General features: G+C 49.8%; 5 protein-coding genes across 5 annotated transcripts; all 5 read left to right on the plus strand.

The window, feature by feature from the left end:
• Positions 1 to 2,110: 2,110 nt before the first annotated feature.
• LOC122692127 (phospholipase A2 inhibitor and Ly6/PLAUR domain-containing protein-like) lies at positions 2,111 to 7,103 on the plus strand. Its single transcript, XM_043899355.1, has 5 exons — positions 2,111 to 2,494; positions 3,255 to 3,371; positions 5,977 to 6,129; positions 6,514 to 6,657; positions 6,855 to 7,103. The coding sequence occupies exons 1-5, from the start codon at positions 2,425 to 2,427 to the stop codon at positions 6,998 to 7,000; spliced, it is 630 nt and encodes a 209-aa protein (XP_043755290.1). The 5' UTR covers positions 2,111 to 2,424; the 3' UTR covers positions 7,001 to 7,103.
• An 18,256-nt stretch (positions 7,104 to 25,359) lies between these two features.
• LOC122692123 (phospholipase A2 inhibitor and Ly6/PLAUR domain-containing protein-like) lies at positions 25,360 to 29,627 on the plus strand. Its single transcript, XM_043899351.1, has 5 exons — positions 25,360 to 25,811; positions 27,088 to 27,204; positions 28,603 to 28,755; positions 29,141 to 29,284; positions 29,482 to 29,627. Exons 1-5 carry the CDS (start codon positions 25,535 to 25,537, stop codon positions 29,625 to 29,627), a joined length of 837 nt encoding a protein of 278 aa, XP_043755286.1. The 5' UTR covers positions 25,360 to 25,534.
• Positions 29,628 to 31,398: 1,771 nt separating this feature from the next.
• On the plus strand, positions 31,399 to 35,792 carry LOC122692131 (phospholipase A2 inhibitor and Ly6/PLAUR domain-containing protein-like). The gene is made up of 6 exons (XM_043899362.1): positions 31,399 to 31,779; positions 31,977 to 32,129; positions 33,412 to 33,528; positions 34,766 to 34,918; positions 35,304 to 35,447; positions 35,645 to 35,792. Exons 2-6 carry the CDS (start codon positions 32,060 to 32,062, stop codon positions 35,788 to 35,790), a joined length of 630 nt encoding a protein of 209 aa, XP_043755297.1. The 5' UTR covers positions 31,399 to 31,779; positions 31,977 to 32,059; the 3' UTR covers positions 35,791 to 35,792.
• Positions 35,793 to 37,563: 1,771 nt separating this feature from the next.
• Positions 37,564 to 41,957, plus strand: LOC122692132 (phospholipase A2 inhibitor and Ly6/PLAUR domain-containing protein-like). The gene is made up of 6 exons (XM_043899363.1): positions 37,564 to 37,944; positions 38,142 to 38,294; positions 39,577 to 39,693; positions 40,931 to 41,083; positions 41,469 to 41,612; positions 41,810 to 41,957. The coding sequence occupies exons 2-6, from the start codon at positions 38,225 to 38,227 to the stop codon at positions 41,953 to 41,955; spliced, it is 630 nt and encodes a 209-aa protein (XP_043755298.1). The 5' UTR covers positions 37,564 to 37,944; positions 38,142 to 38,224; the 3' UTR covers positions 41,956 to 41,957.
• A 1,771-nt stretch (positions 41,958 to 43,728) lies between these two features.
• On the plus strand, positions 43,729 to 48,116 carry LOC122692128 (phospholipase A2 inhibitor and Ly6/PLAUR domain-containing protein-like). The gene is made up of 6 exons (XM_043899356.1): positions 43,729 to 44,109; positions 44,307 to 44,459; positions 45,742 to 45,858; positions 47,096 to 47,248; positions 47,633 to 47,776; positions 47,971 to 48,116. Exons 2-6 carry the CDS (start codon positions 44,390 to 44,392, stop codon positions 48,114 to 48,116), a joined length of 630 nt encoding a protein of 209 aa, XP_043755291.1. The 5' UTR covers positions 43,729 to 44,109; positions 44,307 to 44,389.
• The last annotated feature ends 8,955 nt before the right edge of the window (positions 48,117 to 57,071 follow it).

The following is a 57,071-nucleotide window of genomic DNA, read 5'->3' on the forward strand; positions in this document are numbered from 1 at the left end:
ATTCCCGGTCAGAGACCTAAGATCCCTCATGCCACTCAGCAGAGAAGGCAAAAAAAAAAAAAAAAAAAAAGATGGGGGAGCTAGCATAATCACCTGGAGCACCACAGAGATGGTCTTCTCACCCGCCTTGGCTGCCCGCCAATTACAATAAGTGTCTGCCTTGAGAAGGTTTTCTGCACAGTAAGTCTGAGGAGAAGAGTAGAAAAGGCAATGTTAGGGTTCAGAGATGACAGCTATGACCCAGTTCTCAGATGACTCTGAGAGTTCTCTCAAGCCCTCTGACATCACCCAGCTTGAGGTTTCCTTATTAATCCCCGCACACTCTGGGCTTTGGGGAAGAGTGGATACATGTGTATGATTGTCTGAGTCCCTTTGCTGTTCACCTGAAACTCTCACAACACTGTTATCTGGCTATACCCCAATACAAAACCTTCCAGTGTTAAAATAATAAATCCCCCCACACTCTACCTGGAGTCCCCTCCAACATTTTCCCCTGGAAATTCACCTCTGCTTCCCAGGAAGCAAAACCCCTCCTTTTCTCTCAGCAAATTCCTCTATCCCACATCTCTCCAGAATTCCCTATGGCCTCCCAGAAATTCTCCCATGACACTCCTTAGAATTCCACAAAGTCCCCTCTGTGAAAGGAAAACCAAAACGAAGGCCTCATTGCTACAAGTGTTCTCTAAGATTGACCCCGGGAGCCACATTGGAATTCTGACCAAGCCGGTCGCAGCTACAGGGGAATCTGATCTTTTGACCACTTATTGTATTCACAAAAGCATCCAGAATATGCGCCAGAAACTCAAGGTACTCATCAGACCCCTACCCTCCAGTAACTCAGGACAGCTTCTTCTTTAAAGTCAAATATTTCTTTACGTGTATCACAGTCAATTAGAATTCTCTCCACACGACTTGAACAACCTGCTGACCTCTGTCCTCATAAGCCCCTGATTCCCTTTGCCAACACTCCGTTTATCGGAATCTCTGTCTCCCAAACTGCAATTCTTAAGAACCCCAGTCAAGCTCTTTCTTGGCACCCCGCAGATGGATTATTTTTCCACACCTTTCAGACTCCAAAAGTTCTCCTAGAGCCCCCGACGAATTCCTTTACTTCTTCCACCCTCCCCCACGCCAGTCCCTCACGGAGTCCTGGCTACTGCAGGACACCACATAGCGGAGGCAGATCTCCGGCATGTCAACGTCGTGTGGGCTTCGCCTGACCCAAAAGATGCACGAAGGTCTGAGTCTCGGGGGCTCACAGGGGGTGCGCCCCGTGCGGCCTTCACTGCGCAAGCGCACGAGGCTCGGACCTCTCAAACCGCGGCGCACCGGCGGTATGTCACCACTGCGCATGCCTAGTGTGTCTGCCCGCCGCCCGGGGCGCCGAGCTCCCTAGCAAGGAGCTTTTCTGGCCTCGCTGGGGCCAGGGGTCTCTCTAGCCCCTCCTCCTGGTCACTTTCACACCAGGATTTCTAGCAACCTGCTTCGCCTGCAGAATTGGTCCCCAGCAGAAATTCGCCATCCTCAGCGCCCCAACTGAAGCCTGGAAAGCAAGAGGCCAGCAAACTTGAGTGGATTCTTTCAGGAAGCCAGGAGCCTTCTGCAACAAGATCCCCTCCATGGCTGGCTGGCTGGCTAACCTCCCCACGCCCAACACAAACAGACACACACGCAGACACACACGCACACATGAGAAAATCTCTGATCCCTGAAGATCTGGCCTGAGGTAGACAGTGTTTAAAGGACCTCAGTAAAACACAAAGTATGTGCCCGAGCCAAGCACACACCCAATCTTGACTGCTTCCAACCATGCCTCACTTTTCCAGTGTGAACTCTGGGCATCTGTCTCCTACGATCCCCATGCCCTGAACAAGCACCCCTCTGTTCAGTCTGCGAGAGACCCAAGTGCATCCTGGGTTGGGGTCAGAGATGGAGACAAACCAAACACAGAAAAGCGAGTATGAGCCAAGCATGCCCTGGCAGAACAAGCCTGGACTTGCTTGGCGCCCACAGGTAGGGCCTCAGCAACATTGGGCACCTACTTGGGAAAGGAGAGAACGGGGTGGGGTGGGTACCTGAGTCCTAGCAGCTGCTCTACCCTAAAGAAACAAAATGACCTGATTCTGATCTTGGGCTTCAGGGAAGAAAAAAGAGGCTGAGGGCAGGGCGGTGAGACCTGATGCAAGAGAAGATTGGAAGACAAGATGCCTGGGGCTGCATGGAGGAGGGGCCTGGGCACAAGATGCCCCTGCTCCTTTTGGATTCTGGTTCAGTCTCCCCCACTCAGAGCTGCAGAGACCTATCCCCAGGGCTTACATCATCATTTCTTAGCCTAGGGGTAAGGTAGGTCCAGACCCGCCCCTTCTTAGCTTCCTATAAGAACAGCTGGGGACCTGGGAATGCAGGGTCAGTCATCCATCCATCATGAAGCCTTCCATGAAACCTGAGACCTTCCTGCTGGGCTCCGCCCTGCTCTGCACCCTCCTGGGTCTGGGTAAGTGACTAGGGCTCTGGATTCCTGGGACCCTCAAAACAAGGAGTATGAGAGAACATTCTGCCATGTCCTCAAGGGAGAAGGGAAAGAGGAGGTGTCCTGGGAACTGAAATTCATGGAGAAGGCAGAGGGTAAAGGGCAGAAAGCCTGGGTCCCCAAGGGAGGAAGAGCTAAAAAAATGTGGGTTTAAATCTCTGTGAAAGGATGGGTTTGGATGGGTTCTGCTCCCTGTATCCCAGGCAGTGTCTCAAAATAAGACACCTAAATTCTGGAAAATCAGAGAGTATGATTAGTATTTGTCATTGGTATGAAAAAACATGAGGCGAGGGTGAGAGATTTCCTTCCTCCCAGGACTCTAAGGAAACCAACACAGGCAACAAGAGAAAAAAGAAAATTAAAAATATTAAAAAAAAATATTAAGTCCATGGAAAACTGCAGCAGGACCCCTCAAGGTCCTTTAGCTTTATCAGGTGGTCTAGCATCCCAAGTCCCCAGCCTTGTAATTACATAAACTTCCTCCCTGATCAGACATGTTTCTGCCTTGCCCCAGAAAGCAGCTTTGCTCTCAGGACCATTGCATCCCTGCTGAGCTTCCGACAGATCCCTATTCAGCGGCCACTGTCCTGCCCTTGAATAACCAGGGAGACACCAGAACTTTTCCTTCAGACCCGACAACGCCATCCCCATCCCCGTCTGGATTCGGGAGTCATGGCCCACAGACCACGGCGCCTTTCACTAGAGCCCCGTTCTCTAACTGCAGGGTACCCGCTGAGCTGTGAGGTGTGTACCAGTGACGGTCCCAACTGCAGTGGAAAACTGCAGACTTGTGCCCCAGATGAAGACTCCTGCATGGTTGTCTTGACTGAGAGCAACAGAAGTAAGTGGGCAGGGGCTGGTATCAGATGCTGGGGAGGTGGGCGGCAGATACCACCATGCGTGGGGAGGAACCTTTGAGTGATGAGTATGTCAGGAAAGAGGGAAAGGCAATCTCGAGGTGGGTGTTGAACAGAGAATCTGGTGGAATGACGGAAACCACTATGGCCAAGGATTTCTGAAGATGAGACTCCAAAGAGAGGAGGAGGAGGGGCAGATACAGACTTTGTTACCAAAGAAGGAATTAGGAAAGCAAAGGACATGGGGGAAGAGAGAAATCCAGAGAAGGGGGAAATCTAATATGTAAAAGGTGAAGGGGTGGGTGTACAGCAGACTTGGGTGAGTTGCAAAGAATGTGATCAGGTTGATTCTCTTGGGCTGCGAGGGGTCTCCCAGAGATGTGGGATGTTAAGCTATTGTTCCTGAAGAGAAAGAGGGAGATACGGGGGCTGGTTTGAGTTGGGTGCAAGCTCAGTTGTGTCTGACTCTTTGCGACCCCATGGAGTGTAACCCACCAGGCTCCTCTGTCCATGGGATTTTTCAGGCAAGAGTACTGGAGAGGTTTGCCATTTCCTCCTCCAGGGGATCTTCCCCACCCAGGGATGGAACCCACATCTCTTGCATCTCCTACATTGGCAGGGGGGTTCTTTACCACTGCACCCCCTGGTGCTGGGAGCCGGCACACGAGATCCCACCCATGATAAGGTCATGAGGGAGAAAACCTGACAGGCAAGGCGGATCAGGTTTTCAGGGATTTCGAAAAGCTGCCCCCGGCGCTCCCCTTAAAGATGATACCTGTCTTTCTGATGCCTGCCTCAACAGACTACTCCCTAATTTCTGTGACACGGGCAGAAGGCCTTCCCCGATCTCTTCCCAAATAAGAATCAATTTAGAACTTTAATCAATAAGTTTCCCAGGTGGTGGTATTTTATGAGATTATCCAGGGTGAAAGGAGTGCTTTAATTTAAACTCCTTTGCTGGTAGTTTGTTAGCCAAATGCATTTATGCCCTTGGTACTAATATGCATGATTGCTTACAATATCCTAATCATAAAATAGCATAAAGAACCTGATTATATAAAAGCCCTAATAGACATAGAGCATTTCTGAGGGGTGAAGGAGTCCTATTAGAAAACACAAGAAAAATTATTCTAAAAGTAGCTATTGGGTTAACATTTGCTTGCTGTGTTTTGCTTGCTGTGTTTTTGTTTTAATGTGATAAGATTGTGTTATAGAAACCATTGTTAATATAGTTAAAGATCTAGAGAAATAAGAACTTAGCCCTAGTGTGGTAACAATGAGATGGTTGTTAATTGTCAGCCAAGAGTGCTAGGCAGAAGCTGCCTCACCAAAGTCGCAGAGTCAGTCTGGGATAAACTTCTTAGATAAACGCAACTGACAATTTCTGCAGAAGGATTAATTTTTGTGTTAACAAGGTTATACTTCTACTCTGTACTGTTGCCCTATGAGACTGCTACCTTTAAGTTAAGGTCACCATAGAAACAGAAAATAGGTTTACATTCACCTGATCTGCATAAAATATTAATAGGCCCCAAGGCCAGAAGATAATGTATAAGATCCTCATAAACAAAGAAGTATGCAGAAAACACCCTGGTTTCGTGAAGAACAAGCTGATGTAATGTTAAACTATCTTCCCCTTAGAAATGTACTAATTTAGAGTATAAAAGCCAAGTTCAAAAAATACAGCATTGCCAGACTCTGCTGCACCCCCCGTCTGGTGTCTCTCTCTCTCTCTCTCTCTCTTTCCCTGTCAGACTTGGCACTATCAAGGCTGGTCTCACGTGTCTTCTCTCTCGCTGATGCCGTTCATCCTGAGGGTACCACCTGGATCCTGCCGAGGCTGGACCCTGGCACCCTGGGATTTCCAAATTTGTCATAGAAAGAGAGACATATAAGGACAGAGGATCCCTGGGCACAGTCCATGAGGTCGCAAAGAATCGGGCACAACTGAGCCCTACACACCCAAACACGTGGTATAAAGAGCAGAAACCCTAGTCCTGGAGGAGACACCCTATCTGTGGTGGGGAAGGGGAAGGCCAGGGGGACTGGAAGAGACCACTTCAGGCAAGACCTGAGAGTAGCCAAGGAGGGCAGCATGAGACCATAGGTAAGAAATCTGGGGAGTGACCCTGGGAAATCTGGAAGAGTCTACCTTAGATGGAGAAGGAAATGGGTGTGACAGCAGGTGGGGATGACGGCCCCATCCCAGCATTTGGTGAAAGGAACTCCAGGGGTCAGGGGAGGGCTGAAGGCTGGAAGAGACCATTACAGGGGATTGGGGTTAGTTACAGGTGGTCTGGAAAAGACCACTCCAGGTGCGACCCCTGCAGGATGCAGTGGGGTGGCCCTGGGGTGGAAGGGGCCACTCTGCAGAGTCCAGCACAGCCTGGGGACAGGGGGAGGATGGGGTGCATACCTGATAATCCATTCAGATGATGCCCCAGGCAGAAAGGGGGCTTGAATGTGGGGAGCTGGAAGAGACCTCTCTAGACAGCAGTGGGCTGGAGCTATGATAAGGTGGGGGAGACAGCCCAGGGCAAGGGTCCAGACCGGGGGCCACTGAGCCTTCTGCCCACGGTCATCCTGCAGAGGGCTCGTTGGCGGTGACCAGCTACAAGGGGTGTGTGAAATCCAGCGAGTGTGACTCAGGATCCTTCGCCATCACCATGAACACTGAGAACTACATGGGCTCCACGAGGCGCTGCTGCAAGAACGATGGGTGCAACCAGGACCCGCTGCCTGGTAAGCCCCGGCTGAGCCCCACAGCTGGAGTCCCTCCCTGCCCACCTTCCCCCGCCAGGGCCACCTGTGAGCACCCGCTCCTGACCTGCCCTGTAACCAGGGACGAGCGTCCTCCTTGCGCTGAGCCTTGGTTCTTCTACTGTAAACTGCAGTATCCAGGGACTTCCCTGCTGGTCCACTGACTAAGTCTCCATGCGCTCTCTGCAGGGGTTTGATCCCTGGTCAGGGAACTGGATTCCTCATGCCGCAGTTAAGATCCAATGCAGCCAAATATTGTTTTCTGAAAATGCAGTGTGCGTTAGCAACTGGTGTCCCCTGAGTGTTTGTGATGTTGGGAAAGGGACTAACGTCTCCAATTACCTTCCCCTCCACCCTCCTCTTCAGCGATCGTGAGAAACCATACAGAGAATGGCCTTCGGTGTCCTTCCTGCATCGCTGCCTTTTCGGAAACATGCACTTCGACTCAGGAAGCGGTCTGCGTTGGTGAGGAAACCCACTGTGTCGCCGTGTCTGGCCTCGCACAGCCTGGTAAGGGGCACCTGGAATTCAGGAGGAGGGCACAATGTTCCCAAAAGGTCCCAGAACTGGAGCCTCATTCTTCCAGATTCTAAGGGAGAGAGTGGCTCCAAAGATCCGGGGGAGAAGGTAGCTGGGGCACGTGACCCTGGACTAGGAGGAGGGAGGCATTGGAGATCCTGACTGTAGTCTACAATCCCCCCCCGCAGGTATCAGATTTGCGGCCCGCGGCTGTGGCACGGAGGCCGCCTGCCACAGCAAGCCTGGGACCCTGGTGCCCTCAGGCTCTCGTTTGTTGACCATCAAGAAGACCAGCTGTCGTCCAAGCCCCCAGGCTTCTGGCAAGGCTGAGTGAGGAACTGAGGCCCACGTGGTGTGTGGTCTCCATTCATTGTCAGCTGTGTTTCTAGAAATTTCTACAGTTCCCATGTGTCTATAAATTAAGCAAGTTAACAGAACGATCCTGAGTCTTTGTGATGTGATGCATTTCGGGGAGATGGGATGAGAAAAGCAGGGGTCTGAACCCTTGGGAACACTCTCTATGGAGGAAAGAAATGGAAGATGCTACCTCTTCTTAAGGGATTACTTCTTGCTTGGTCCCCATGCTAACTGTTTTCCATGCGGTACCTCATGTCATAATCACATCTCCGTGAAGCTGAAAGTATTGCCCCCATTTTACAGAGGAACACACTGAGGCAAGGATTGTGGTCTCACTTGTCTTCGGTCATACAGCTGGGAGGGTCAGACTCCAGAGTCCATGATCACCTTTCCTAGATAACCTGTTTTTTTTTTTTTTCTAGTTAACCTGTTTTTGCCTAAGAGTTCATGTTTGTAAAATGCAGAGATAATAACTATAACCTCAAAGGGCTGTCTTAAGAGTCCAATGAAAGAACACGAAAAAAGGACTTAGTGCAGTGCCTAGCACATTTAAGGGGCTTCCCTGGTGGCTCAACGGGAAAGAATCTGCCTGCAAATGTGGGAGACACAGTTTGATCCCTGGGTCAGGAAGATCCCCAGGAGAACGGCATGGCAACCCTCTCCACGATCTTTGCCTGGAGAATCCACGGACAGAGGAGGCTGACAGGCTACAGTCCACGGAGTCACAAAGGGTCAGACCCCACTGAGTGCCTGAGCACCCTGCACTAGCGCCTTGAAGGCAGAGTGGGTTCTGGGACAATGTGTCTGGCCAAAGAGTTACCATCCTAATAGCTGCCACTTCCTCAGTGGCCATGTGTGGCAGCTACTAGACTTTGGCATCTATCAGGATAGTCTGGGTTATGCTACAGTAACAAGCCAGTCCCTAAACTCAGTGGTTTAAAACAACAAAGTTGTATTAGTCTGTTCATGCTGAGTAATGTTGTATAACAAACCATGCCCCACTTGAGACTTGTAAAAAGAAACACTCTTCTTCCTATGGGTTGTAGGTATCTGGGGTAGCTCTGTTTCTGGCTGTGCTCTGGTCAGTTTGGTTCCAGTCTGGGAGGGGGACTCTAGTTCACCTCATGGAGTCTTCTGGATATCTGACTCCCTGGTTAACGTCCTTCTCATGGCAGATGACAGGGGCACAAAACCCAAGTGCACCAAAGGTCCCTGCGGAGGTTTGGGGGTCTGCAGGAATTCTATCCTGCACACAACCCCACCATCCCTCCTCTCCAGGGACCCTGAGGTCCTCACTCTCCATCCCTCCTCCCTCAGACCCTGAAGTCTAGGCTTCCAGTTGACAGAATCCCAAGCATCTTCCACCCCCCTGAAACCCAAAGAACAGACACACAACAGAATTTCTATTTTTTTATTCGCTCCACCAAGAAATACCACAGGGAAAGCCAACCTTGATTCTCCGGGCTTCATGGCTCCTCACCTCAATGGACACAAATTTATCATTCTCCAGACAAGTAGGAAATTCAGCTAAGCTGAGGAGGCTTTTGGACCTCCTCTGCTTCTGCCAGTGGCAACACCAAGATTCATCTTGTTTCCGCTGATTTCTGCCTTCAAGGGCCGGCCAGCATGCAGGTGCCCCGTAGACTCACCCTGAGGACAGCCAGTGCTCCCTGCAAAATGGAGTCTTCCGTCTTTTCTATTTGGATGCTCCCAGAGACAGATGCCTTGCTACCAACTTGCTGCCCCCGGAGCCTAAAATTCAACCCTTTGAAAACTCATGATTTAAAAGGCAACTGTTCCAAAAGAGAGTTGTGACACCAAGGGTGCCGACACACAGCCATGTGAACAAGATCAGGACAGTGGGCGCTGACACATGGAAACAAAGCCGGTCTTGCTTTCTGAGAGTTGATCCAGGCAGGAGGCCCCTTGGCAGGAGGGTAGACGTAATTTGAAACAGGGAAGCGCAGGGTGGAGAAGTCAGACAGGGTCAAGTCAGAGATGGTGTCAGAGAGGAGGGCACCCTGAGCAAAGGCAAAGAGTGAGACTGAAGTCTGAGCTCCCCGTGTTCCGGGCTTCCAGGAGGGGTTGCAAGTCTATTACTGTGCAAGAGAGAGAATGCGGGTACAGGTGTGCCTACGTGGGATGCTCACGATAACTCTGCATGTAGATGCCATTTGCTGAGCCACTTGTAAAAGGCCACCCTGATTGTCAAGGGGCTGTCTGGCCCTAGGGCAATGAAGATGGAATTCCTATTCCCCAAGACGGACGAAAGGATCTCCACTTCTCTCACACAGACCCCAATCCCCTGCTCCACATGGAGACCTTCCACCAGCCATGAACGAAGAGGCAAGGACCACAGCGCTCTGGGGAGCCAGGAGTTCTGAGACTCCAGAGAACCAGCCTTTCCCCAGTGAAGATTCAAAGCCCATTGGATGCAGGCCTATCCCCCAACCCCGGAAACCTATAGCTTATACCCATTGTGGCTCAGAAGCCCAAGGATTCCAGCTCCCTGGGGAACCCAGACTCCCCTCCTTCATGTCACAATCCCCAATGGGAAGGAGGCTGCCTTCATCAGCAATCAGGGCATCCACCTCCTCCTCCGCAAGGGAACTAGACACCTATTACATCTACTCTTGAGAGACCAAATAGGCCCCTTCGAGGAGTCCAAACCCTCAACTCACTTGAGGAGTTCCATTGTCTGATAGTTCCCAGAGAAATCAGGAATCCCATCCTCCAAAGTCTGTTTCCCTTCAGGACCCAGGAATCCTGGCGAGCAGACGTCACCTACTCCAACCCCTAGTCAGAGCCCTGATTCCCTTCAAGCACGCAAAATTCTGACTAGCCGACCCCTCGCCCCGTGATCTCTCAGGCCCAGACATCCCATGCTAGAGTCTGGACCCCGCGCCATCTCCAGCACTGCCTCGGCGTCCCCGCGCATCTCCTCCAGCACCTGCAGCAGGACGCCCTGCGCCGCGCCCCTGGATGCTGTGGGATGCTGGGCACGACTCTATCTCCAGCTGCTGCTTCCCAGGATCCGCCAGCAGGGGGAGCGAGAGAGAGAGAGAGAGAGAGAGAGAGAGAGAGAGACCGCAAGGCTGTTGGAGGGAGGCGGGCTCTTGCAGGTCACGTGAGCAGCACCTCAGGTGTGCTTTGAGGCCACTTTGGCAGCGGGGGTCGGGGCGGGGTCGCGCAGGTGAGTCCAGTTTGTAGCGCCCCAGGACCTGCAGGACTAGCCTCAGCGCACGTTCTCAGGGTAAGACCAGAACCAGCCGGGCATCACCCCCTCCTCAGGATCTGAATTTCAGCCCCAAGGGTTCACCTCCAAGCTTCAAAACACCCACATTTCAATAATTCCAACCTCTTCCTTTTATTCCTCCATCCCTAAGGGTGCTGGCTGCTCCTGGCACTCGCTTCTGTGTTCTACCTGCGTCTTCTGTCCTCTTTAGTTTAACGGTGGTGGTTTAGTTCCGAAGTCGTGTTGGACTCTGCGACCCCATGGGATGTAACCGGCCAGGCTCCTCAGTCCATGGAAGTCTCCCCACAAGAATACTGGACTGGGCTGCCCTTTCCTTCTCCAGGAGATCTTCCCACACCAGGAATCCAACTTGTGTCCCCTGCATTGAAGGCAGATTCTATACTGACTGAGCCACCTCCTTACTATTTCCTTTTATTAATTCTCTGGTAAAGTAACTGGTGTGATTTCGGCCTCCTGGTGGGACCCAGACTGATACAATGGGTAGCACTGATGTTGGTTTCTGCCTTGTCACTGATTCCAGGTGTCACGGAGCTTGCTTTTCAAAGGGCTGTAGGTGGTGGGAATACTTTGGCCATCAGATGTGAAGAGCTGACTCACTGGAAAAGGCCTGATGCTGGGAAAGGCTGAGGGCAGGAGGAGAAGGGGGTGACAGAGGTTGAGACGGTTGGATGGCATCACCGACTCAACAGACATGAATCGGAGCATATTCTGGGATATAGTGAAGGAGAGGGAAGCCTGGCGTGCTGCAGTCCATGGGGTCTCAGAGAGTCGGACAGGACTTAGCGACTGAAGAACAATGTGGTGGGAGTGGAAGGAGAGGGAAAGAAAGCATGGGCCCCAGCTCAGGAAGAGAGGCCTCTCAGGAGACGGCCCTGAGCTGCAGGAGTGCAGAGGTGAGTGCTCTTCCTGAGGGTAAATGAAGGGAGATGGGCCTGGTGGGGAAGTCAGTGGGAGGCCTGAGGTCTGGGGGGGCAGGAGGGTAACAGGGAAACTTCTCTCAGCAGACTCCTAACCAATAACGGCTTACTTTGGGGCTCTGATGGTAAAGAATCTGCCTGCAATGCAAGAGACCTGGATTCCATCGCTAGGTCGGGAAGACCCCCTGGAGAAGGGAATGGCAAGCCACTCTAGTATTCTCATCTACGATCTCTACTGTCAACGATTTGGAGCAAAATTCCTAAGTAGTTATCAGTGTGGAAAGAGCCAAGTTGAAAACTCTAAGTGGTCCCATGTATGTAGTATCACCTGCTGAGAGGGCAAATCCTCTTTGGGGGAATGTACTTCAAACCAGCCCCTCAAAGAATCTCCACCAATATATTACCCAGGAGTGGAATTCTCACACACACACACACAAACACACCATTAAGCATCAGGAAATACGCTTCCATGATTAAGGGTCAGTAGAAACCACAAACTGCAGACTCAGATACACAAAGATTCCATATATTGATGAGTGAAAACTGGAAAGAGTGACAGACTGTATTTTCCTGGGCTCCAAAATCGCTGCAGATGGTGACTGCAGCCGTGAAATTGAAAGATGCTTGCTCCTTGGAAGAAAAGCTATGAGAAACCTACACATCGTATTCAAAAGCAGAGACATCACTTGCCTGACAAAGGTCCATATAGTGAAAGCTATGGTTTTTCCAGCAGTCATGTACAGATGTGAGCTTTGGACCATAAAGAAGGATGAGCACCTAAGAGTTGATCCTTTCAAACTGTGGTGCTGGGGAAGACTCTTGAGAGTCCCTTGGACAGCAAGGAGATCAATCCAGTCAATCCTGAAGTAAATCAACCCGAATATTCATTGGAAGGACTGATGCTGAAGCTCCAGTACTATGGCCACCAGATGTGAAGAGCTGACTCATTGGAAAAGACCCTGATGTTAGGAGGGCTTCCTTGGTGGCTCAAGTGATAAAGAATCCACCTGCAATGGGGGAGACCTGGGTTCGATCCCTGGGGTGGGAAGATCCCCTAGAGAAGGGAATGGCTGCCCACTCCAGTATTCTGGCCTGGACAATTCCACAGTCAGTGGGGTTGCCACGAGTCAGAGACAACTGAGCGCCTTTCACTTTCACTGATGCTGGGAAAGACTGAAGGCAAAAGGAGAACAGGGCCAAAGAGGGTGAGAGGTTTAGATGGCATCCTGGACTCAGTGACTCAGTGGACAGGAGTGTGAGCAAACTCCAGGAGACCGTGAAGGACAGGGGAGCCTGGCGTGCTGCGGTCCCTGGGGTCGCAAAGAGTCGGACGCGACTGAGGTCCTGAACAACAGCAAATTGATGTTATGGAACACACAACATGAAAGTAAGCGGGTAAGGATCTCCCCGCCATTGCTGGGCTCTCAATATCCATATCACGTGCCTCAGGGCAACTGAGCCTAACCACGACTACTGACAGCTGGCACCAAAAGCCTCTGCTCCGCAGTCAGCAAAGCCCCGGTGATGAGAAGCCCGCACACCACAAGGAGAGTGAACACCGCTCGCTGACACTAGAGAATGCGCACGCGCAGGAGTGAGGACCTGGTGCAGGCAAAGCTGATAATTAAACTGTGGTAATAATAATTTAAAAAACCTCAAGGGACTGGGAGACTATTGACATAACGGTTTCCAGACTCTGCAAACATAAAGCCCTGAGCCGACCATTCCACTTTTCTAGGTAGATAAGAGATGACTAATAAAGATCTACATACCAGATTAGATACAGTTTTAGCCAAAAATGCATTGACTCTTCTTGTAATTAAAAGGTGGAATTTTGACCTGAATCTGCGTGCCAAGAAGTTGTTTTTTTTTTTTAATTGCCCCAAAGACGGCTGATTTTATGTAAAATTTTAAACAAGGACGCCATTAGACTGGGTGACTCTAAAGCCTTAGGTAGCTTCAGTAAACCAATCAAAATTTAAGCAAGAGTTGATGAACTCAAATCTAAGAAAATGAAATAAACTAATTGTGAATAGTCAAGTCCCTCGATTTTTCCAAGGAAGAAAATCCTTTAAGCTCTGGGGAGGTGGGGCGGTTGGGACACTGGGACTGAGGTACATATGCTCCTGACGCCGTGTATGGCAGAGATGCTGCCGAGAGCCTCCTGCAGAGACAGGGCGCTGACTCAGCGCTGTGCTGACCTCAGCGGGAAGGAAACCCCAGAGTGCGGGGTGTGTGTACGGACGGCTGGTTCTCGTTGCTGCCCAGGGGAAACTAACACAGTATTGTAAAGGAACTAACCCCAATAAAACTGATTAATTCAAAACGTTCAAGCTCAAGCCAATTAAATAATTGCTCTGCTTCCATGCTTTCTCTCTAAAAACCTCTGTCCTAGCCCACCCACAAAGCACCTCTAATCATTTCTCAGTTTTGGCTGTCTGATTTGAATTCTCTGCTTAAATGGATTCTTCAAACTATAACATGCCTCAGTTTATCTTTTTACAACTAATAGGACCTTTATTTTTATTATCATTCTTTTTGGTCACAGTGCTCAGCTTGTGGGATTTTAGTTCCCCAAACAGGGACTGATTGAATCTGGGCTCCTGGCAATGAGAGAGTGGCGTCCTAACCACTGCACCGCCAGGGAACTCCCTAGGACCTTGAGAATAAAAATGTGTGTCCAAGGGCAACCTCATTGGTTAGAACGTATTTTGTAAGGTGGCAAAAGCGCTTGATAAAATTCAACGCACGTCAGTTAAAAGACTAGTGGGACTTCCTGGTGGTCCAGTGGCTAGGACTCTGCACTTCCAATGTAGGGGGCCGGGGTCCGATCCCTGGTCGGTGAACTAGATCCTCCTGCATGTGCAGCTGCAACTAAGAGCTGCCCAGAGAAATACATCAATAAAGACTGGCAATATCAAGTATCGGTGAAGATGTGAAGCTCACATACTGCTGAAGGTAATGTAAAATGGAACAACCACTTTGTAAACCAATCCATTTCTAATAGGTAAGACACACATCTGCCTGCATGCTAAGTCACTTCAGTCATGTCCGTCTCTTTGTGACCCTATGGACTGTAGCCCGCCAGGCTCCTCTGTCCATGGGGCTCTCGAGGTAAGAATACTGGAGTGGGTTGCCATGCCCTCCTCCAGGGCATCTTCCCAACCCAGGGATCAAAGCCACCTCTCCTGTGTTTCCTGCATTGCAGGCAGATTCTTTACCACTGAGCCAACATGCAAGTCCTGGATCTAACTGAAGGCCCTGCAATTTCACTCTTTTAGATTGTTATCCCAAAGAGAGCTCTCTACAGAGGCTTGTACACGAAGGTTCACAGCAGCTTTGTTCATAATAGTCAAACAGCGGTGGGGCGTTCCCTGGCGATCTAGTGTTGAGGACTTTTCACTTTCACTGCTGGGATCTGGGTTCAATCCCTGCTTGGAGAACTAAGATCCTGAGCGCTGGGAGGTGCAGATAAAAAAAGCCACCAAAAAGTGGCAACAGTCTAGACGCCCGTCCACAAGAGGATGGATGAACAAGTTGAGATCTACGCTTGCAGTGAAACTTCTCAGCAGTAAGGTGGAACAGACCGCTGACGTACACACGATATGTTAGACCCCGTGTTCCTGGCTCCACCAGACTCCGCTGGACGGGCTTCTAACCTGACACCACAAGCTCTCCTTGATGGCACTATGACAAACTGCCTATCTGTAACCCCTGCCTGCAATCACATAGGACTCTGTGGACGGTCCCTGAGGGTAGGGGCCTGGTTTGGTTTGTTCACTACTGGGTCCTGAGCTTGAGCCCAGCTCTGCTGCACACTAGCTATAGCACCTTGTCGGCTCAGCTTTTGGAGCCTCAGTTTCCTCATCTGTAACTGGGGATGATCACCCTGTGTAGGATTTATGCACATAAACACCACGGCCACAGGGCACAGCCCATAGTGGGCACCCTGTCACTGCCAGTCGGGAGGTCGCTGCTCAATGACTGTGTTGAAAGAAGAGAAGAGCTGGACTCCCCTGATGGCGCGCTAGATTAGAATCTGTCAGGGCAGGGGACAGGGGTTCGATCCCTGGTCTGGGAAGATTCCACATGCTACAGAGAAATTCGGCCTATGAGCCAAAACTATTGAGCTTGTTCTCTAGAGCCTTGAGCTGCAGTGACTGCGTGCACATGCAATACCTACTGAAGACCATGTCCCATGCTCTGCAACAAGAGAAGCCCACGCACTGTAACTAGACAGGAGCCCCCACTCCCTACAACTAGAGAAAGCCGATGTAAAAGCAATGAAGCCCCAGCACAGCCTAAAATAAGTAAAGAGATGACTGTAGGAAGGCTTCTCCCAAAGTCTGCATTCTGTCTGACATAAAGGGACAGAAGGCCACATGGGGGTGGAAGGAAGTTACAGGGGCTGAAGCACTCTCGGGCTCTTTTTTTTAAATTTATTTATTTGGCTGCCTTGGGTCTCAGTTGCAACACTCGGGATCTTTGTTGCAGGATCTTTCATTTGGGTGACTGGGCTTAGTTGATCCCAGGCATGGGGGTTCTTAGTTCCCTGACCAGGGATCAAATCCGTGTCCCCTGCATTGCAAGAAGGATTTTTAACCACTGGAACACCTGGAAAGTTTCTGGGGGTGTTTTATTTGGCTCACAGAATGACAAGTGACTATGATCCCCAAAGATTCCTAGTCCTTAAAAAAGAAAAAAAAAAAAAAAAAGATTCCTAGTCCGCCTCCCCACACAGCCAGGAACATCCGATGACCCGATCTGCAGTGTCACCCCCCAGCCGGGCAGTGGCCTGGAGACACTGCCGGCACACCGCTACAGACAGGAGCGTCCCTACAGCAGAGGGAGGAGCCTGGGCTTGTGCGGAGGCCAGCCTGAGCTCAAATCTAGCCCTGGCACTGCCAAGCTGTGCAGCACTGGGTGACATAAAACCTCTCTGAGCTGCAGTTTCCTCATGAGTTAAGGGCGTCTCCCCACTTCTGAAAGAAATTGACGGGACACAGGATGCTAACCATCGCAATGCACAGCCACTGTGGCGGCACTGAAGTGTAAACGGTGTGGCAGACCTATAATACCAGTGAAAGTGAAGTCACTCAGTCGTGTCTGACTCTTTGCAACCCCATGGACTGTAACCTACCAGCCTTCTCCGTCCATGGGATTTTCCAGGCAAGGGTACTGCAGTGGGTTGCCATGTAGGACCAATCAACACCTCTGGGAGCCAGCAACTATTTTCATCTCCATTTCACAGGCGAGCCATTGAGACAGAAAGCTGCTTTATAACTTCCCAGAGGTCATGAGGCTGGGCTAAAGCCAGTGTCAGCTGGGCTGTGTTCCTTCTAGATGTTCTGGGGGAGAATCATTTCCTCATCTTGTCTCCAGCTTCTAGAGTCCCTGCACTCCTCCGCACTGGCCCCTTCCTCCGTCTCCAGAGCCAGCAGTGGCATTGCTCCAGCCTCTGTTTCCATCCCCACAGCTCCTCTGACTGGCTCTCCAGTCACCCTCCTCCCCTGATACGGACCCCTGTGATGACACTGCCTCCCCCCAAATCATCCAGGCCCATCTCCCCACCTTGAGATCCTTACAGGGACTTCCTTGGTGGTCCAGTGGCTAAGACTCCGCCATCCCAATGGAGGCAGTCTGAGTTCGATCCCTAGTCGGGGAACTAGATCTCACAGTCTGCAGCTAAGAGTCTGCAGGCAACAACAAAAGATCCCGCATGCCACAACTAAGACTCAGTATGGCCAAGTAAATAAGTAAAAATAAATAAGTATTTTTTAAAAACCCTCAATAGTCCCTTTCTCCATGTAAAGGACACATGTACAGGTTCTGGGGATGTGGACAACTTGTGTGTGTGTGTGTGTGTGTGTGTGTGTATGTGGTGGCGGCTCAGTTGTGTCCAACTGTTTGCAACCCCATGGACTATAGTCCACCAGCCTCCTCTGTCCATGGGATTTCTGAGGCAAGACTACTGGATGGGTTTCCACTTCCTCCTCCAGGGGAGCTTCCTGACCCAGAGATGAATCTACCGCCTCCTGTACTGGTAAGTGGATTTGTTACCATTGAGCCACCAGGGAAGCCTGTGACACCTTTGCTGCTGCTGCTAAGTCACTTCAGTCGTGTCCAACTCTGTGCGACCCCATAGACGGCAGCCCACCAGGCTCCCCCATCCCTGGGATTCTCCAGGCAAGAACACTGGAGTGGGTTGCCATTTCCTTCTCCAATGCATGAAAGTGAAAAATGAAAGTGAATTCGCTCAGTCGTGTCTGACTCTTAGCGACCCCATGGACTGCAGCCTACCAGGCTCCTCCATCCATGGGATTTTCCAGGCAAGAGTACTGGAGTGGGGTGCCATTGCCTTCTCCGTGTGACACCTTTAGGGGTCCATTATTCTGTCTACCATGCTTAGCAAGTTCTTCCTCAGCATTGGGAGGAAGGCTCAGTAACTCTCCTGGCTTTACAGATGGGGAAACTAAGGCCAAGACAGGAAAATCAATGGCTTGCATGTCACATACAGTTCATGACTGGCAGAGAAGTTCTGAAGAACTGTCTGAGTACAAGCCAACACTGCTTTCTAATTCCACAAGTTCAATCCTTTGGTAAAATCTCAACATCTTGAAACTTTCCCGGTGGTACAGTTCTTAGGACTCCGAGCTTCCACTGCAGGGGCCCAGGTTGAATCCCTGGATAGGGAACTAAGACCCCACTGCTACGTGGCATGGACTAAAAAAACGAGACTCAACACCTCTGCCTCTCCCACATTATAAAGCATGGAGCCCTTCATCCGGTAGGACGTATACATTTATATTTTAATGACTGTTTCTTATTTCTCATATGGGCTCCCTTGTCTTCCTTTTTGATAAATAGAAAATTTCTGATTAAAAACATTGAAACAGCCCAAATGTCCATATGAATGGATACATATTGTTTGATATTTTCTATAATGGAACAGTGAAAGTGTTAGTTGCTCAGGCCTGTCCAACTCTTTGTGACCCCACGGACTGTAGTCTGCCAGGCTTCTCTGTTCATGGAATTCTCCCAACAACAATGCTGGAGTGGGTTGCCATTCCATTCTCCAGGGGATCTTTCAGACCTAGGGACAGAACCCAGGTCTCCCCCACTGCAGGCAGATCCTTTCCCATCTGAGCCAATGGAACAGTATTTAGCTGTAAAAAGGAATGAAAGACTGATTCAAGTTTCAATGTGGAGAAACCCTGATGCTAAGTGAAAGCAGCCAGACACAAAAGGCAGCATATTTTATGATCTTATTCATATGAAATGTCCAGGACAAATTTGTAGAGACAAAAAAGTACATCAGTGGTACACATACACACTAGTATATAAAGTATACAATCAAAAGGAACTACTGTATAGCACAGGGAACTTGTTAGGGTCCACAAGGGGCTCAGAGCGTATTAGTTAAAAATGTCCCACTGTTATGACCTGACAAACAAGGGATGAAGTCACAGTGGCCACACTGCCCACGTGGCATCCTGTCTTTTCCTTAAGGCGATATCCTGTTTTTCCCTGCCGGTGCCAGTTTCTCAAGACTACCTGACCACCTGACCATGAGACTGCTCCGCCTACAGGATCAGGAGACTCCGGTTGCAGATTAAAGATAAACTAAGACACCTCCCCGCTTCGGGGCAAGATTTCCCAACAACAGGGTGTGAGAAGTGCTGGCCATAAAGGGAGACACTGATTTCTCTCAAAGCCAGTCACTTTCTCTCTTCCTATAATAAATCTTTCTCTTCCTGAATGCCCAGCTCACTCTCTTTTTTCTCTGTACTCACCTTACAAACTATACTCAATATTTTGTAATAAACTATTTGGGAAGAGAATCTGAAAAAGAATACATATAAACACAAAGGTATAACTAAAAGAATCACTGCCGTACACTTGAAATGAACACAACATTGTTGAATCAACTCTACTGCAACATAAAATAAAAATTAAAGGGACTTCCCTGGTGGTCCAGCAGTTAAAACTCTGAGCTTCCACTGAGGTGGGCACAGGTTCGATCCCTGGTCAGGCAACTAAGATCCTACATGCCTTGCAGCGCAGTCAAAAAATTAAAATAATACAAAAAGGTTCCACATCCATGACAGGCAATGATATGAATCATTTGAAAGAATAAGGTAGACCCTGATGCCATAACAATAGACCTCTAAGATAAGGTTACTTGGAAAAAAGCAAGGGAGAGGACCATGGACATACAACATACTTTTTTTTTTTTTTTAGTTCTCCCACTTTATTGCTACCAACCCGTCTCCCTCCACCCTCATGCACACATGCTCAGTCATGTAACCCCATGGACTGCAGCCCGCCAGGCTCCTCTGTCCATGGACTTTTCCAGGCAAGAATACTGGAGTGGGTTGCCATTTCCTTCTCCAACAACATACTTTTAAAAGTGGGGTAGGGGTGAATATATATGCTTCCATGTGGACACAGTGACTTGAGGAACCACCTGAGAAGCTGCTCACAGTGATTGCCGCTGTGAAGACCTGGGGAGCAGGAAAGGGAGGGGAAGGGCAGGAGGGGATTGAAGCAGGTGGCTGACGAGGAGGACGTCCTTTTCAGTGTACACCCTCCCTTTTGTGCCTTTCGGAGTTAAGCACCACATGCACATAACACCCATTTGAAAAGTAAAGCTAATAAAACTACAGTACTCATCTCCGACAATGGAATCCTAGGCAGAAATGAGAATGAACCTCTAGAGCCACACCCAGCAAGGAAGATGAAACTAACAGAATGAAACTAACACACAAAGCTGGCAAAGAACAGACCAGTCAGGGGCAAAAGTACTATATGCCCACTAGATACTATGTGACTCTATTTACATACAGGCAAAGTTAATCAGAGCTGTTAAAAATCAGGGCTATGGTTCCCCTTGTGGGGGGCAGTGACAGGAAGGAGCTCAAGGAGACTCAGGCGGGGGAGGCGGGTTCTGTTCCTTGGTCTGGTGCAGAGGACGGGGGCTGCGCTTGTGTCGGTTCCCTGGACTGTGTCCCCGCTGTACACACGTGTCCTGTCAGAAGCAGGCAGGGAATTTAAAACACCACGATGGGAAACAGGGTGAAGAGAAAACACTGAAATACAGAAATGGAACATGTTCACTTGCTACTGAACAATTCCTCTAAGAATGTCCCTCCAGCAGAAGACTGGAGCCAAGCTTTTGGCGCAGGGGTGGTTAGCCAAGAGGCTGGAACTGCCAGCCTGGGAGCAGGTGATGGGTTGGTGAAAGACTCTTTTGGTCACTGCAAACCAAAAACCTGTGTGGGGCTTTCACGAGCTGAAACCCAGATGGTAATACACAGGTGCTGCGAAATATTATTTGAGGGAAAAAATACAGAGTAGAAGGAAAACCTACACATCAGTCTATGTGTCCTGAATTTACTGCTTATCTCTTGCTTGAAAAGAACCAAGACCAGATTCAATGAGTTTGAAGTCACCCTGTGTACTGCTGCTGCTAAGTCGCTTCAGTCCTCTGGCTCCCTCACTCCCCACATTCTGTCTCCTCTTGCTCCCACTGCAGCTACGGTGCACAATTAAATGGGATGTTCCTGATCATAAAAGAGCCCAGCAGGATCATCCAGCAATACACACATGAATTCCCACCCTTTTTTTTTTTTTTTTTAGTTCTACCACTTTATTGCTACCAACCCATCTCCCTCCATCGTCATGCGCACATGCTCAGTCATGTAACCCCATGGACTGCAGCCCGCCAGGCTCCTCTGTCCATGGACTTTTCCAGGCAAGAATACTGGAGTGGGTTGCCATTTCCTTCTCCAGAATTCCCACCCTTTACATAAACACCTGTGTAGTGACAGCGCACTATTGCAAACATGATGTCTCTGGATTTTCACGATAACCCTGGGCTCAGATCACATTATTCCCAATGGACAGATGATAAAACAGGTTCTGCGAGATGAATCCATTCGCCTGAGGTCACAGAGTGAGTAAGAGGGAGAGATGGGGACTTGAGCCAGGTATGAGAGATTAACTTGTCAGCCACCTGGATCTCTCTCAGTTTAAAATACTGGCTCTCGGCAAATTGTATAGCCTCTCTGGGTCTAGTTTCTTCATCATATAAGGGGATAATAAATAGAACTGAGGTCACGGGATTTTTATGAGAATTCAATGAATTAACCCATATGAGGTGTTTAGAATGGTGACTGGCAGGTTTTTTGTTGGTTGCAGTTTCCCACCTGGGCACTGAACCTGGGCCCTCGGAGAGTAGGGTCCTAACCACTGGACCACCAGGGCATTCCCAGAGAGTTGTAATGCTGAATAAGTTATCTCTCATTATTCTTACTGTACCATGTTAGGGAACGATGAGATATTTAAACACCTAAGGTCATTCAGTAAATCTTGTGGGTTTGTGTATTATTGCTGGTAGGAGAGTTCTCAGCTTCTCTCTAATTCTCAAAATGGTCTATGAACCAAAATGTTTTCAGAACCACTGGGTGAGACAGACAATAATATATTTAGCCCAATTCCGTAAGCCTCGCACCTAGCATCCCTCCCCAAACACCCAAACATTCAGAAGGGAGGAACATGGCCAAAATTGAGAAAGCCAGGACTTCTTTGGTAGTCCAGTGGTTCAGAACCCATGTTGCCAATAGGGAGCTTGGGGTGGGGCAGGGGGCGGTGGGCACGGGAGGGAAGAGGGGCCCAGGATCACTCCCTGGACAAGGAACAAAGGTTCCAACATGTCATGTGGTGTGACAAAAAAATTTTAAATGACTTAAAAAAAAAAACCCCAAAAACAGAGACTTCCCAGGTGGTCCAGTGGTTAAGACTCCGTGCTCCCAATGAAAGGGGCCCCAGGATCCAATCCCTGGCTAGAGAACTAGGTCCCACCTGACACAATTTAAGACCCAACACAGCCAAATATAAATAAATATAAAAAGGAAAGAAAGTCAACATATGAACACAACGAAGCAAGAGAAAGGTGGCTAGAGCACCCACACTGGGTTCAGGTCTCAGCACCGCCATGTGGGGGGGTCGAAAACAGCTCCAACATCATCCGACTCCCTGGAGAGCCAGATCACGCAGGGGAACACCCAGGCAGCACCTGGGAACACACTAGCTGGCTTCTCCCACAGGTTTCTTATGCCTGATGGGAACAGCCTGTTGGGAATTCTGTCACCATCCTGGGTCAAACTCTCCTTTTCCCTTTGCTCCCTCCAACCTCACCAAGCATGTACCAAAGCACTGAGCAGTCCACAACGGTCACTAAGACTGACCACTGCACTTTGGCCCTTCAGAGGCCTCAGTTTCCCCATCTTTAAAATGAGGTTGATTGGCTTAGATGATATGAGACGCCTTCCAGTCCTAAGCCTTCAGACTTCAGAAAGCAGGATGCGTGCCAATGATTTACTCTGTTCCAACTGAGGATACTAAGGCCCTGAAAGGAGCAGCAACCTACACATGCCGCACACCGATCCATCCCTGGCCTAGACTTGCATCACCTTTCTTCTCTGCCAAGGGCACAGGGACCACACTGCTCACTGAGTATGCTGAGGCCCAAAGGGAAAACTGCCTCTGCTCACTTCCAGTTAACTCCAGAGCAGAGTCTGGACCCCGGACCTTCAGACTTCTATTAAGGAATGGGGGCAGGGAGACTGCTCTGGGCAGGTCCAGTGATTAAGACTCGGAGCTTCCACTGCTTGGGGTACGGGTGTCGTACCTGGTCAGAGAACTAACACCCTGCATGCCACATAGCAGACAGGCCAAAAAAAAAAAAGATGGGGTGGTGGTGCGCAGAATCACCAAGGGCACCATAGAGATGGTCTTCTCGCCTGCCCTGGCTGCCCGCCATTTACAGTAAGTGTCTGCCTTCAGGTTTTCTACACAGTAGGTCTGGAGAAAAGAGTGGGAAAGGGAATGTTAGGGTTCAGAGATGAGAGCTAGGTCCCCAGCTCTCAGATTAATCTGAGAGTGCTCTCAAGCCCTCTGATATTCCCCAGGTTTGTTTCCCTATTAATCCCCACACACTCCGGGGTTAGAGGAAGAATGGATACTTGTATGTGTATACAATAGCTAGGTTCCTTCACTATTCATCAGAAACTATCACAGCGTTGTTAATTGGCTGCACCCAAATACAAAATGTTTTTAGTGTTAAAATAATAATTGGAGAAAGAAATGGCAACCCATTCTAGTATTCTTGCCTGGAAAATCCCATGAATGGAGGAACCTGGTGGGCCCCAATCCTTGGGGTCACAGAGAGTTGGACATGACTGAGTGACTAACACACACCTCACCCTCACATTATTGTACTTTTGAAAAGTGTAAAGGGGATGCATAAAAAATGGGCTTACAGAGCATAAACAATACATTGGGAACACTAAAGCTCTTTCCATATGTGGAGTTTCTCTACCTTACGAACAAATTCTTTAAAGCTGCACTGTTCAATATGGTAACCTCTAAGCACATGCTGGCTACTGGACACTTGATTTCGTCACCAATTAACTGGAACTGAATTTTTAATTTTCTTTCATTTTAATTAAGCTAAATGATTTAATTTTTTATCATTAAAAAAAATAATAATAAATCCCCCCACACTCTGCCTGTAGTCCCCTACAACATTTTCCTCTGGAAATTCACCTCTGATCCTTCCCAGGAAGCGCTCCCTCCCTCCTTTTCTCTCTGGAAAATCTTCTATTCCACAGCTCTCCAGAATACTCTTATGGCCTCCCAGAAATTCTCCCATGACCCTCCTTAGAATTCCACAAAGTCCCCTTCGTGAAAGGAAAACCAAAATGAAGTCCGCATTGCTAAAAGTATTCTCTAAGATCAACTGGCCAGGATGGGGGGTGGGGGGCACTGAGGAATTCTGACATTGCAGGTAAGATCGTTTGGGATCTGATCGTTTGACCACTTACTGTATTCACACAGGCATCCAGAATATGTGCCAGAAACTCAAGATACTGATCACACCCTTACACTACAGAAACTCATGACAGCTTCTTTAAAGCCAAATATTCCTTTACATGTATCACAGCCAATTAGAATACTCTCCACACGACTTTAACAACCTGCTGACCTATGTCCTCAGAAGCCCCTAACTGGCTCTGCCAGCACTCAAGAGTTTACCGGAATCTGTGTCTCCCAAACTGCAATTCTTAAGAACCACAATCAAGCTCTTTCTTCTTGGCACCCCGGATACGGATTATTTTACTTTTGACACTCCAAAAGTTCTCATAGAGCCCCCTCACGAGTTCCTTTATTCTTCCAACACCCCACGCCAGTCACTCAAGGAGTCCTGGCTACTGCAGGACACCACATAGCTGAGGCAGATCTCCGGCATGTCAACGTCCTGTTGGCTTCGCCTGACCAAGAAGACGCAGGAAAGCGTCAGTTTAGGGGGCTCAGCTGGGGCGCCCCACGCGGACTTCAATGCGCAAGCGCACGAAGCTTGGGCCTTTCAAACCGCGGTGCTCCGAAGGTTAGGTCACCACTGCGCATGCCTAGTGCGTCTGTCCGCAGAGCGGCCAGAGGCGCCGAGTTCCCTAGCAACGAGCTTTTCCCGCCTCGCTCTGGCCAAATCGCTCTCTCGCCCCTCCTCCCGGTCACTTTCACACCAGGCTTTCCTAGCAACCGGCTTGGCCGGCAGGATTGGTCCCCAGCAGAAATTCACCATCCACAGCGCCCCAACTGAAGCCTGTAAAGCAAGAGGCCAGCAAACTTGAGTGGATTTTTTCAGGAAGCCGGGAGCCTACCGCAACAGGATCCCCTCCACCGATGGCTGGCTACGCTCATAATGCCCACCACACACGCAGACACAAACACACACACAAACATACGAAAAAAATCTCTGACCTCTGAAGATCATGCCTGAGGTAGACCGAGTGTGTAAAGGACCTCAATAAAACACAAAAGTATGTGCCCGAACCAGACAGTCACCCACCCTTGACTGCTTTCAACCATGTCTCACTTTTCCAATGAGACTTCTGGGTATCTGTCTCCTACCATGCCCATCCCGGTCTGATGACAAGCACCCCTCTGTTCAGTCTCCGAAAGACCCAGATGCGTCCTGGAGTGGAGGCGAAGGTGTAGACAGAGGAAACACAGAAAAGGGAGTGTGAACCAAGCATGCCCCGCAGAACAAGCCTGGACTTGCTGGGCACTCCTATAGGGGTAGGGCCTCAACTACACTGGGCACCTCCTTGGGAAGGCAAAGAAGGGAGACGGTACCTGAGTCCTAGCAGCTGCTCTACCTACAGGGAAAAAAATGACTTGATTCTGATCTTGGGCTTTAGATCAGAAAAAAAGGGGACACAGTGGGTGAGACCTGACAGAGAGAGGGTTGGAAGCCCAGACTCCTGGGGTCCCCATGGAGGAGGGGGCTGGGCACAAGATGCCGTTCCTTTTGAATTCTGGTTCTGCCTCCCCCACTCAGAACTGTAGAGACCAACCCCTAGGTCTTCAAACACAATTTCTTAGCCTAGGGGTAGGGTGGGTCCAGACCCACCCCTTCTCAGCTTCCTATAAGAAGAGCTGGAGACCGACCTGGAACTGCAGGGTCACACATCATTCCATCATGAAGCCTTCCATGAAACCTGAGACCTTCCTGCTGGCCTCTGCACTGCTCTGCACCCTCCTGGGTTTGGGTAAGTGACTAGGGCTCTGGACTCCTGGGACCCTCGATGTGAGGACTATTATAGAGCACTGTGCCAGATCCTCGAGGAAGAAGGGAAAGAGGAGGTGTCTCAGGAATTTAGATTCTTGGAGAAGGGCAGGGGGTAAAGGAGGAGACAAACCCTGAGTCCTCAAGGGAGGAAGAGCTGGAAAATGTGTGGTTTTGAATCTTTGAGACAGGAGGGGTTTGGATGGGCTCTGCTCCTCTCCTCTTCGACAGTGTCTCAAAATAAGACACCTTTATTCTAGAATACCAGATGAGAGTATGATTAGAAAAAAGAAAAGTGAGGCAAGGGGGAGAAATTTCCTTGCCTCCAGAATTCTAAGCAGTTCAGCTTCCCAGTGTCCTCCTCCCTTAGATGCATTTCAGGCAACTCCATTTTCCGCAGGACCCAGTTGCCTTGTGTCTGCGTCCCCAGTTTCCTCCTCTCTCAGGACTAAGGAGCCAGGCCCTTGTCCTCTTAGTCATTGATCAGTTTTTATCTGGGATGCAGATCTCAGCCTCAGGTACCCCTGCCTGAATTTCCACTGTCTATAAGACTTAAGTGTGGTACCCACGAGGAAGTGGGTTCTGCTTCTGAGAACCAGCTGGACCTAAAGGTTCACAAAATTCCATGAAGGACTTCCCCAGTGGTCCAGTGGTTGAGAATCTGCCTGCCAACGCAGGTGACATGGGTTCGATCCCTGGTCCAGGAAGATTCCCCATGCCCTGGGAGCAACTAAGATGTTTTACCACAACTGCTGAGCCCATGCTCTAGAGCCTGTGCCCTGCAGCAGAAGCCACCACCAATGAGAAGCCAAAGCTCAGCAACTAGACACTAGACTATAACCGCTACAATTAGAGAAAAACCCACAGGAAGCAAGAAGACCCAGCAAATCAAAAATAGAAAAAAAATTAAAAGATGAGAAAAAAATTTTTAAGTCCATGGTAATCTTCAGCAGGACCCCTCACTGTCCCCAAGCTTGCTCAGGGGGTCTCGCGTTCAAAGTCCCCAGCCTTCTAATTAGGCAAATTTGCTCCCTGGTGGGAACTGCTTCTGCCCCCAACCCGAAAGCAGCTTTGCTCACAGCACCATGGCATCCCTGCCAAGCTTCAGACAGATCCTTGTTCAGCAGCCAATGTCCCGCCCATGAGTAGCCAGGGAGACACCTGTCCCTCTTCCTTCGCCGCCCCCGCAGCCCCATTCCCCTCTGGACTAGGACGCTGTGACCCACAGACTATACCCAGCTTTCGCTCTCTATACTCAGGGTGCTCACTAAGCTGTGAGGTGTGTGTCAGTGACGGTCCCAACTGCAATGGAAAACTGCAGACTTGTGCCCCGGACAAGGACTCCTGCATTGTTGTCGTGACTGAGAGCAATAGAAGTAAGAGGGCAGGGGGTGGCATCAGATGCTGGGGATATGGGGGGTGCTTCAGGGTGGCAGATACTGCCATGTACTGCAAGGAACCTTTGAGTGATGATATGTCAGGAAAGAGGGAAAGGCAATCTCGAGGTGGGTGGTAGACAGAGAATCCAATGGAATGACAGAAACCATTATTGCCAAGGATTTCTGAAGATGAGACTCCAAAGAGAGGATAGGGAGGGGCAGATACAGACTTTTTTACAAAAGAAGGAATTAGGAAAGGACACGGGGGGAAGAGAGAAATCCAGAGAGGGGGGAAATCTAATATCCAAAAGATGGAGGGGTGGGTGTAGAGAAGAGGCTAGGGTGAGGTGCAAGGAATGTGATCAAGTTGACTCTCTGGGGGCATGAGGGATCTCCCAGGGATGCAGGCTGCAAAAGACCTTTCCTGACAGGAGAAAAAGGGAGATACTGGGGCTGGTTGAGTTGGGTGTATGCTCAGTCGTGTCTGACTCTTTGCGACCCCATGGAGTATAGCCCGCCAGGCTCCTCTGTCCATGGCATTTTCCAGGCAAGAATACTGGAGTGGCTTACAATTTCCTCCTCCTGGGCATCTTCCCACCCCGGGATGGACCCACGTCTTTTGCATCTCCTGCATTGGCAGGGGGGTTCTTTACCACTGACCACCTGGGAAGCCCCAGTATTGGCATACAGAGAGAGTATATAAGGATAGATGATCCCTGACTCAGTCCATGAGGTCCCAAAGAGTCAGACACGACTGAGCACACTTGCACCCACACGTGTCGGGTGAAAAGTGGAAACTCTAGGGCTAGAAGACACCACCCTGTGGTGGGGAGGGGGAAGTCCAGCGAGAACAGAAGAGACCACTTGAGGCAAAACCTGAGAGTAGCCAAGGAGGGCAGGAAGAGACCATAGGTAGGAGGTCTGGGAAGTGACCCTGGGAAACCTGGAAGAGACCACTTTAGAGGCAGAAGGAAATAGGTGTTACAGCGGGCAGGGATGGCAGCTGCATCCCAGCATTTGGTGGAAGGAATTCCAGGGGTCAGGGGAGGGCTGAAGACTGGAAGAGACCATTCACACAGGCATGGGGGTAGTCACAGGTGGTCTGGAAAAGACCACTCCAGGTGCGACCCCTGCAGGATGGCAGTGGGGTGGCCCTGGGGTGGAAGGGGCCACTCTGGAGAGTCCAGCACAGCCTGGGGGCAGGAGGAGGATGGGTGCATACCTGATAATCCATTCAGACGATGCCCCAGGCAGAAAGGGGGCTTGAATGTGGGGAGCTGGAAGAGACCTCTCTAGACAGCAGTGGGCTGGAGCTACTATAAGGTGGGGGAGACAGCCCAGGGCAAGGGTCCAGACCGGGGGCCACTGAGCCCTCTGCCCACGGTCATCCTGCAGAGGGCTCCTTGGCGGTGACCAGCTACAAGGGGTGTGCGAAATCCAGCGAGTGTGACTCAGGATCCTTCGCCATCACCATGAACACTGAGAACTACATGGGCTCCAGGAGGCGCTGCTGCCAGAACGATGGGTGCAACCAGGAGCCCATGCCCGGTAAGCCCCGGCTGAGCCCCACAGCTGGAGTCCCTCCCTGCCCACCTTCCCCCGCCAGGGACACCTGTGAGCACCTGCTCCTGACCTGCCCTGTAACCAGGGACGAGCGTCCTCCTTGCGCTGAGCCTTGGTTTCTTCTCCTATAAACTGCAGTGCCCAGGGACTTCCCTGCTGGTCCACTGACTAAGTCTCCATGCGCTCTCTGCAGGGGTTTGATCCCTGGTCAGGGAACTGGATTCCTCATGCCGCAGTTAAGATCCAATGCAGCCAAATATTGTTTTCTGAAAATGCAGTGTGCGTTAGCAACTGGTGTCCCCTGAGTGTTTGTGATGTTGGAAAAGGGACTAACGTCTCCAATTACCTTCCCCTCCACCCTCCTCTTCAGCGATCGTGAGAAACCATACAGAGAATGGCCTTCGGTGTCCTTCCTGCATCACTGCCTTTTCGGAAACATGCACTTCGACTCAGGAAGCGGTCTGCGTTGGTGAGGAAACCCACTGTGTCGCCGTGTCTGGCCTCGCACAGCCTGGTAAGGGGCACGTGGATATCGGGAGGAGGGCACAGGGATTCCAGACAGTCCCAGAACTGGAGCCTCATTCTTCCATATTCTAAGGGAGAGAGTGGCTCCAAAGATCTGGGGGAGAAGGTAGCTGGGGCACGTGACCCTGGACTAGGAGGAGGGAGGCATTGGAGATCCTGACTGTAGTCTATAATCCCCTCCCGCAGGTATCAGATTTGCGGCCCGGGGCTGTGGCACGGAGGCCGCCTGCCACAGCAAGCCTGGGACCCTGGTGCCCTCAGGCTCTCGTTTCTTGACCATCAAGAAGACCAGCTGTCGTCCAAGCCCCCAGGCTTCCGGCAAGGCTGAGTGAGGAACTGAGGCCCACGTGGTGTGTGGTCTCCATTTGTTCTCAGACAGATTCCCAGGTGTCTACAAATTAAACCAGTTAAAACAACAAGCCTGTCCTCGAGATGTGATGCATTTCTGGGAGATGGGATGGAAAAAGCTGGGATCTCAACCCTGGGGAACCCCCTCTTTGGAAGGAAAAGAGAGAAGATGCTACCCTTTGTTAAGGAGTTACTTCCTGCCTGGTCCCCATGCTAAGTGTTTTCCATGCGGTACCTCATTTCATAATCACAATTCTGTGAGGTTGAAAGTATTGCCCCGATTTTACAGAGGAATAAACTGAGGCACAGATTGTGGTGTAACTTGCACTTTTAAGGGGGCTTCCCCGGTGGCTCAGATGGGAAAGAATCTGCCTGCCAATGCAGGAGATGGGGGTTCAATCCCTGGGCTGGGGAAGAGCCCCTGGAGGAGGTCATGGCAACCCACTCTAGTATTTTTGCCTGGAGAATCCCATGGACAGAGGAACCTGGTGGGCTACAGTCCATGGGGTCACAAAGAATCAAACCCAAGTGAGTGACTGAGCAAACGCACTGTTAAGACAGTGGTGGCTCCAGAGACAATGTGTCTGGCCAAATATTTACATTTGTAATAGCTGCCACTTACTGAGTAGCCGTCTGACCAAGCAGGTGTCCGCCACAAAGGAATCTGACCTTTTGACTACTTACTGTATTCACACAGGCATCCAGACTATGTGCCAGAAACTCAAGATGCCTATCAGACCCTTACCCTCCAGTAACTCATGACAGCTTCTTTAAAGTCAAATATTTATTTGTATCAAATATGACATGTATCACAGTCAATTATAATTCTCTCCACACAATTTTAACAACCTGCTGACGGCAGTACTCATAAGCCCCTGACTCCCTCTGCCAACACTATTAAGTTTTACGGGAATCTGTGTCTCCCAAATTCCAATTCCTAAGAACCCCAATAAACTCTTTTTTTCTTGGCAGCCCAGATACGGATTATTTTTCAACACCTTTAATATCCCAAAAGTTCTCACAGAGCCCCCTCACAATATCTTTCACTTCTTCCAACTTCCTCCACGCCAGTCTCTCACCAAGTCCTGGCTCCTGCCGGACACCACATGGCAGAGGCCGATCTCCGGCATGTCAACGTCGTGTGGGCTTCGCCTGACTAAGACGCAGGAAGGTCTGAGTTTAGGGTGCTCACAGCGGGTGCGCCCAGGGAGGTCTTCACTGCGCAAGCGCACGCACGAGGCTCCGGCCTTTTGAACCTCTGCGCACAAGGGGCCACGTCACCACTGCGCATGCCTAGTGCGTCTCAGCGGAGAGCAGCGAGAGGCGCTGAGTTCCCTGGCAACGAGCTTTTCCTGCCTCCCTCTGGCCAAACAGCTCTCTACCCCTTCCTCCTGATAACTTTCACACCAGGGTATCCTAGCAACCCATGCGGGCTTCAAGATTGGTCCCCGGAAGAAATTCGCCAATCTCAGCGCCCCAACTGAAGCCTTGAAAGCAAGAGGACAGCAAACTTGAGTGGATTTTTGCAAGGAGCCAGGGGCCTACTGCAACAAGATCCCCTCAACCTATGGCTGGCTACCCACCCACAGCCGCCTCCCCTACCCCGCCACACATGAAAAATTACACCCCAAAAAATACACACACACACACACACACACAAATATATATATACACACGTTAAAAAATACATATACAGGCACAAAATCTCTGATCTCTCAAGATCATGTGTCTGAGGTAAAGGATCTCAATAAAACACAAAGTATGTTTCCAAACCAGACACACACCCAACCATGAGTGCTTCGAACTGTGCCTCAGCTTTCCAATGCGGTTTCTGGGAATCTGGTACCATGCTCATCCTGGCCCAATGACAAGCACCCCTCTGTTCAGTCTCCGAGAGACCCAGAAGTGCATCTTGGGGTGGGGTGGGAGCTGGAGACAGACCAAACACAGAAAACGGGGTATTGAGCCAAGCATGCCCTAGCAGAACAAGCCTGGACTTGCTGGGTGCTTCCCGGTAGGGCCTCAACCGCACTGGGCACCTCCTTGGGAAGAAAGACAAGGGAGAGGGAATCTGAATCCTAGCACTGTTCTATCCTGCAGGAAACAAAATGACCTGATTCTGATCTTGGGCTTCAGGTGAGAAAAAAAAAGGGGAGGGGGGCGGGGGGATGAAGGTGGTGAAACCAGATAGAGGGTTGGAAGCCCAGATGCCTGGGGTCCCCATGGAGAAGGGGGCTGAGCACAAGATGCCCATGTTCCTTTTGGATCTTGTTCCACCTCCCCCACTCAGAGCTACAGAGACCTACCTTCAGATCTTACATCATCTTTCTTAGCCTAGGGGCAGGGTAGATCCAGATCCGCCCCTTCTCACCTTCCTATAACATGAACTCCGGACGTGGGACTGCATCCAACTATCATGACGCCTTCCACAAAACCTGAGACTTTCCTGCTAACCTCCATGCTGCTCTGCACCCTCCTGGGTCTGGGTAAGTGACTAGGAGTCTGGACTCCTGGAATCCTGAAATGAAGACTATAGGAGAGCATTTAGCCAGGTACTTGAAGGTGAGGGGGAAAGAGGAGGTGTCCTGGGAATTCAGATTCATGGTAAAGGCCAGGGTAAAAGAGAGAAAGCCTGGGTCCCCAAGGGAGGAAGAGTTCAAAACATGTGGGTTTAAATCTCTGAGAAAGGAGGGGTTTGGATGGCCTCTGCTCCCTTCCCCTCCAACAGTGTCTCAAAATAAAACACCTGAATTCTAGGAATTCAGATGAGAGTATGATTAGAAAAAAGTAAAGTGAGGTGAGGGGGAGAGATTTCTTTTCTCCCAGGACTCTAAGGAGTTCAGGTCCCCAGTGTCTTCTTTCCTTAGATGCAATTCAGGCAACTCCACTTTCCCCAGGACCCAGTTCCCCTGTGTCTGGGCCCCAGTTGCCTCCTCTCTCAGGACCAAGGAGCCAGGCCCTTGTCCTCCTAGTCCTTGATCTTCCTTCTTGAGCTGGGTTGCGGATCCCAGCCTTAGGTACCCCTGCCTGAGCGACTATACTGTCTACCAGCGTTAAGTGTGGTACCCACAAGGAAGAGGGTCCCGCCTCTGAGAATCAGCTGGACCTGAAGGTTCACAGAAGTCCATGAAGGACCTCCCCCATGGTCCAGTGGTTGAGAATCTGCCTGCCAACGCAGGTGACATGGGTTCGATCCCTGGTTCAGGAAGATTCCACATGCCCTGGGGCAACTAAGCCCTTGCGCCACAACTACTGAGCTCGTGCTCTAGAGCCTGTGCTCTGCAACAGGCGGAGCCACCGCAAGTGAGAAGCCCAGGCACCGCAACGAGAGAGTAGCCCCCACTCACTACAACTGGAGAACACCCACAGGAAGCAAGGACAACCCAGCAGAGCCTAAAACAGAAAAAAGAAAATTAAAGGATAAGTTAAAAAAAAAATGCATGGAAATCTTCGGCAGGACTCCTTACTATCCTCCAGCTTTCTCAGAGGGCCCTAGTGTCCAAATTCCCCAACCCTGTAATTAGGTGAACTTGCTCCTTGATGGAGTTGCTGTCCACCCCTAGAAGCAGCCTTGCTGGCGGCACCATAGCATATCTGATGGAGCTTCAGATAGTTTCCTGTTCAGTGGCCAATGTCCCACTCGTGAATAACCAGGGAGACACCTTTCCCTCTTCCTTCAGATACCCCTTCCCCATCCCCTTCTGTACTCGGAAGTCATGGCCCGGAGACCACACCACTTGGACTAGAGCCTCTCTCTGTATACCTCAGGGTACCCACTGAGCTGTGAGGTGTGTATCAGGAATGGAGCCAAATGCACTGGAGTAATGAAGACTTGCGCCCAGGACGAGGACTCCTGCATCTCCGTCATGACTGAGACTAACAACAGTAAGAGGGTAGGGAATAGCGTCAGATCCTGGGGAGATGGGGGGTGCCTTCAGGGTAGCAGATACTACCACACGCTGGGAGGAACCTTTGAGTGAAGAGGGAAAGGAGGAAAGAGAATCCAGTGGAATGACAGAAACCACTGTTGCCAAGGATTTCTGAAAATGAGACTCCAAAGACACGATGGGGGAGGGGCAGACATAGAGAATTTCTTAGGCGAGAAGGGATTAGGAAAGGACACAGGGGAAGAGTGAAATCCATGGAGGGGGGGCGGGAATCTAATATGCAAAAGGTGTAGGGGTGGGTGTAGAGAAGACTGGGGTGAGTTGCAAATAATGTGATTAGGTTGACTCTGTGATCAGGTGTAGCCTGTCCATGGGATTTTCCAGGTAAGAATACTGAAGTGGCTTGCCATTTCCTCCTCCAGGGGATCTTTCCAACCCAGGGACCGAACCAGTATTTTGTGTCTCCTACATTGGCAGTGGGGGGCAATTATCATTGCACCACCTGAGAAGTCCCAGTATTGGAACAGAGAGAGAGAGAGAGAGAGAGATAAGGACAGATAATCCAAGGATTCAGTCCATGAGTTTGCAAAGAGACAGACAGGACTGAGCACCCACTCACCCAAGCACTTGGGGTACAGAGCAGAAACCCTAGGCCTGGAGGAGACCACCCTATCTATGGTGGGGAAGGGGAAGGCCAGGGAGACTGGAAGAGACCACTTCAGGCAAGACCTGAGAGTAGCCAAGGAGGGCAGCAAGAGATCATAGGTAGGAAGTCTGGGGAGTGACCCTGGGAAATCTTAGACGAAGAAGGAGACGGGTGTTACAGGGTGGTGGCTGAGGGCTGCATCCTAGGATTTGGTGGACAGAATTCCAGGGGTCAGGGGAGGGCTGAAGGTTGGAAGAGACCATTTCACACAGGTCTGGGGGTAGTCATAGGTGGCCTAGAAAAGACCTCTTCAGGTGTGACCTTTAGAGAATGGCAGTGAGGTGGCCATGGAGCTGAAGGGACTACTCAGGAGAGACCAACACAGCCAGGGGCGGAGGAAGGAAGGGTTGGGTACAATACTCAACCCTCCAGGCCTTGCCCCAGGCAGTTAAGGGTGTATGACTTTGGGGAGATGGAAGAGGCCTCTCTAGACAGCAGTGGGCTGGGGAAGCTGTAAGGTGATGGAAATACCCCGGGACCAGGGTCCAGACCAGGGCTCCTGAGTCCTCTGTCCACCCTCATGATGCAGAGGGCTCTGTGGACGTGACCAGCTACAAAGGGTGCGCGAAATCCAGTGAGTGTGACCCGGAATTCCTCTCCATCACCGTGGCTCCGGAGAACTACATGGGGTCCGACACGCGCTGCTGCCAGACCGATGGCTGCAACCACAAACCCCTGCCGGGTAAGCCCCGGCTGAGCCCCACAGCTGGAGTCCCTCCCTGCCCACCTTCCCCCGCCAGGGACACCTGTGAGCACCTGCTCCTGACCTGCCCTGTAACCAGGGACGAGCGTCCTCCTTGCGCTGAGCCTTGGTTTCTTCTCCTATAAACTGCAGTGCCCAGGGACTTCCCTGCTGGTCCACTGACTAAGTCTCCATGCGCTCTCTGCAGGGGTTTGATCCCTGGTCAGGGAACTGGATTCCTCATGCCGCAGTTAAGATCCAATGCAGCCAAATATTGTTTTCTGAAAATGCAGTGTGCGTTAGCAACTGGTGTCCCCTGACTGGCTGTGATGTTGGAAAAGGGACTAACGTCTCCAATTACCTTCCCCTCCACCCTCCTCTTCAGCGATCGTGAGAAACCATACAGAGAATGGCCTTCGGTGTCCTTCCTGCATCACTGCCTTTTCGGAAACATGCACTTCGACTCAGGAAGCGGTCTGCGTTGGTGAGGAAACCCACTGTGTCGCCGTGTCTGGCCTCGCACAGCCTGGTAAGGGGCACCTGGAATTCGGGAGGAGGGCACAGTGTTCCCAAAAGGTCCCAGAACTGGAGCCTCATTCTTCCATATTCTAAGGGAGAGAGTGGCTCCAAATATCTGGGGGAGAAGGTGGCTGGGGCACGTGACCCTGGACTAGGAGGAGGGAGGCATTGGAGATCCTGACTGTAGTCTATAATCCCCCCCCACAGGTATCAGATTTGCGGCCCGGGGCTGTGGCACGGAGGCCGCCTGCCACAGCAAGCCTGGGACCCTGGTGCCCTCAGGCTCTCGTTTGTTGACCATCAAGAAGACCAGCTGTCGTCCAAGCCCCCAGGCTTCTGGCAAGGCTGAGTGAGGAACTGAGGCCCATGTGGTGTGTGGTCTCCATTTGTTCTCAGACAGATTCCCAGGTGTCTACAAATTAAACCAGTTAAAACAACAAGCCTAAGTCCTCGAGATGTGATGCATTTCTGGGAGATGGGATGGAAAAAGCTGGGATCTCAACCCTGGGGAACCCCCTCTTTGGAAGGAAAAGAGAGAAGATGCTACCCTTTGTTAAGGAGTTACTTCCTGCCTGGTCCCCATGCTAAGTGTTTTCCATGCGGTACCTCATTTCATAATCACAATTCTGTGAGGTTGAAAGTATTGCCCCGATTTTACAGAGGAATAAACTGAGGCACAGATTGTGGTGTAACTTGCACTTTTAAGGGGGCTTCCCCGGTGGCTCAGATGGGAAAGAATCTGCCTGCCAATGCAGGAGATGGGGGTTCAATCCCTGGGCTGGGGAAGAGCCCCTGGAGGAGGTCATGGCAACCCACTCTAGTATTTTTGCCTGGAGAATCCCATGGACAGAGGAACCTGGTGGGCTACAGTCCATGGGGTCACAAAGAATCAAACCCAAGTGAGTGACTGAGCAAACGCACTGTTAAGACAGTGGTGGCTCCAGAGACAATGTGTCTGGCCAAATATTTACATTTGTAATAGCTGCCACTTACTGAGTAGCCGTCTGACCAAGCAGGTGTCCGCCACAAAGGAATCTGACCTTTTGACTACTTACTGTATTCACACAGGCATCCAGACTATGTGCCAGAAACTCAAGATGCCTATCAGACCCTTACCCTCCAGTAACTCATGACAGCTTCTTTAAAGTCAAATATTTATTTGTATCAAATATGACATGTATCACAGTCAATTATAATTCTCTCCACACAATTTTAACAACCTGCTGACGGCAGTACTCATAAGCCCCTGACTCCCTCTGCCAACACTATTAAGTTTTACGGGAATCTGTGTCTCCCAAATTCCAATTCCTAAGAACCCCAATAAACTCTTTTTTTCTTGGCAGCCCAGATACGGATTATTTTTCAACACCTTTAATATCCCAAAAGTTCTCACAGAGCCCCCTCACAATATCTTTCACTTCTTCCAACTTCCTCCACGCCAGTCTCTCACCAAGTCCTGGCTCCTGCCGGACACCACATGGCAGAGGCCGATCTCCGGCATGTCAACGTCGTGTGGGCTTCGCCTGACTAAGACGCAGGAAGGTCTGAGTTTAGGGTGCTCACAGCGGGTGCGCCCAGGGAGGTCTTCACTGCGCAAGCGCACGCACGAGGCTCCGGCCTTTTGAACCTCTGCGCACAAGGGGCCACGTCACCACTGCGCATGCCTAGTGCGTCTCAGCGGAGAGCAGCGAGAGGCGCTGAGTTCCCTGGCAACGAGCTTTTCCTGCCTCCCTCTGGCCAAACAGCTCTCTACCCCTTCCTCCTGATAACTTTCACACCAGGGTATCCTAGCAACCCATGCGGGCTTCAAGATTGGTCCCCGGAAGAAATTCGCCAATCTCAGCGCCCCAACTGAAGCCTTGAAAGCAAGAGGACAGCAAACTTGAGTGGATTTTTGCAAGGAGCCAGGGGCCTACTGCAACAAGATCCCCTCAACCTATGGCTGGCTACCCACCCACAGCCGCCTCCCCTACCCCGCCACACATGAAAAATTACACCCCAAAAAATACACACACACACACACACACACAAATATATATATACACACGTTAAAAAATACATATACAGGCACAAAATCTCTGATCTCTCAAGATCATGTGTCTGAGGTAAAGGATCTCAATAAAACACAAAGTATGTTTCCAAACCAGACACACACCCAACCATGAGTGCTTCGAACTGTGCCTCAGCTTTCCAATGCGGTTTCTGGGAATCTGGTACCATGCTCATCCTGGCCCAATGACAAGCACCCCTCTGTTCAGTCTCCGAGAGACCCAGAAGTGCATCTTGGGGTGGGGTGGGAGCTGGAGACAGACCAAACACAGAAAACGGGGTATTGAGCCAAGCATGCCCTAGCAGAACAAGCCTGGACTTGCTGGGTGCTTCCCGGTAGGGCCTCAACCGCACTGGGCACCTCCTTGGGAAGAAAGACAAGGGAGAGGGAATCTGAATCCTAGCACTGTTCTATCCTGCAGGAAACAAAATGACCTGATTCTGATCTTGGGCTTCAGGTGAGAAAAAAAAAGGGGAGGGGGGCGGGGGGATGAAGGTGGTGAAACCAGATAGAGGGTTGGAAGCCCAGATGCCTGGGGTCCCCATGGAGAAGGGGGCTGAGCACAAGATGCCCATGTTCCTTTTGGATCTTGTTCCACCTCCCCCACTCAGAGCTACAGAGACCTACCTTCAGATCTTACATCATCTTTCTTAGCCTAGGGGCAGGGTAGATCCAGATCCGCCCCTTCTCACCTTCCTATAACATGAACTCCGGACGTGGGACTGCATCCAACTATCATGACGCCTTCCACAAAACCTGAGACTTTCCTGCTAACCTCCATGCTGCTCTGCACCCTCCTGGGTCTGGGTAAGTGACTAGGAGTCTGGACTCCTGGAATCCTGAAATGAAGACTATAGGAGAGCATTTAGCCAGGTACTTGAAGGTGAGGGGGAAAGAGGAGGTGTCCTGGGAATTCAGATTCATGGTAAAGGCCAGGGTAAAAGAGAGAAAGCCTGGGTCCCCAAGGGAGGAAGAGTTCAAAACATGTGGGTTTAAATCTCTGAGAAAGGAGGGGTTTGGATGGCCTCTGCTCCCTTCCCCTCCAACAGTGTCTCAAAATAAAACACCTGAATTCTAGGAATTCAGATGAGAGTATGATTAGAAAAAAGTAAAGTGAGGTGAGGGGGAGAGATTTCTTTTCTCCCAGGACTCTAAGGAGTTCAGGTCCCCAGTGTCTTCTTTCCTTAGATGCAATTCAGGCAACTCCACTTTCCCCAGGACCCAGTTCCCCTGTGTCTGGGCCCCAGTTGCCTCCTCTCTCAGGACCAAGGAGCCAGGCCCTTGTCCTCCTAGTCCTTGATCTTCCTTCTTGAGCTGGGTTGCGGATCCCAGCCTTAGGTACCCCTGCCTGAGCGACTATACTGTCTACCAGCGTTAAGTGTGGTACCCACAAGGAAGAGGGTCCCGCCTCTGAGAATCAGCTGGACCTGAAGGTTCACAGAAGTCCATGAAGGACCTCCCCCATGGTCCAGTGGTTGAGAATCTGCCTGCCAACGCAGGTGACATGGGTTCGATCCCTGGTTCAGGAAGATTCCACATGCCCTGGGGCAACTAAGCCCTTGCGCCACAACTACTGAGCTCGTGCTCTAGAGCCTGTGCTCTGCAACAGGCGGAGCCACCGCAAGTGAGAAGCCCAGGCACCGCAACGAGAGAGTAGCCCCCACTCACTACAACTGGAGAACACCCACAGGAAGCAAGGACAACCCAGCAGAGCCTAAAACAGAAAAAAGAAAATTAAAGGATAAGTTAAAAAAAAAATGCATGGAAATCTTCGGCAGGACTCCTTACTATCCTCCAGCTTTCTCAGAGGGCCCTAGTGTCCAAATTCCCCAACCCTGTAATTAGGTGAACTTGCTCCTTGATGGAGTTGCTGTCCACCCCTAGAAGCAGCCTTGCTGGCGGCACCATAGCATATCTGATGGAGCTTCAGATAGTTTCCTGTTCAGTGGCCAATGTCCCACTCGTGAATAACCAGGGAGACACCTTTCCCTCTTCCTTCAGATACCCCTTCCCCATCCCCTTCTGTACTCGGAAGTCATGGCCCGGAGACCACACCACTTGGACTAGAGCCTCTCTCTGTATACCTCAGGGTACCCACTGAGCTGTGAGGTGTGTATCAGGAATGGAGCCAAATGCACTGGAGTAATGAAGACTTGCGCCCAGGACGAGGACTCCTGCATCTCCGTCATGACTGAGACTAACAACAGTAAGAGGGTAGGGAATAGCGTCAGATCCTGGGGAGATGGGGGGTGCCTTCAGGGTAGCAGATACTACCACACGCTGGGAGGAACCTTTGAGTGAAGAGGGAAAGGAGGAAAGAGAATCCAGTGGAATGACAGAAACCACTGTTGCCAAGGATTTCTGAAAATGAGACTCCAAAGACACGATGGGGGAGGGGCAGACATAGAGAATTTCTTAGGCGAGAAGGGATTAGGAAAGGACACAGGGGAAGAGTGAAATCCATGGAGGGGGGGCGGGAATCTAATATGCAAAAGGTGTAGGGGTGGGTGTAGAGAAGACTGGGGTGAGTTGCAAATAATGTGATTAGGTTGACTCTGTGATCAGGTGTAGCCTGTCCATGGGATTTTCCAGGTAAGAATACTGAAGTGGCTTGCCATTTCCTCCTCCAGGGGATCTTTCCAACCCAGGGACCGAACCAGTATTTTGTGTCTCCTACATTGGCAGTGGGGGGCAATTATCATTGCACCACCTGAGAAGTCCCAGTATTGGAACAGAGAGAGAGAGAGAGAGAGAGATAAGGACAGATAATCCAAGGATTCAGTCCATGAGTTTGCAAAGAGACAGACAGGACTGAGCACCCACTCACCCAAGCACTTGGGGTACAGAGCAGAAACCCTAGGCCTGGAGGAGACCACCCTATCTATGGTGGGGAAGGGGAAGGCCAGGGAGACTGGAAGAGACCACTTCAGGCAAGACCTGAGAGTAGCCAAGGAGGGCAGCAAGAGATCATAGGTAGGAAGTCTGGGGAGTGACCCTGGGAAATCTTAGACGAAGAAGGAGACGGGTGTTACAGGGTGGTGGCTGAGGGCTGCATCCTAGGATTTGGTGGACAGAATTCCAGGGGTCAGGGGAGGGCTGAAGGTTGGAAGAGACCATTTCACACAGGTCTGGGGGTAGTCATAGGTGGCCTAGAAAAGACCTCTTCAGGTGTGACCTTTAGAGAATGGCAGTGAGGTGGCCATGGAGCTGAAGGGACTACTCAGGAGAGACCAACACAGCCAGGGGCGGAGGAAGGAAGGGTTGGGTACAATACTCAACCCTCCAGGCCTTGCCCCAGGCAGTTAAGGGTGTATGACTTTGGGGAGATGGAAGAGGCCTCTCTAGACAGCAGTGGGCTGGGGAAGCTGTAAGGTGATGGAAATACCCCGGGACCAGGGTCCAGACCAGGGCTCCTGAGTCCTCTGTCCACCCTCATGATGCAGAGGGCTCTGTGGACGTGACCAGCTACAAAGGGTGCGCGAAATCCAGTGAGTGTGACCCGGAATTCCTCTCCATCACCGTGGCTCCGGAGAACTACATGGGGTCCGACACGCGCTGCTGCCAGACCGATGGCTGCAACCACAAACCCCTGCCGGGTAAGCCCCGGCTGAGCCCCACAGCTGGAGTCCCTCCCTGCCCACCTTCCCCCGCCAGGGACACCTGTGAGCACCTGCTCCTGACCTGCCCTGTAACCAGGGACGAGCGTCCTCCTTGCGCTGAGCCTTGGTTTCTTCTCCTATAAACTGCAGTGCCCAGGGACTTCCCTGCTGGTCCACTGACTAAGTCTCCATGCGCTCTCTGCAGGGGTTTGATCCCTGGTCAGGGAACTGGATTCCTCATGCCGCAGTTAAGATCCAATGCAGCCAAATATTGTTTTCTGAAAATGCAGTGTGCGTTAGCAACTGGTGTCCCCTGACTGGCTGTGATGTTGGAAAAGGGACTAACGTCTCCAATTACCTTCCCCTCCACCCTCCTCTTCAGCGATCGTGAGAAACCATACAGAGAATGGCCTTCGGTGTCCTTCCTGCATCACTGCCTTTTCGGAAACATGCACTTCGACTCAGGAAGCGGTCTGCGTTGGTGAGGAAACCCACTGTGTCGCCGTGTCTGGCCTCGCACAGCCTGGTAAGGGGCACCTGGAATTCGGGAGGAGGGCACAGTGTTCCCAAAAGGTCCCAGAACTGGAGCCTCATTCTTCCATATTCTAAGGGAGAGAGTGGCTCCAAATATCTGGGGGAGAAGGTGGCTGGGGCACGTGACCCTGGACTAGGAGGAGGGAGGCATTGGAGATCCTGACTGTAGTCTATAATCCCCCCCCACAGGTATCAGATTTGCGGCCCGGGGCTGTGGCACGGAGGCCGCCTGCCACAGCAAGCCTGGGACCCTGGTGCCCTCAGGCTCTCGTTTGTTGACCATCAAGAAGACCAGCTGTCGTCCAAGCCCCCAGGCTTCTGGCAAGGCTGAGTGAGGAACTGAGGCCCATGTGGTGTGTGGTCTCCATTTGTTCTCAGACAGATTCCCAGGTGTCTACAAATTAAACCAGTTAAAACAACAAGCCTAAGTCCTCGAGATGTGATGCATTTCTGGGAGATGGGATGGAAAAAGCTGGGATCTCAACCCTGGGGAACCCCCTCTTTGGAAGGAAAAGAGAGAAGATGCTACCCTTTGTTAAGGAGTTACTTCCTGCCTGGTCCCCATGCTAAGTGTTTTCCATGCGGTACCTCATTTCATAATCACAATTCTGTGAGGTTGAAAGTATTGCCCCGATTTTACAGAGGAATAAACTGAGGCACAGATTGTGGTGTAACTTGCACTTTTAAGGGGGCTTCCCCGGTGGCTCAGATGGGAAAGAATCTGCCTGCCAATGCAGGAGATGGGGGTTCAATCCCTGGGCTGGGGAAGAGCCCCTGGAGGAGGTCATGGCAACCCACTCTAGTATTTTTGCCTGGAGAATCCCATGGACAGAGGAACCTGGTGGGCTACAGTCCATGGGGTCACAAAGAATCAAACCCAAGTGAGTGACTGAGCAAACGCACTGTTAAGACAGTGGTGGCTCCAGAGACAATGTGTCTGGCCAAATATTTACATTTGTAATAGCTGCCACTTACTGAGTAGCCGTCTGACCAAGCAGGTGTCCGCCACAAAGGAATCTGACCTTTTGACTACTTACTGTATTCACACAGGCATCCAGACTATGTGCCAGAAACTCAAGATGCCTATCAGACCCTTACCCTCCAGTAACTCATGACAGCTTCTTTAAAGTCAAATATTTATTTGTATCAAATATGACATGTATCACAGTCAATTATAATTCTCTCCACACAATTTTAACAACCTGCTGACGGCAGTACTCATAAGCCCCTGACTCCCTCTGCCAACACTATTAAGTTTTACGGGAATCTGTGTCTCCCAAATTCCAATTCCTAAGAACCCCAATAAACTCTTTTTTTCTTGGCAGCCCAGATACGGATTATTTTTCAACACCTTTAATATCCCAAAAGTTCTCACAGAGCCCCCTCACAATATCTTTCACTTCTTCCAACTTCCTCCACGCCAGTCTCTCACCAAGTCCTGGCTCCTGCCGGACACCACATGGCAGAGGCCGATCTCCGGCATGTCAACGTCGTGTGGGCTTCGCCTGACTAAGACGCAGGAAGGTCTGAGTTTAGGGTGCTCACAGCGGGTGCGCCCAGGGAGGTCTTCACTGCGCAAGCGCACGCACGAGGCTCCGGCCTTTTGAACCTCTGCGCACAAGGGGCCACGTCACCACTGCGCATGCCTAGTGCGTCTCAGCGGAGAGCAGCGAGAGGCGCTGAGTTCCCTGGCAACGAGCTTTTCCTGCCTCCCTCTGGCCAAACAGCTCTCTACCCCTTCCTCCTGATAACTTTCACACCAGGGTATCCTAGCAACCCATGCGGGCTTCAAGATTGGTCCCCGGAAGAAATTCGCCAATCTCAGCGCCCCAACTGAAGCCTTGAAAGCAAGAGGACAGCAAACTTGAGTGGATTTTTGCAAGGAGCCAGGGGCCTACTGCAACAAGATCCCCTCAACCTATGGCTGGCTACCCACCCACAGCCGCCTCCCCTACCCCGCCACACATGAAAAATTACACCCCAAAAAATACACACACACACACACACACACAAATATATATATACACACGTTAAAAAATACATATACAGGCACAAAATCTCTGATCTCTCAAGATCATGTGTCTGAGGTAAAGGATCTCAATAAAACACAAAGTATGTTTCCAAACCAGACACACACCCAACCATGAGTGCTTCGAACTGTGCCTCAGCTTTCCAATGCGGTTTCTGGGAATCTGGTACCATGCTCATCCTGGCCCAATGACAAGCACCCCTCTGTTCAGTCTCCGAGAGACCCAGAAGTGCATCTTGGGGTGGGGTGGGAGCTGGAGACAGACCAAACACAGAAAACGGGGTATTGAGCCAAGCATGCCCTAGCAGAACAAGCCTGGACTTGCTGGGTGCTTCCCGGTAGGGCCTCAACCGCACTGGGCACCTCCTTGGGAAGAAAGACAAGGGAGAGGGAATCTGAATCCTAGCACTGTTCTATCCTGCAGGAAACAAAATGACCTGATTCTGATCTTGGGCTTCAGGTGAGAAAAAAAAAGGGGAGGGGGGCGGGGGGATGAAGGTGGTGAAACCAGATAGAGGGTTGGAAGCCCAGATGCCTGGGGTCCCCATGGAGAAGGGGGCTGAGCACAAGATGCCCATGTTCCTTTTGGATCTTGTTCCACCTCCCCCACTCAGAGCTACAGAGACCTACCTTCAGATCTTACATCATCTTTCTTAGCCTAGGGGCAGGGTAGATCCAGATCCGCCCCTTCTCACCTTCCTATAACATGAACTCCGGACGTGGGACTGCATCCAACTATCATGACGCCTTCCACAAAACCTGAGACTTTCCTGCTAACCTCCATGCTGCTCTGCACCCTCCTGGGTCTGGGTAAGTGACTAGGAGTCTGGACTCCTGGAATCCTGAAATGAAGACTATAGGAGAGCATTTAGCCAGGTACTTGAAGGTGAGGGGGAAAGAGGAGGTGTCCTGGGAATTCAGATTCATGGTAAAGGCCAGGGTAAAAGAGAGAAAGCCTGGGTCCCCAAGGGAGGAAGAGTTCAAAACATGTGGGTTTAAATCTCTGAGAAAGGAGGGGTTTGGATGGCCTCTGCTCCCTTCCCCTCCAACAGTGTCTCAAAATAAAACACCTGAATTCTAGGAATTCAGATGAGAGTATGATTAGAAAAAAGTAAAGTGAGGTGAGGGGGAGAGATTTCTTTTCTCCCAGGACTCTAAGGAGTTCAGGTCCCCAGTGTCTTCTTTCCTTAGATGCAATTCAGGCAACTCCACTTTCCCCAGGACCCAGTTCCCCTGTGTCTGGGCCCCAGTTGCCTCCTCTCTCAGGACCAAGGAGCCAGGCCCTTGTCCTCCTAGTCCTTGATCTTCCTTCTTGAGCTGGGTTGCGGATCCCAGCCTTAGGTACCCCTGCCTGAGCGACTATACTGTCTACCAGCGTTAAGTGTGGTACCCACAAGGAAGAGGGTCCCGCCTCTGAGAATCAGCTGGACCTGAAGGTTCACAGAAGTCCATGAAGGACCTCCCCCATGGTCCAGTGGTTGAGAATCTGCCTGCCAACGCAGGTGACATGGGTTCGATCCCTGGTTCAGGAAGATTCCACATGCCCTGGGGCAACTAAGCCCTTGCGCCACAACTACTGAGCTCGTGCTCTAGAGCCTGTGCTCTGCAACAGGCGGAGCCACCGCAAGTGAGAAGCCCAGGCACCGCAACGAGAGAGTAGCCCCCACTCACTACAACTGGAGAACACCCACAGGAAGCAAGGACAACCCAGCAGAGCCTAAAACAGAAAAAAGAAAATTAAAGGATAAGTTAAAAAAAAAATGCATGGAAATCTTCGGCAGGACTCCTTACTATCCTCCAGCTTTCTCAGAGGGCCCTAGTGTCCAAATTCCCCAACCCTGTAATTAGGTGAACTTGCTCCTTGATGGAGTTGCTGTCCACCCCTAGAAGCAGCCTTGCTGGCGGCACCATAGCATATCTGATGGAGCTTCAGATAGTTTCCTGTTCAGTGGCCAATGTCCCACTCGTGAATAACCAGGGAGACACCTTTCCCTCTTCCTTCAGATACCCCTTCCCCATCCCCTTCTGTACTCGGAAGTCATGGCCCGGAGACCACACCACTTGGACTAGAGCCTCTCTCTGTATACCTCAGGGTACCCACTGAGCTGTGAGGTGTGTATCAGGAATGGAGCCAAATGCACTGGAGTAATGAAGACTTGCGCCCAGGACGAGGACTCCTGCATCTCCGTCATGACTGAGACTAACAACAGTAAGAGGGTAGGGAATAGCGTCAGATCCTGGGGAGATGGGGGGTGCCTTCAGGGTAGCAGATACTACCACACGCTGGGAGGAACCTTTGAGTGAAGAGGGAAAGGAGGAAAGAGAATCCAGTGGAATGACAGAAACCACTGTTGCCAAGGATTTCTGAAAATGAGACTCCAAAGACACGATGGGGGAGGGGCAGACATAGAGAATTTCTTAGGCGAGAAGGGATTAGGAAAGGACACAGGGGAAGAGTGAAATCCATGGAGGGGGGGCGGGAATCTAATATGCAAAAGGTGTAGGGGTGGGTGTAGAGAAGACTGGGGTGAGTTGCAAATAATGTGATTAGGTTGACTCTGTGATCAGGTGTAGCCTGTCCATGGGATTTTCCAGGTAAGAATACTGAAGTGGCTTGCCATTTCCTCCTCCAGGGGATCTTTCCAACCCAGGGACCGAACCAGTATTTTGTGTCTCCTACATTGGCAGTGGGGGGCAATTATCATTGCACCACCTGAGAAGTCCCAGTATTGGAACAGAGAGAGAGAGAGAGAGAGAGATAAGGACAGATAATCCAAGGATTCAGTCCATGAGTTTGCAAAGAGACAGACAGGACTGAGCACCCACTCACCCAAGCACTTGGGGTACAGAGCAGAAACCCTAGGCCTGGAGGAGACCACCCTATCTATGGTGGGGAAGGGGAAGGCCAGGGAGACTGGAAGAGACCACTTCAGGCAAGACCTGAGAGTAGCCAAGGAGGGCAGCAAGAGATCATAGGTAGGAAGTCTGGGGAGTGACCCTGGGAAATCTTAGACGAAGAAGGAGACGGGTGTTACAGGGTGGTGGCTGAGGGCTGCATCCTAGGATTTGGTGGACAGAATTCCAGGGGTCAGGGGAGGGCTGAAGGTTGGAAGAGACCATTTCACACAGGTCTGGGGGTAGTCATAGGTGGCCTAGAAAAGACCTCTTCAGGTGTGACCTTTAGAGAATGGCAGTGAGGTGGCCATGGAGCTGAAGGGACTACTCAGGAGAGACCAACACAGCCAGGGGCGGAGGAAGGAAGGGTTGGGTACAATACTCAACCCTCCAGGCCTTGCCCCAGGCAGTTAAGGGTGTATGACTTTGGGGAGATGGAAGAGGCCTCTCTAGACAGCAGTGGGCTGGGGAAGCTGTAAGGTGATGGAAATACCCCGGGACCAGGGTCCAGACCAGGGCTCCTGAGTCCTCTGTCCACCCTCATGATGCAGAGGGCTCTGTGGACGTGACCAGCTACAAAGGGTGCGCGAAATCCAGTGAGTGTGACCCGGAATTCCTCTCCATCACCGTGGCTCCGGAGAACTACATGGGGTCCGACACGCGCTGCTGCCAGACCGATGGCTGCAACCACAAACCCCTGCCGGGTAAGCCCCAGCTGAGCCCCACAGCTGGAGCCCCTCCCTGCCCACCCCTCCCCCCGCCAGAGCCAGCTGTGAGCACCTGTCGCTGACCTGCACTTTAACCTGAGACAAGCGTCTTCCTTGCGCTGAGCCTTGGTTTCTTCTCCTGTAAACTGCAGTGTCCAGGGACTTCCCCGATGGTCCAGTGACTAAGATTCCATGCGCCTTATGCAGGGGTTTCATCCCTGGTCCAGGAACTAGGTTCCACAGGGCGCAACTAAGATCCAGGCAAATAAATATTATTTTCTAAAAATGCAGTGTAGGTTAGCGACTGGTGTCCTGAGTGGTTGTGATGTTGGGAAAGGGACTAATGTCCCCGTGCACCTTACCCTCCACCCTCCTCCCCAGTGTTCAGGAGAAATCTGACAGAGAATGGCCTTCGGTGTCCTTCCTGCTTCAGCATCTCCACGGAAACATGCACCCCGACTCAGGAAGTGCCCTGTATTGGCGAGGAAACCCGCTGTGTCACCTTGACTGGCCTTGCACAGCCTGGTGAGGGGAACCTGGATTTCAGAAGGAGGGCACAGGGTTCCCAGAAGGTCCCAGAATGGGAGCCTCATTCTTCCAGATTCTAAGGGAGAGAGTGGCTCCAAAGAACTGGGGGAAGGTGGCTGGGGCATTACCCCTGGATTGGGAGCAGGGAGGCATTGGGGATCCTGATTCTAGTCTGAAATCCCCTCCCACAGGCATCAGATTTGCTGCCCAGGGCTGTGGTACGGAGGCCGCCTGCCACACCAAGCCTGGGACCCTGGTGCCCTCAGGCTCTCGTTTCTTGACCATCAAGAAGACCAGCTGTCATCCAAGCTCCCACGCCTCTGGCAAGGCTGAGTGAAGAACTGAGGCCCATGTGGTGTTTGGTCTCCATTCGTTCTCAGCTACGGCTTCCCATGTGTCTATAAATTAAACAAGTTAACAGAACAGTCCTGAGTCTTTGTGATGTGATGCATTTCAGGGAGATGGGATGCAAAAAGCAGGGGTCTGAACCCTTGGGAACCTCTCTTTGGAAGAAAGAAAGGGAAGATGCTAACTGTTGTTAAGGGATCACTTCCTGCCGGGTCACTATGTTAAGTGTTTTCCATGCAGTACTTCATTTCATAATCACAACAACTCTGAAGTTGAAAGTATTGTCCCCATTTTACAGAGGAACAAACTGAGGCACGGATTGTGGTGTCACTTGCCTTTGGTCAAACAGCTGGGAGGGTCAGACTCTGGATTCCATGCACAATTCTCCTTATTAATTTCTTTTCGGTTACCAACATCAGTATCTATGTTTGTAAACTGTGGATACTAACAGCTAGATCCTCAAAGGGCTGTCTTAAGAGTCAAATGAAAGAAAATGAAAAAAGGACTTGGTTCAGGGCCTAGCACCTTTAAGGGGGCTTCCCTGGTGGCTCAGATGGGAAAGAATCTGCCTGCCAATTCAGAAGACGTGGGTTTAATCCCTGGGTGGGGAAGATCCCCTGGAGGAGGGCATGGCATCCCACTTCAGTATTCTTGCCTTGAGAATGCAGGGACAGAGGAGCCTGGTGGGCTATAGTTCATGAGATCACACAGTCGGACACAACTGAGTGACTGAGCACACACACTACCAACTTTAAGACTTTGCTGGTTCTGGAGACAGTGTGTCTGGGCAAATAGTTACCGTGCTAACAGCGGCCACTTACTGGGTAGCCATTAGTTAGAAGACACTAGACCTTGGCAGCTATCAGGATAGACTGGATTATGCTACAGTAACAAATAAGTCCCCAATCTCAGTAGCTTAAAACAACAAAGTTGTATTAGTCAGTTGATGCTGTAGTAATGTGTAACAAACCAAGCCCAAATCGAGACATGACAAGAAGCATTCTTCTTCCTAAGGGTCGGTAGCCATTCCTAAGGGCAGCTCTGTTTCTGGCTGTGCGCTGGTGGGTTTGCCTGCAGTCTGGGAGGGAGACTCTAGTTCTCCTCCCTGGGGTTCCAGTCTTCTGAGATCTGTGACTCCCTGGCGAATGTCTGTCTCATGGCAGATGACATGGGGCACACAAACCAAGTGCACCAAAAGTCCCTGCGGTGGTTGGGGTGCTAACCTTCCATGGAGTAAAGTAAATCATATGGTTAAAGCCAGCCTCAGTGGAGCAGGGAACTATAGTCCACCTCAATGGCCCTAGCAAACCCCAGGGGGAGGGGCACAAGAAGAGCAGTCTGGCCCCCTACGGCCCCTCCTGCACCCCTGCCAGACAGGTTTCATTACCAACATGACCTCTGAGGGTCATGAAAGGAAAATCACAGATTTAATCTTCACCACTACTCCTTGTGATAGGCACTATTATTCTCATCCCTGTTTTCAGAAGAATCTGAGGTTCAAGAAGGAATACCACATTGGCAATCGTGCAGCTAAAAAGTGGCAGATCTTCAGATCTTAATCATTGAGTCACGTTGAGAAGGAGAAAGAGACCACATCCCAGAGAGAGGGGACACGCCTGTATAAGTATGGATACTTTGCTACATAACAAGCCCCTCCAAACCTCAGTTGCTTAGAATAATTCCCTATATAAACATCCTTATATATATTTATTTGGCTGCATTGGGTGTTAGTTGTGGCAGACAATATCTTTAATAAGTCATGCAGGATCCCTTTGGTGGTGCATGGACACTCTAGTTGCAGCTCCCAGGCTCAGATGATGGGCGGCATCTGGGATCTTCGTTACCCTCCCAGGGATTGAACTTCAATCCTCTGCATTGCAAGGAAGATTCTTAACCACTGGACCACTAGGGAAGCCTCTAGAATAACTGTCTTGTATTTATCTCATTCCATGGGTTAGCAATTTGGTCTAGGGTCAGCTGGAGGATGGTTCAGCTGCCGGTCAGCTAGGCAGCTCCCTTTCAGAGGGCTGACACTACTTGGGGTGTCCTGGCTGACTGGGCCACATGTATCTAATCACCCTGCAGGTTAGCCTGGACTTCCGCATGTGGTCACGGTGGCAGGGGTCCCCAGGGCAGCGAGAGATCACCCCAATCCATGAGCACTTGTCAAGCTTCTGCTTGCATCACATTTCCCGTTAGTCCAGTAGTCAAGCAGATCCAAAGACCAGGTCTAAAGTCAGGATGAGAAGGGTCTACCAAGGCCATGGCTGCAGGAATGCTGAACAGACTGGGGGCATTAATGGGCCATGCTAGTTCTAGAGCTAAGAAGTTTACTATCACAGCCCCCAAGGTTAAACAATTACTAGTCCACCCAACCTCCTTCAGGGTGGCAAAACTCTTAAAGTCACTGGACTGCAGCCCAGGGAATTCTGTCCTGCACACCCCCCCACCATCCCTCCTCTTCAGGGACCCAGGAGGCCTCACCCTTGGACCTCTCCTCCATCAGACACAGGAGTCTAGGCTTCCAGTTGCTAGTCAGAATCCCAAGCATCTTCCCCCTCCTTTTAAACCCGCAACAAACACACACACAATGGAATTTCTACTTTTTTATTCACTCTTCCAAAAAGTACCACAGGTCAACCCACCCCTGAGTCTCCCAGCTTCATGGTTCCTCACCTCAATGGACACAAGTCTATCATTATCAGGAAATTCATCTAAGTTGATGAGGCTTATACCGCTTCTGCTTCTGGTGATAACAACATTAGGATTTATCAGACGTTTTCTACAATTTCTGCCTTCAAGGGCCTGCCAGCCTGCATGTGCCATGTAGACTCACCCTGAGGGCAGCCAGTGATCGCTCCACAAGGGAATCCTCAGGCTTTTCTGTTTGGATGCTCCCAGAGACAGATGCCTCACTAGCAACTTGCTGCCTCCAGAGCCTAAAATTCAATCTATTTAAAAGTCATGATTTAAAAGTCAACCACTCCAAAAGAGAGTCGTGACACCCAAGGGTTCTGAAATACAACTACTTAAACACAATCAGCACACTCCACGAGGGACAGTAACACAAGAAAACAAAACTGGGTCTTGCTTTCTCAGAGTTGATCTCAGGCAGCAGTCCCCTTGGTAGGAGGAGAGAGGGAATTTGGAACAGAGAAGCATAGTGTAGAGATGTCCGACAGGGCCGTTAGAGATGGTGTCAGAGAGGAGGGCACCCTGAGCAAAGGCACGGGGATGAGACTAATGTTTGAGGGCTCCCAAGAGGGGCTGCAAGTCTATTACCGTGGACCAGAGAGAACAAAGGTGCCTACATGGAATGCTCACGATAACCCTGTGGGTAGATGCCATTTGCTGACTCACTTGCAAAAGGCCACCCCTATGGTCAAAGGGCTGTCTGGCCCTAGGGCAACGCTATGATATTAGCGCTGGGTTATCCCATACTGTCAATATTCAGCACCTGTGGCTGCTGCAACTGGGAAACTGAAGTTTACCTGTGAATTACTTCTGATTGATTTAAAAATTGCTCTTCATCATCCTGACTAGTAAACTATTCAACATCATTGGGACGACCTGGGTACAGGAATCAACTTCTCCAAATGTGAGTTTCATGAACTCTAAACAGAGGCCAAGTATTTCAATGAAAATGTATCATCTGAATTGAGATATGCTAGGAGAAATACGCACCAGATTTCAAAGGCTTAGCATAAAAAAGAATGTGGGATATCTCATTAGTACTTTCCTATATCAGTTACACGTTAAAATGACAGTATTTTGGATATATTGACATGAGACATATTAGAATTGGTGTCACCTATTTCCTTTTCCTTTTTTTTTTTTTTCCCTTTTCCTTTTTAAAGTGACTACTAGAAGATGAGAACGACCCATGTGGCCTATGGGCTCCCCAGAAGGTTCAGTAAAGAACTCACCTGCCAACGCAGGAGAGCCAGGTTCAATCACTGGGTTGGGAAGATCCCCTGGAGATGGAGACTGCAACCCACTCCAGTATTCTTGCCTGGAGAATTTGATGGTCAGAGAAGCCTGGCAGGCTACAGTCCATGGCGTTGCAAAGAGTCAGACATAACTGAGTGACTATCACATACATACATATTTATATGAAATATCTGGGATAGACAAATTCATAGAGACAGAAAGTACATCAGTGGTACATATACACACTAGTATAAAGTAGACAATCAAAAGGACCTACTGTATAGCACAGAGAACTACAGTTAATATTTTATAATAACCTATAAAGGAAGAGAATCTGAAAATATATATACACATACACACACACACACATAACTGAATCACTATACCGTACACCTGAAACTAATAAGATATTGTAAGTCAACTTTACTTCAATATTTTAAAAAATTGGAAAAGGTGAGTTTAAACTAAAATAATAATACAGTTTTATCTCAAGGATTTAAAAATTAAAAAGGTTAATATCGTGTTGATTTACAGAGTGACATGATCCTCTACATAGAAAACCCTAAAGACTCTACCAGAAAATTACTAGAGCTAATCAATGAATATAGTAAAGTTGCAGGATATAAAATTAACACACAGAAATCCCTTGCATTCCTATACACTAACAATGAGAAAACAGAAAGAGAAGTTAAGGAAACAATTCCACTCACCATTGCAACGAAAAGAATAAAAAACTTAGGAATAAATCTACCTAAAGAAACAAAAGACCTATATATAGAAAACTATAAAACAATGAGGAAAGAAATCAAAGATGACACAAATAGATGGAGAAATATACCGTGTTCATGGATCAGAAGAATCAATGTAGTGAAAATGAGTATACTACCCAAAGCAACCTATAGATGCAATGCAATCCCTATCAAGCTACCAATGGTAATTTTCAGAGAACTAGAACAAATAATTTCACAATTTGTACGGAAATACAAAAACCCTTGAATAGCCAAAGCAATCTTGAGAAAGAAGAATGGAACTGGAGGAATCAACCTGCCTGACTTCAGACTATACTACAAAGCTATAGTCATCAAGACAGTATGGTACTGGCACAAAGACAGAAATATAGATCACTGGAACAAAATAGAAAACCCAGAGATAAATCCACGTACCTATGGACACCTTATCTTTGACAAAGGAGGCAAGAATATACAGTGGAGAAAAGACAATCTCTTTAACAAGTGGTGCCGGGAAAACTGGTCAACCACTTGTAAAAGAATGAAACTAGAACACTTTCTAACACCATACACAAAAATAAACTCAAAATGGATTAAAGATCTAAATGTAAGACCAGAAACTATAAAGCTACTAGAGGAAAACACAGGCAAAACACTCTCTGACGTAAATCACAGCAGGATCGTCTATGACCCACCTCCCAGAGTAATAAAAATAAAAGCAAAAATAAGCAAATGGGACCTAATTAAACTTAAAAGCTTTTGCACAATGAAGGAAACTATAAGCAAGGTGAAAAGACAGCCTTCAGAATGGGAGAAAATAATAGCAAACAAAGCAACTTACAAAGAATTAATCTCAAAAATATAGAAGCAGCTCCTGCAGCTCAATTCCAGAAAAATAAACAACCCCATCAAAAAATGGGCCAAAGACCTAAACAGACATTTCTCCAAAGAAGACATACAGATGGCTAACAAACACATGAAAAGATGCTCAACATCACTCATAATCAGAGAAATGCAAATCAAAACCACAATGAGGTACCATCTCACACCAGTCAGAATGGCTGCTATCCAGAAATCTACAAACAGTAAATGCTCGAGAGGGTGTGGAGAAAAGGGAACCCTCTTACATTGTTGGTGGGAATGCAAACTAGTACAGCCACTATGGAGAACAGTGTGGAGATTCCTTAAGAAACTGGAAATAGAACTGCCATACGACCCAGCAATTCCACTGCTGGGCATACACACTGAGGAAACCAGAACTGAAAAAGACACGTGTATCCCAATGTTCATCGCAGCACTGTTTATAATAGCCAGGACATGGAAGCAACCTAGATGCCCATCAGCAGACTAATGGATAAGGAAGCTGTGGTACATATACACAATGGAATATTACTCAGCTATTAAAAAGAATGCATTTGAGTCAGTTCTAATGAGGTGGATGAAACTGGAGCCTATTACACAGAGTGAAGTGAGTCAGAAAGAAAAACACCAATACAGTAATATTAACACATATATATGGAATTTAGAAAGATGGTAACAATGACCCCATATGTGAGACAGCAAAAGAGACACAGATGTAAAGAACAGACTTTTGGACTCTGGGAGAAGGTGAGGATGGGATAATTTGAGAGAATAGCATTGAAACATGTATATTAACATATGTGAAACAGATCGCCAGTCCAGGTTCGATGCATGAGGCGGGTACTCAGGACTGGTGCACTGGGATGACCCTGAGGGATGGGATGGGGAGGGAGGTGGGAGGGGGGTTCAGGATGGGGAACACATGTACATCCATGGCTGATTCATGTCAATGTTTGGCAAAAACCACTACAATATTTTAAAGTAATTAGCCTCCAATTAAAATAAATTAATTTTTTAAAAAATTGTGTTGATTTAAATGTACACCAGCAGTGTTAAATGCAGATTAAGTTCATTTGAGTAGTAAATAAATAAATAAACAATTGAATTCCCTATTAAAAAAACAAACAAACATCAACAGTTGCCAGGGGGCAACGTGGGGATAGTGGAATACGGAGTGAACGCTTAATGGTTCTGGGGTTTGGGGGGTGATGAAAGTGTTCTGGATTAGACACTGCAAAGAATGCTGAAGATTGTGAGGATACTGCTGCTACTGCTACTGCTAAGTCACTTCAGTCGTGTCCGACTCTGTGCGACCCCATAGACGGCAGCCCATCAGGCTCCGCCGTCCCTAGGATTCTCCAGGCAAGAACACTGGAGTGGGTTGCCATTTCCTTCTCCAGTGTGAGTATACTAAACCCCCTGAATTATATACTTTCAATGGTAAAAATAATTCACTTTATGTTACGTGAATTTTATCTCATGAAGAAAGAAAAGAATGTTCAGTGTTCAGTAAGTATCAGCTGTTAGGAAAAAGGCTTAAGTACATGCTGACTCATCTGTGGCCCAGGTCTGTGTGCACCTTTCTCAGGAAGACAGGATTCATGACAATGGAATAAATGAGACATGAAAGATTTGCAAAGTCTCCAAGACATCTTGTTAAAACAGCTGTTTCAAGATAAATATCACTTGATATTGTTTCCATGCGGAATCTAAAAAAAAAAGAAAAACGATACAAAAGACTTATTTAGAAAACAGAAACAGACACACAGACTTAGAAAACAAATCTATGGTTACCAGGGCGAATGTAGTGGAGGGGGAGTGACAGATTAGGAGTTTAGGAACAGGTAACCAACAAGAACATACTGTACAACAGAGGGAACTCTACTCAGGACTCTGCAAGAACAAGAGTGGGAAAAGAATTTGAAAAAGGATACACATATATGTATAACTGAATCACTTGGCTGTACACTTGAAATTAACACAACATTGTTATCAACTCTATTTCAATATAAAATAAAAATAAACGGGACTTCCCTGGTGGTCCCCTGGTTACGACTCAGAGCTCCCACTGTGGAGGAACAGGTTCAATGCTTGGTTGGGGAACTAAGATGCGCATGCCACCCGGTGCAGCCAACATTTTTCAAAATTAAATTAAAAATTTTAAAGAAAGGTTTCGCATCCATGAAAAGTTATGTCATTCCTCATTTGAAAGAGTGAAATAGAAACTTGACACCATAAGAGACCTCTAAGATACAGCTTCTTGGAAAAAAAAGCAAGAGAAAGGAACATGTACATACTATGAACTTTTAAAAGGGGGGACGGGTGAATACATACGCTTGTATATGGACAGAGTGATCTGGGGAAGCACATGAGAAACTGCTCATAATGACTACCACAGGAAGGAAGACCTAAGTAGCAGGGATGGGGAGTGGGGGCGCTGGAGGGGACTGAAGCAGGTGGCCTGTGATGAGGACATCCTTTTCAGTGTATACCCTCCCTTTTGTGCCTTTTGAGTCGTGCACCATATGCAAATAACACCCATTTGAAAAGAAAAATTAATAAAAGCACAGTGGTTACCTCCAACAAGGGAATACCATGCAGAAATGAGAATGAACCCTCTAGAGGCACACCCAGCAAGATGGATGACACTGACAGAATGAAACTAACACACAAGGCTGGCGAAGAACAGACCTGCTGGAGGCAAAAGTACTATATACTGAAATGATCATATACCATGTGACTTCATTTATATACAATTCAAAACCAGGCAATCAAAGCTGTTAAAAATCGGGGTTATGGTTCCCCTTGTGGGGGGCAGTGATAGGAAGGAGCTCAAGGAGACTCGGGCCGGGGAGGTGGGTTCTGTTCCTTGGTCTGGTGCAGAGGACGGGGGCTGCGCTTGTGTCGGTTCCCTGGACTGTGTCCCTGCTGTACACACGTGTCCTGTCAGAAGCAGGCAGGAAAGTTAAAACACTACGATGGGGAAAAGCGTGAAGAGAAAACACTGAAATGCAGAAATGGAACATGTTCACTTGCTACTGAACAATTCCTCTAAGAATGTCCCTCCAGCAGGAGACTGGAGCCAAGCCTCTGGCGCAGGGGTGGTTAGCCAAGAGGCTGGAACTGCCAGCCTGGGAGCAGGTGATGGGTTGGCAACAGAGCCTGTCTTGGCCACTGCACACAAAAAAGGCGGGTGGGGGCTGTTACAAGCTGAACCCCAGATGGTAATAGACAGATGTTGCCAGGTATTATTTGAGGGGGGAAAAAAAAGAGTAGTAGGAAAACCTACAGATCCATCTACATGTCCAGGTGTCCCAAAGCTTCTGCTCATCACTTGCTAGAAAAGAGCCAAAATTAGCATTCGATGAGTTTGGAGTCACCCTGTATACTGGCAGCTGCCAAATGCCCTCGGCTTGTCGGAAGGA

Source organism: Cervus elaphus, chromosome 4 (assembly GCF_910594005.1).
Source record: "Cervus elaphus chromosome 4, mCerEla1.1, whole genome shotgun sequence".
Taxonomy (NCBI): domain Eukaryota; kingdom Metazoa; phylum Chordata; class Mammalia; order Artiodactyla; family Cervidae; genus Cervus; species Cervus elaphus.

Coding starts and splice junctions, on each gene's coding strand:
- LOC122692127 (XM_043899355.1), top strand. CDS start 2,425: ATGAAGCCTTCCATGAAACCTGAGACCTTCCTGCTGGGCTCCGCCCTG. Junction 3,372..5,976: donor CTTGACTGAGAGCAACAGAA/GTAAGTGGGCAG, acceptor GTCATCCTGCAG/AGGGCTCGTTGGCGGTGACC. Junction 6,658..6,854: donor GTCTGGCCTCGCACAGCCTG/GTAAGGGGCACC, acceptor CCCCCCCCGCAG/GTATCAGATTTGCGGCCCGC.
- LOC122692123 (XM_043899351.1), top strand. CDS start 25,535: ATGGAGGAGGGGGCTGGGCACAAGATGCCGTTCCTTTTGAATTCTGGT. Junction 27,205..28,602: donor CGTGACTGAGAGCAATAGAA/GTAAGAGGGCAG, acceptor GTCATCCTGCAG/AGGGCTCCTTGGCGGTGACC. Junction 28,756..29,140: donor CAACCAGGAGCCCATGCCCG/GTAAGCCCCGGC, acceptor CCTCCTCTTCAG/CGATCGTGAGAAACCATACA.
- LOC122692131 (XM_043899362.1), top strand. CDS start 32,060: ATGACGCCTTCCACAAAACCTGAGACTTTCCTGCTAACCTCCATGCTG. Junction 33,529..34,765: donor CATGACTGAGACTAACAACA/GTAAGAGGGTAG, acceptor CTCATGATGCAG/AGGGCTCTGTGGACGTGACC. Junction 35,448..35,644: donor GTCTGGCCTCGCACAGCCTG/GTAAGGGGCACC, acceptor CCCCCCCCACAG/GTATCAGATTTGCGGCCCGG.
- LOC122692132 (XM_043899363.1), top strand. CDS start 38,225: ATGACGCCTTCCACAAAACCTGAGACTTTCCTGCTAACCTCCATGCTG. Junction 39,694..40,930: donor CATGACTGAGACTAACAACA/GTAAGAGGGTAG, acceptor CTCATGATGCAG/AGGGCTCTGTGGACGTGACC. Junction 41,613..41,809: donor GTCTGGCCTCGCACAGCCTG/GTAAGGGGCACC, acceptor CCCCCCCCACAG/GTATCAGATTTGCGGCCCGG.
- LOC122692128 (XM_043899356.1), top strand. CDS start 44,390: ATGACGCCTTCCACAAAACCTGAGACTTTCCTGCTAACCTCCATGCTG. Junction 44,460..45,741: donor CTGCACCCTCCTGGGTCTGG/GTAAGTGACTAG, acceptor TGTATACCTCAG/GGTACCCACTGAGCTGTGAG. Junction 45,859..47,095: donor CATGACTGAGACTAACAACA/GTAAGAGGGTAG, acceptor CTCATGATGCAG/AGGGCTCTGTGGACGTGACC.